General features: G+C 43.1%; 1 protein-coding gene across 2 annotated transcripts; it reads right to left on the reverse strand.

Moving 5' to 3' along the window:
* Positions 1-18,345: 18,345 nt before the first annotated feature.
* On the reverse strand, positions 18,346-33,829 carry LOC145998943 (uncharacterized). Of its 2 annotated transcripts, none has more exons than XR_014443352.1 (2): positions 33,735-33,829; positions 18,346-18,595 (listed from the first exon to the last, which is right to left on the reverse strand). XR_014443352.1 is itself a non-coding variant. In XM_083135747.1 (2 exons), exon 2 carries the CDS (start codon positions 31,592-31,594, stop codon positions 27,830-27,832), a length of 3,765 nt encoding a protein of 1,254 aa, XP_082991873.1. In that variant the 5' UTR covers positions 31,595-31,661; positions 33,735-33,823; the 3' UTR covers positions 27,766-27,829. The 2 variants fall into 2 exon arrangements, 1 of the variants encoding a protein (XP_082991873.1); XM_083135747.1 differs by lacking the exon at positions 18,346-18,595 and adding an exon at positions 27,766-31,661 and having other exon boundaries at positions 33,735-33,823.
* Positions 33,830-72,089: the final 38,260 nt, after the last annotated feature.

Consider the following 72,089-nt stretch of genomic DNA (forward strand, 5'->3'; position numbering starts at 1 on the left):
TTGGAGATCACTCATTTTTTTTTCACTCATATCGAAGAGAAATTTTAGTGTGTGTTAGAGAAATTTAATTTTTTTCACAATGTGTGTTATTTATATATTGATGAAGGAATTGGGAGCATAAAAGTCGAAACATTAATTTGCCTCAAACATCGCTCAGAAGCTCGCAAGTTGAACGCTCATTCACCCCACATTCCACCGGATGCAGAGCCGAGCAACAAGAATTTTCCACTCGGCTCTGCACAGTCAGCAAGGCAACGGCCCTCGCCAGCGGTGAGTGCACCTCCACTGTAAATTTCCATCTGCATCCAGGGATACCCCAGGTGCACAGTGGAGGTGCAAAGTCCACCAACCTATGACTCAAATCCAATGTATAAAACCGCTGGAGACAGTAAATCGACCTCTCACTTCGCTCCAATATCACCACCAAACTGATCGACGAGAAGAGGACGACGGCCTGCTGAGAGATCGCGACAGTACGAGGCGGCAACAAGCGAGAAGTCCACAAGCAGTCCGGATTAAGCCAACCGAAGAATCTGCAAGAATAAAACAAGTCGCCGAATTGCCTGCCGTCTCTTATCGTCATCTTCGATCTCTCCAGCGGACACCTGTCACCGTCGCCGACGCCAGAAGCCGAGGGCCAGACCAACAGCAAGGGGTGAGTAGCGTTCAACAACACAGGCTCCCAACAATCCTTCATCAGCCTCCTTAAGGGTAGAGGTGGTTAGACAAGTCAAACTTAAGCCCTATTGTATTTATCTGAGCTACGTCCCGGCGTGACTCGATCCCGTACCTTACCCGACATCACGCTACATGGCGGAGATAGCCGGCTCCACTCCGTGGATTTCCATAAAATTTTAATTTTTTTTTACGTCACTCAAAACCCCATAATCTAAAATCTCCGCCGCACACAGCAGCAACCCTAGAAGTTCTTCTTTTTCGATAATACACTTCGTATTATATAATACACTTCGTATTATAAACTCCCCACTCGTAAATTTTCTCTTCCGCTCATTATCTTTCATTCCTTGTGAATAAGTGCATAAAAATTCCCCCTCCCTAAATTCGCATGAACGAATCTCAAATTATTCTTCACGAAGAGCTAGACCGTTCTCTTGACCAGATTCTCTCCTTAGCCTCCGCTATTAATTCGCCCGCTCCTTCCCCCCGAATAACCAGATCCAAGGCTCAACATCCCGATTATCCCCAGTTTCTAGGTGGTCTAGAAACACCCAAACGAAAAAAGAAACACCCAGAACCCCAAACCAGTACACCTAAAACTAACACCCCTACCATCAATCCATCCCCGTCAATAATGTCCGTAAATATACCCCATGGCTTATACCCCGCCCCCTTCACAGGAAAAAACCCTCAAGAAGTTGAGCAGTTTTTTGAAAAGTTCGATAGCATTGCAGGCGCTTTGGCGTGGGAGGAAAATAAAAAACGCGAAATGTTGCCATTGTTCCTCGCAGACATAGCGCTCACATTTTTGAACGATCTCAAGAAGCAGCCAAACTTCAACACCCTCACCTTTCCGCAAATCAAGAAAGAATTAATTTCATTATTTAAAGGCAGTCACTTAGTCAGCATGCCCATCCAAATTTTATTAGAGACAAAGCAGGAAATTAACCAGCCCATTCATGATTATGTTATTCGTAAGAAAAATCTCGTCCTTCAATTCTTCCCGCAAGCCACGAACCCTCAAATCCTTTCCTATGTTGTGTCGGGACTTCGATCTAAACACATCGCTGCGATAGGAGACAAAGAGTTCACCGACACAAGTTCTCTTATTGCACATCTGCAGAATCAAGAAAGGCAAGACATGCTGATTCAAGCTAGACGCAATGAGGAACAAAGTGAAGCGATGAAACTGATAGATGCCGCTAAGTACATGCATTCCATTTACGCAACAAACTCCCCTCAGTTTCCCAGCTGTACGCAACCTCAGGTCAGCAACACCCATCCTTTCCCCACACCTCAGCCTGCTTCGTCATTTGTGACGTATTCCCCCCCTACCCCCCTCCCGCAGATCTCTCAAGCTCCATACAACTTCCTTCCGCAGCAATCTTATCAACCACCACCAGCTCTCCCGACCAACTCATGGCAGGTACAAACCACGCCCACAGCCCCTCCTTCCCTCCCCTCAAGTCAAACTCCAAACACGCAGTCTGCTAGTTCTCCCAGCGCGGCCGTTTCCCAGTCTTGCAACGCAATTTTGCCATCTGGCGGTTCAACAGCGAACCAACTAGATTCAGTCACGAACCAATTGCAAACCTTAACATTAGAAAATAAAGTTGAAGCGTTGTGTCACACTGTCCAGAACCTGGCAGATCAAATACAATCAAATAACAGTAATCAATTTCAGACCCGGCTTCCTTTTTACGGCCAGGGGAATGGCAATCGCAGAGGTTCTACTCGCGGCATGAGACGTAATTTCAGATCTCGAGGTGGAAATAATAATTCAGCCGGGGGGCGACAAAATTCACAGTTTTCGCAATGCCAGATTTGTTTCCGTTCAAATCACTCTACCAGGGACTGTTTTTATAATCCAAACAATGAAAACAAGGGCGATTTAAACTGAAAAACCGTGTGAATCGATGGGACGGATCCACACGCAAGACAAAATTTGACACAGTTCCTATCCTTGAAAAAAACAACCTATTCTTCATTCAAGCTCATGTAAATAATACCCCCCTAGAAATTATGATTGACAACGCAAGCCAGATTAGTATTTGTCCTCAGCATTTAATTCCACCCAATGCAAAGAAAATTCAAATGCACAGCATTATTAAATGCTTCACTGGTAACAGAGTTCCTATCTCAGAAATTGTAATACTCCCCCTTCACATAGGAAGATATAGGTACTCCCACCCTTTTAGAGTTGTGCAATCCAAAGAATTACCTCCTCTCCTTGGCAATGACTTCTTGAAGACACAAAATTGTAACATTTCACTTAGTACTAACCTGTTAACTCTTAGACGCTTAGGCCATATTCCGAACTATAACCTTCCCAAAAAATCACACACCTACACCATCCCTGATGTAATTTTTTCTAAACTACACCCTACTAGCAACCAACACAGTTTAGTAACAATCCCAGAAAATGTAGCCCTAAAACCTAGAACCCGAACATATGTTCCAGTTTCCATCACTCCCCCCCTCCCCCACAATATCCTACTCACACCCTCTCAGGAAACACTCCTTACATACAATATCCTCATACCCCATGCCCTCCTTAACACTTCTTCCCCTCTGTTACTAATTCATAACCCCTCAGAGAAACCAGTCACACTCAAATCCAACACCCCACTTGGCCAAGCAACCCCATGTGACATTCTAGTAGACATGACAGACACATCCAACACTGATATGACTACCACTACATACGCATGCACAGAAGACAATACAGACAACACAAGACTGAAGGAAAGTCAGCAAAAATTTGACCCCTCTTGCATCAGTATTAACCCTGACTTATCAGAGGCAGACAAACAAAAAATCATAAAGTTAGTATTTGATTATGCTGATGTTTTAGCTTGGAAAGGCGATAAACTCACCACAACCCCAATTTATGAGTACGACATTGACATTGGCGACAATCAACCTCCCTATATGAGACAATACCCCCATTCCTTTGAATCTTAGAGAGCAAATGAAAATTGAGCTTAACAAGCTCTTACAAGATGGCATCATTCGCAGGTCAGAAGGTAGTCCATTCCGACACCCAGTTCTCTTAGTGCGCAAGCGAGACAATTCGTTCCGCGTGGTGTCTGACCTTCGGGCACTGAATAAAATTATTCAGCCCTCTTCTCTCCCCACACCTAACATTGATAACATTTTAGCAGACATGGCAGGCAAGAAATATTACACAACCCTTGACCTTAAATCGGCATTTTTTCAGGTAAAATTAACAGAAAGGTCGAAGAAAATGACCTCTTTTGCAATTAGTAATTGTGGAAATTACGAGTATGAAGTACTGCCAATGGGATTGAAGACAAGTAGTCAGGTCGTGAACAATGTAATGTCTATGGCTCTATCTGGCATAGATAGTTCCGAGATATCTGCATATACGGATGACATAATTTGCTACACAAACTCAGTTGACGCAATGCTACAAGTTTTACATAAAGTCTTTGCTAAATTACGTGCAGCCAATTTGAAACTAGGGCCAAATAAATGTAAATTTTGCTTTGAAGAAATTCCAGTCTTAGGCCATCTTGTGTCGCAAAAGGGATTTAAAATTTCTGATCACATCCTGCGTGCAATCAAAGAATTCCCTCCACCTAAATCTAAGAAGAATTTGAAATCCTTCCTAGGCATATGCAATTTCATCAGACGCTATGTACAAGGGTTTGCGGAACCCGCAGAATGTTTGTTCAAATTACTCAAAAAGAAAGTAAACTTTCATTGGCATGAAGAGCATCAGAAAAGCTTTGAGGCATTAAAAGACAAAATTATTTCCGCACCCATTCTTAGACCTTATGACCCAAAGCAAACTTCATGCGTATACATCGACGCGTCCTACCAGGGTATGGGTGGTTGTCTTATGCAAAAGGATACTGATGGAGTACTACATCCGATAGCCTTCTGCAGCAGACACCTTACAGACACTGAGAAAAAAGCAGATGTCTTTTCTCTTGAAATTGCAGCTGCCTTTTATGTCCTAAAATCATTCAAATTCTTCTTAATCAACACACCTTTTATAGTTTTCACAGATAACCATGCATTGTCTTACCTTAGAACAACAAAACAGTTGTCCGGGGTCCTTGCTCGAAGATCACTCTTCTTCCAAGAGTTTGACTTCCAAATCCACCATATCCCATCATCACAGAATGGTATTGCTGATGCATTATCGAGGAATCCTGTAGACCCAGCCCCTTCCTTGCCCAACAACACAGCACAAGACACTTCCCTTGACACAGACGAGGAGGACATACTAAATCAAGTCTTCATGTTACAATCCGATGACTTTGACATAGGTACGGCACAAAGAGAGGACCCATACTTACAAGCATTAATCAAAATTCATGAAAACCACCCAGATGCCGATCACAAATTAGAGAAAACAGCCTACTCATTTGTTCTTGACAACGGAATCCTTTATAGGAACACTAAATTCTCACCAGGCTATAGAAGACAGTTATGTATTCCCCAAAAACTAAGAAAAGAAGTGTTTCAATTAATTCACTGTAACAAAATGATGGCCGCACATCAAGGTGCTGCTAAAACATACTCCCATCTCTCTTTACGCTACTATTGGCCTAATCTAAAGAAATATGTGTACGCTGCAGTACGCAAATGCACTGAATGTCAAGTAGCAAAAAGAGCTCACGGAGCCGTACAACATACACTGCAAACGAGCCCACCCGCTAGTCATCCCTTTAGCCAAATACATATTGACGTGTGTGGACCACTGACTTCAACCTCTGACACAGGACACAAATATTTTCTATCCGTTGTTGACAATTGTACCAGATTTGCCATAACTACAACCCTCCCCAACCATGATGCCAACTCAATAGCTAACGCCCTTGTCTCGCATGTTTTTCTCATTTTTGGTCTTCCAGAGACGATTATGCTTGACAGGAGCTCCCCCAACTGTAGCAAATTAATACAGGAATTATCCAAAATTACTGGTGTCACATTAAAATTTATTGATACTGCTGCACACTTCAGAAATGGTGTAGTCGAATCATCTTTTCACTACTTGAAATCCATCATGAAAACTTATGTGGTACAAAAACAAGGTAAATGGCATGAACTTTTGGCTAGCGCGACCCATGCCCACAATGTAAGTACACATCTTGGCATGAACAACTCCCCCTATTTTTTGCTATTTGGACAACACCCTAGGTTAATTGCAGATGCTGTTCTCCCTACTAATCCTAACACCACTATCCACTCTAATGAACAGAGAATGGAACAACTCCAAGCCGCTCGAGAACTAGCACACAAACATTTAGCAAAGCGATTTGAGCAGCAAAAACAATGTGCCGACAAAAAGACACAACAAACAACCTACTCCCCGGGACAATTAGTGTATATTTTGGACACTACCCCTCATCCCCACGTACCCAAGGCATTTTCCTCCTCCTACAAATTTCAAGGGAAAATAATTTCCCAAAACGACGCCAATTCCTATTTGGTGGAATACACCGATGGTCGTGGCAAACTGAAAACCGATGCTATCACGATTCACCGTTTGAAACGAAGGCACCTTGACTCGGACGAGTCTGTCACTTAAATATTCAATTTTTCCATTTTTCACCGTTGCACAGTCCATTCACACTTTATAAATAATCTTTTCGCACCCACATGTCAATATAATACTTGTATTTTTCGCAATTTTTGTTTTCGCAACGTGATTTTTTCACGAAGCCGCACACAAGAACGAGCACATGTAAAAACGGAAGTTCCGCCATTTTGATTCACATAGTACCCTCTTCCTCCTGTTCTCTCCTCCTCAATACTGTACACAGAAAAGAGTCGGGAATTAACTTTAAAAGCAAGTTCGAAGACTAAAATAAACTTTTAATATTCCACAAAGTAATAATAATAAAGAAGTAGAAAGTAAAAACGGCCAATCAGGAACGTAGTCTCTCAACTGACTACTGGTTGAGTACGTGAATTTTCCACTCGCTAGCAACAACGCGATTTTTTCTGTCTGCAGCAAGCAGATTGTAAAAAAAAAAACTCGCACAAGTATATGCGCATGCGCGACCTACCCGTAGACGAATCTCGCACAGCTGACGATGTAGCAATCGCTTCGGCTCGAGCAAATACATCGCGGAGCGCAAAACGTAAACAAATGGTAATAAAATACAAACAAATAAAAATGCAGAAGTTTATATTATAAACTATTCAGTCTCGAGAATCGCTTGCATTACAGCTTGTTATTCCTTCTCTTTTCTAATTTATCATTAAGGCTCTTTAACCTTTTATTTGAGTAGCTAACTCGCAAAGCATTTTTTTTTTCATCACAAATCTCATGCTTAATACATGCTATTTTTTTTCAATGCAAACTCAGTTTTAAAATTGTATCCTTGTCCCTTTCAGGGTTCACTAACGACAATGGCAGTAATGTTACTACTTTCCCTTTTTTCCCTCATTTTTTCGATGTGAAAATCATCTCGGGAATTTATCTGAAAGAACTACCAGGAACCATCCCTTATCATTATACCATCCCCATCTACTATAATGTGAAATTACAAATGCCTAAACCCCAACACTTCCCATCAACACTACATAATGCCATGTGCAATAAAGGTGAAGAAGATTCCAACCAATGTAAACTTGCGGTCCAACTCCAAAATTTTCATTCACACCTTTTTTCACACCTTTCCCTCTTCACACGACCCACCCCCAACACTTCCGTAGTTAGACAAAAGCGTGCACTCCTTGGCTTTATCAGTAGCATTGCTAACTATTGCTGTGATTTTGCCACTACTAAGCAACTAGAACCCCTATTCCAAAATGCTCATGAAGTAAAACAAACGATATCTAACATTAAATTACAACTGCAAGCTAATCATATTTTCTATCAAAATTTAACTGGTGAAATTCACTCTTTTCAACATCAGATTGAGGATGTTTTTACTGAATATGCTAATCACTCTGATAGTTTGGCTAGAAATCAGGAAGCATTAATTAATAAACTCAAAAATTTAACAATCAAAGATGCGCATCAAGCACAGGCATATCTCATCGAATTTATGACCCTAACCTTGCAGCTTAGCCAATTTTTCACCCTTTTTGAATATGAGAATACCATTAGCAATTGTAAACATCATTTTCTCTCTGAACATGTAGTATCTAAAACAACACTGCACCGAGACTTGAAAAAGATTCAAAAAAATATTCTTCCTACTGGATTTGATATAGCGATTCCTCTCACCCTTATTGACATGTATTATCAGATACCACTGTCCCAATGCAGAATTTCTGCTGCTGCTGTCAATATTGAGTTGAAGGTGCCTATCACTTCCACTCAGAAGAAATATAAACTTTATTTAGCAATCCCTGTCCCCTTTTCATATCAAAATTTAACATGCGTAGTGTCGCATAATCCATCGTATATCGCCATTGATGATTCTCATAATGTTGTCACTATTAGTGGTACAGACCTTGAAAATTGTCAGGTCCATACACAGAAATTGTGCCTTCTGCCTTCTCACACAGGAAGACTCGATGGGCTCAATTTCTGTTTTTCCAAATTGATTCAAGCAACAACCGTGGCTGATACGATGAAAGGGTGTACCTACACATGTCACGAATCCCACCTCACTGATGTGGTCAAATTAGATTTAAATATTTATGCAATAATTAATCCTCCTCCTACCATCACCTTTTTTTACGCTAATGGCTCCACTTTACATTACAATCTTACCACTATTCACGAACCCGGTGCAGTATTGTTACACGTGGCTTGCCGTACAGATGTACTTATCACCCCCGATATCAAAATTCATGCTATCTTTCCTTGTGGTTTCGATCATTCAACAATCCACCGAACAATTCATATCCTTCCTGCTGCCTGGACGAACAATCCCAATTTTCTACTAGACACCCATTATAAAATTTCCCCCCTTGAGAATGCAACGGCTCTTTATCATAAACAATGGACATTTCATATCCCTCACCTTAACCTCTCCCAATATAAAGTTCTTGACATCCCTCCCATAACTCCACTTTACAGACATGCGGATTTTCCCATCATTATAATTTTTGTCTGGCTCACATGTCTCACTCTAGGTGTCATATACCAATTTAAACTTCTCCACATTCCCCTTTTCTTATGTTTTACTTCTAAGGCTCGTGCACTTACCCCTCATGACCTTGTAAAATCTCCTGCACATACAACCTCCTATCTCTTCTTAATTTTCATAGCTCTCCTGCTTCTTTGTATTTGCATTACTTACATGTACTTACGTCTAAAACGTCACACTTCTTGCTGTTCATGTTGTCACCGGCGAACTCCATCTCCTCCTAAGACATGTTCCGTCCCTATTATTAGTCCTCCTATTTCCGTAGCTGCTATATCTCAACGTCCCGCACATTCCCCACCACCCCCTCCCACTCTTCGTCAACTTACAACTCCCACTCGCTTAGCTCCTCCTCTTCCCACACGTATCACCTTTGATGATGGCTACTGTCTACCCACCCCTGTCATTTCACTTATGTCACCTTCGCCTCCAACCTTTACTCTTCCGCACTTAGGCGAACACCTTTTATTATAACTTCCCCTTCCCTACGCTTGTCGGCTCCCCCTTGCACAACGTCACCATCTGGCCATACTACACTCACGGCGTTCTCAAGCATCTCTTCGGCAGTTCCGCATACAGCCAGACACCCAGCAGTCGGTCAGCGAGGAATCATCATGGCGCAGCAGTCATCCTGGAGCAGCTGTACAAGCAGCCAGCAGCCATCAATTCCAGACATCATGCCGCCAGCCAGCCAGGAGACCTCCTATTGCAGCACACACCATGCAGCCAGCCAACCAGCTTACATCTTATTGCAGACATCATGCAGTCTTCATGCGGCTCATCTATTGCAGACATCATGCAGCCAGCAGATATCTTATTTCAGCTCATCATGCAGCCCGCCAGTCGGCCAGTGGACATCATGCACACACCATGCAGCCAGCCAACCAGCTTACATCTTATTGCAGACATCATGCAGTCTTCATGCGGCTCATCTATTGCAGACACCATGCAGCCAGCAGATATCTTATTTCAGCTCATCATGCAGCCCGCCAGTCGGCCAGTGGACATCATGCAGACACCATGCAGCCGGCCAACCGGCTGACATCTTATTGCAGACATCATGCAGTCTTCATGCGGCTCATCATGCAGCCAGCCAGCCAGCAGGCATCCTATTGCAGCCAGCCAGACACCATGCAGACATCATGCAGCCAGCCAGCCAGGAGCCTTCCCATTGCAGCAGACATCATACAGCCTGCCAGCCAGCTCATATTCTATTGCAGACGTCAGACAGCCAGCCAGCCAGCACATATTCTATTGCAGACATCCTGATGCAGACATCATGTAGCCAGCCAGCCAGGAGCCTTCCTATTGCAGCAGACATCATGCAACCGGCCAGCCAGCAGATAGCTTATTGCAGCACACCATGCAGACATCATGCAGCCAGCCAGACACCATGCCGCCACCCTGCAGCAAGCACATAAACATGTAGCCAGCAGACCACAGGCAGCCTGCAGCTCCGCATACCACCAGCGGTCAGCATTCCAGCTGGACATGCAGCCAGACCCGTGCAGTACCAGCTATACCGACAGCTCCAACTTTTTTTATTTTTATTTTTACACATTATTATATACAGGGTTTTTATTTTTCTTTACTCAATGTACCTTCAATTATTATTTCAAATATACTCTCCATAACCATCTCTACTCTGCTTCGTAACCACTCACAGTGGATACATCTTGGCCAGGGGAATGATGAAGGAATTGGGAGCATAAAAGTCGAAACATTAATTTGCCTCAAACATCGCTCAGAAGCTCGCAAGTTGAACGCTCATTCACCCCACATTCCACCGGATGCAGAGCCGAGCAACAAGAATTTTCCACTCGGCTCTGCACAGTCAGCAAGGCAACGGCCCTCGCCAGCGGTGAGTGCACCTCCACTGTAAATTTCCATCTGCATCCAGGGATACCCCAGGTGCACAGTGGAGGTGCAAAGTCCACCAACCTATGACTCAAATCCAATGTATAAAACCGCTGGAGACAGTAAATCGACCTCTCACTTCGCTCCAATATCACCACCAAACTGATCGACGAGAAGAGGACGACGGCCTGCTGAGAGATCGCGACAGTACGAGGCGGCAACAAGCGAGAAGTCCACAAGCAGTCCGGATTAAGCCAACCGAAGAATCTGCAAGAATAAAACAAGTCGCCGAATTGCCTGCCGTCTCTTATCGTCATCTTCGATCTCTCCAGCGGACACCTGTCACCGTCGCCGACGCCAGAAGCCGAGGGCCAGACCAACAGCAAGGGGTGAGTAGCGTTCAACAACACAGGCTCCCAAGAATCCTTCATCAGCCTCCTTAAGGGTAGAGGTGGTTAGACAAGTCAAACTTAAGCCCTATTGTATTTATCTGAGCTACGTCCCGGCGTGACTCGATCCCGTACCTTACCCGACATCACGCTACAATATACACCGAAGATTATTTTTTTTTCACGATGTGTGTTATTTATATATACTTTTTTTTTCACGAGATTTTTGTATCGAAGATTTTTTTTGTCTGTGTTAGAGGAAGAAAGTCCGTGCTTCGGAAAACGCGATGATGTGCGTGATGATATCTTCCGTCTCTTGTTTCGACTTATGCCAATCATCCGTGTATCGTCTTCTCCCCTGCCTCGCCTCGTGCAGTTCGTCCATTCTCTTGTTTAATTTTTCCCCTGCAGCCGAAAGAAGAGAGTCGAGATCACCGCACCTCATGCCACTGATCTCCCGAAGACGGTCCTTGACAGCCATTTCACAAGGGATGCGAAAATCCGGCGTTGATCTCGCTATGATTAAAAGTTTCCCTATATCCTCACAATCTCCGTTTACTGCCTGTTTAAATATAATACACAACAGTTCGTGCGGCAAATCGGTTATACGAGACATGATGTTTTTTTTTTTACTGTATGTTATTTATTTACACACCCCACCCAAATTTTTGTTTCGTGTTCATGGCGATGGTGGTGCCCAGTGCTGCAACTCGTTCTCCCAACGATGCATCTCTGCTGACGAATCTTTCGAAAGCGGCATGCTCTAACTTTCTGTCTGCTTCGTGACGTGCGTCCAGATCCGTCTGCGTGGTGTTGTAGGCGATGTCGTGATCTTTGCATGCTGCGTCCAACGGATTCACACCCTTGTCTCCTCTCTCCAATCTTTTCTCGAGTTTGGTACCCGGTCCGCAGTACTGGTAGCCAGGTAAATGCATCTCGAAAGGTAACTTGTTGATGATGTCGTTCACGAGTCCCTTTCCTTCGGCCACTTTCCAGAATCTCGGAGGCAGCGTGTTGATAATTCTAATGAGGTAACCTATACCCTTGTCGTCGTTCACGATGAAGTTGGAAAGTTTCGTGCTGATCATGTCCACGATGCCAACCTTCTCGTTGTAGAAATTACGATTGCCTGCATTCTCTTCGCCGGCTATCACCAACAATCGGTCCACGAGCTTCCTCACGTCGTCCACCCAAACAAATTCTTTGGGTAACGTGTTGTAGCGTTTGACGCCGCTGCCTGTTTTGACCTGGTTCCAAATCGGTTTGATGAGATTCCTGTACTTCTCACCGCTGCTCGATTTCACCCTATTCTGCGAGGCGTCGTTGTTCTGGTACAAGGCATCCGTCATGATCAAAATTTCCTTGTAACTCTGGTAATCTTCGTCGGTGTAATCTTTCGGCTGCTTTTTGGCAACGAGTTCCCACAGTCCCACCAGTAGTGGTAGTGGGCCGGTTGACGGTCATCAAGTGAGGATCAAAAAAACCTCAAAAACTCACTTTTTCTCCACGTTCTGCGACTCATTTATTGCGCTGACGATGTTTTGCAGCGAAGAAAACAGCAGCAAAACATCAAAAACTCACTTTACTCATTTGAGGATCACCAAAACCTCAAAAACTCACTTTTATTAATTGAGGTTCACCAAAACCTCAAAAACTCATTTTCTCTCCACGTTCCGCGCCTTCATTTGTTGCGTTGACACAGCGTGATGAGTAAATAATGTACTCTCTCATCCTTGAAGGATGAATGCATTTTATCGTAATTTTCCAAGTCCCGGTCAAATGTTTATATATCGTGACCTTTGTAAACCTACCTCTCTCTCGGGAACGATGTGTCGCACACACACATATGCGCGCCTGCCTGTATTGTGACGCACCGACATTGGACTCCGCGTTTGTTTTAATATTTCAGTCGAGAACATGAAGACGATACCTGTGGAAATAGTTCTAGTGTTTGCTACTAGATGTCGCCACCGGCGATGTGGACGCAGTGTTGCCACACTATGAGGGCCTTCCCAAGGGAGCAAAATTTCCCTTTTTGGACCATTTGGTGTAGGTAGGCAGGTTGTACAAAAGCATCTCGCATTCGAGGATTATGTTGAATGCCTGAAAACTCGCTCACCTGTTCTACGAAAAGAGTATCGAATCCAGAGCGTCAACCATAAATTGACAACCAACATTGTCAGGAAGATTGCTTTGGATGCGCACGATGATAAGAGGTGCATCCTGAAGTGTGGAATTCACACACTGCCGTGGGGGCACTATCGCTTAGCAGAAAGCAAAACCTGCAACATATGCCCATCTTCAACAGAAGATTCATAAAAACAAAACAAAACAAAAAAATCATTTTGTTAGTTATTACAAAAAAAACAAAACAAAAAAACAACAACAAAAAAACACTTTGACTGTCGTTACAAAAAAAAAACTTTGACCATATTCTTAAATAACCAGCATGCCTATGAATTTGTTCGGTTTCAAAAAACAGACCATCATGGAAACTGCACCACCAAATTCCAATAACCTCTTACCTTCCGTGTTATCTAAACTCAACGGTCTGTTGATCATTCACCTCAACAGTATTTGGACGAAATTGGATGATGAAATCGGCAAGATGTTTTACGTCTTCAACAACAATTTACATTTTTACGAAATTCCGATCGACGGGAAACTTCAAATCACCGTGAATCCGGAAAACGTAGGCGAAATCAAAATATCTACCGGCAAGAACATTTTTCGAATCAAGCACGACAAGATGCTTTCTAACATTACGTACGATGTTTCCGCAGGAGATTACCTGTAAGTGGAACTTCTAGGAGATTACGACAAACTCGTTCCTCCCTTCGTAGAATTACGAATCATCTATCCTATTATAAATAACCGTTAACCAAAAATGCCTAACGACATTTTCGGCAACACCAAGCGTGTAGACCACGCAGAAGAGATTCTCATGTTGGATGTCCGAATTAAAAAGTTGAGGAGCGATTTGATCGCTTTGCAGGAGACCTTAAACAAAAGTTTAGAGTCGGAAATCGCTACGCTCCAAACGCAATGTCTCGATCCCATTCTGAAAATCGATTCCGAACTGAAAACGCTCATAAAAAATTATGTCGACGTACCTTCTTACGACAACGTTCAAAATATACAGTTGAGCGTGGATAAGCTTCAAAATGATTTGGCCAAATTACAGCAATTTCAATCGAAAAATGAAGATTTGGAAAAATTGAAACTCGAAATCGAAGAACGAACTTCCGCAATAGAAAAGAATTTCTCTGAACTTCAAACCGTCGTGAACGATATTGATGGAGAACGCTTGCATGTCGTCGTTTCCAAATTACAAGAAGAATTCACCGGCACGTTGGAAGAAATTAAATCCAAGTTGCAGACTTTGGAAGATACAATGACGAACCTACCATCGTCGGACGAACTGCAGGTCATCGGCAAGAGCGTCGCGAACATAAAAATTCAATTGGAGGCTTATCAAGATTTCGAACACATTCAAACCACCATCGCTACGCTTCAGGCGTCTCTGGAATTGATCAACGAAGAAATTAAAAATATTCACGCTGAAGCGAGTGCGTTGACGAGCATTCAAGACACGTTAAGCACGGTCCAGCAGAAGATCGAATATTTGGAAAATTTGAACGTCGAATCCAATCTTGCTCATTTTCATCACGTCCTCGACAACATACAGGGTGACTTGGAATCGTTACGGACGAGCGTACCTTCGAGCGAAGATTTGGAAAAATTGAAAACGGCGGTGACGGCACTATCCGATTCGAGCGACGTCAAAAGTTCGTTGAGCGATCTCGAGAGTAGGGTGGCCAATCTACCCACCTCCAAAGAATTACACGCTTTGAAAAGGAACATATCTCGAATGCTGAAACGACTGGAAACGGAAACGGTGAACGTGGAACAGATTCGAGACGAAATCAGTTCGCTGGTGTCGACGTTGCCCACTTCGCAGAGCGTCGCCGACCTTCACACGCAGTTTACAGAGATGCGAAGCATCGTGAACGATCTGACCGAGAAAAGCTCGAAATTGAATCAAGTCGAGAACCTTCAGAGTATTGTCGTCAACATCAGAGATCAAGTTGGAGTGCTGGAATCCACGCAGGAATCGACGCTGGCCTCTTTCGGTGCCAAGTTGCAAGAACTCAACGAAAACTACAAGCAGTTGAACGTGGAAGTGGAAATCAAACCGTCGTTTTCTACAGTAACGGATACCATAGTCGAATATTTGTTGCCCGTACAAAATACACTGGGACAGCTTCACAGCAACCTTGTTAGCGTCGATACTAAATTCGCCAAACTGCATTCTCTGCAAGCCATCGAAATCAACAGCGTACCCAATCAACAGAGAATCTCCACGTTCGTCGAAGGTAACAAACTGTACATGTTGCATCCTTATCATCCGTACTACAAGTTTCTCCTCGATGGCACGATTCAGATAAATGAATTTTCGTACTGGTCTCACGGCAGAAAAGCTAGCGTTCCCACCATGACCTTGATATCGAATCGTGGTGTCCAGAAAGCAGGAAACATTCCTCTGGCACGTTGGAACGAAACGCGCAACATATATGAAATACACGAAGACGAAGATCTTACCGTTTTCGACGTGAGTGCCGGCGATAAGCTGATCATTCAAAACACGAGCGAGGTGCCACCTTCTTTGAATCCCATCACGCTCGTGCTTCTCTTCAAACGTAATCTCTAAAAAATGTCTAGGCAAGCCATCGTCGAAGAATTGCATAAACCTGCACGCCGCAACTACGAACGTTTGGCGGTGGTAACCAAGGGCATCGATGACCTCTGGCAAAGTGACCTCGTGGAGATGAGTAGCGGCAATTTGAAAAACGTACATAAATTGAACAAGGGCAACAAGTACCTCCTTACCGTCATAGACACATTTTCGAAATTCGCATGGGCTCTGCCGTTGAAAGCCAAAACGGGAACATGCGTCACGGAAGCATTCAAATTAATTTTTCGCGAAAGCAACAGACGACCTCGGTTTTTGCAAACGGACAACGGTAAAGAATTTTACAACGCCGTATTCCAAAAGTTTATTAAAAAACATGACATTCGACATTATTCGACCTTCAGTCACATCAAAGCCAGCATCGTGGAAAGATTTAATCGAACCTTGAAAACACACATGTGGAAACGATTCACGCTTCGGGGAAATTACAAATGGGTCGACATCCTGCCGGAACTCGTCGACACCTATAATGATACGGTACACAGAACGATAGGCATGAAGCCAGCTGACGTTTCGAAATCTGACGAGCAGCGTTTAATTTCTACAGTTTACTGTCCAAAGTACACTCCCACGACTACCAAGAAATCAAAATTCAAAATTGGAGACCAGGTGAAAATCAGCAAATTCAAACGCACCTTCGAGAAGGGATTCACAAAAAATTGGAGCACGGAACTTTTTACGGTGATTCGAGTTTTACCCGGAAACCGACACACGTATATAATAAAAGATAGTAGCGGCGAGATTTTGAAAGGAAGATTTTACGAAGAGGAACTCTCTAAAACGAAACATCCTGACACGTACCTCATCGAGAAAGTATTGCGTAGGAAAGGTGACAAACTGTTTGTCAAATGGCTGGGACTTGCGGAAAAGAGTTGGATCGACGCGAACGAAGTGATCTTGTGAGTACGTGGAACGTGGTGAAGCGTCTACCGGATTCGGAAAGTCAAACGAAAAAAAAGAACGGCGGGTTGCTTCCCGACAGCATCCGCTGTCTAATCGTAGGTCCTTCGGGGTGTGGGAAAACGACACTGCTCGTGGACAATTTTCTCCTCGCACCGAATTGGTTAGATTGGAAGAACAGGCACCTGTACGTGTTCTCGAAAAGTTTGGAGCAATCCAAATACCAGCAACTGATGAAACTGTACGATGGTCTGGACATTGCAACGTTCGCTTCGGAAATAAAACCACTCGACGATTGCCGTGAAAATTCAGTCGTTGTGTTCGACGACGTCATCCTGGAAAATCAAAATGAAATTCGCAACTTTTTCACGCAAGGTCGTCACAAAGGAATGGATTGCTTTTACCTAGCTCAAACGTTTTCCAAAATTCCAAAACAGTTAGTACGCGACATCGCTAATTTCATATGTTTGTTTCGTCAAAATCACACCAACCTCAAGCACGCGTACGATGACTACGTAGGCGGAGACATAAAAGTAGTACAGCAAAGAGAATTCCACGCCCGAAAATGAGGTATAGTGAGGTACACAGTGTTGCCAACCTCTTACTCGAAAAAATAACCAAGGTTTTTCTTTTTCGGTCTAACCTAACCTCAAACAAGGAGCTGGCAACCTTGCTTGAGGCTTTTCTCGCAGTGTTGCCAGCTGGGGCTCGGTGGGGCTCAGTGCCAACCTCTTACTCGAAAAGTTACCAAGGTTTTTATTTCTTGGGCTAATCTAACCTAACGCGAGGAGCTGGCAATCTTGCTTGAGGCTTTTCTCGCAGTGTTGCCAGCTGGGGCTCGGTGGGGCTCGCAGTGTTGCCAACCTCTTACTCGAAAAAATGACCAAGGTTTTTATCTTGGTCTAACCTAACCTCAAGCAAGGAGCTGGCAATATTGCTTGAGGCTTGTCTTGCAGTGTTGCCAATATTTTACTCGAAAAGTTACCAAGGTTTTTATTTTGGTCTAACCTAACCTAAGGCAAGGAGCTGGCAATCTTGCTTGAGGCTTGAGGCTTGCTTTAATTAATTGCATAAATCAAGGTTGCCAACCTACTGGTATTTCTACCATGGTTTTTTTACAAAAAAAAGAGAGAGGGGGAAGAGTTAAACAACCGACAATGCTGCCAACACCTACCTATAGTTTTTCTTACTTGATAAGGGTTTAGCCAATTTATACACTGGCGTAACATACACACACTGTGCAATAGAGCCGGCAACAAATATATACTGCCGTAAAAGAGAGATGGCAACACAGTGCGTGTGTGCGTGTATAATATGTAGCATTATTAACTAGAGTGTGTTGGCAACCTACCTGCAATTAAAAAAAACTAGAGACGTCAATGTTGCCGTAAGATAAAGAGGGAGACTAAGCTGGCAACAGTGGTGAGCGAATATGCCTTATTTCCAAGTTCTGGGCGTCAATGTATATCGGGATTTTTGTAAAAATCTTATCGCGGGAACGATGTGCTGCACATGCATATGCGCGCACCTGTATTGTGACGCAAACAAACAAATAAATAATTGTTGTTTTTTAGGATTCCTGGCCCCTAACCCCGCCAGGGTGCGTGGTGCCCAACCCAAAAAGGTTCTAACGGCTGCGACTCTAGATAGTCGCACCTCTGTAGGGTTTCACGTGTTTTTTTTTTCCCCCCAAACTTCCATGAAACCCTACAGAGGACCTCCGTAATGCATGCAACGTGTACTAACGACTCTAGTGTTATTTTGATGTTGTAATATTTTTGGATATAGAGTTTTATTGTGAGATATAGATAAAAATAATTATGTTTATTATAATATTTTTTTGATGAAGATGGATAATGTATGTGTGTGTGTTACAAATAAAGTTGCATGCTTTTTTTCTAGTGTGTGTGTATGTGTTTTTGATGTTTCGACAGCATCTGAAACGATAAAAAAGAATTTTATTGTTAATTTTCTCGTGTAAAAAAAAAACAACAACAAATTTTTTTTGTGCAAATTTTCTGATTGTCTCTCGTGCTATAGTGCAAAAAAGATATTGTAACTGATAACTAATGAAATAGACATTTGTAACTGATCTGAACTAGTGAAATTTTCGTATTGTGCCATTGAAACTGATTGTGCTAGTACAAAAATTTCTTATTGTGCAAGAAAAAAATGTAAAAAACTTGTTAAAACTGCTCTGTGACCCTCTCGTTCTTCACGTCGTGGACGAAGGACTTCTCTGCAATCAGGATAACGCTGCATACGGTGTCCTCGGGCAGCGCGTCGTGGAACTCGCAGACGACCTTGATGTTGGTTCGATCGTTGACCACCACCTGCTTCCTCTTCGTGGTATTGATGACGAACATGGGTCTGCGGGTTTTGAATTCGCTGGGCGTGTAGTACATGTCCATGCTTCCCTCGGTCACGCGTTTGAAAGAGGTGTAAGCTTCGTAAAGTTTGAGGTAATCGTCTTTGGTCATGTCGAGGTTGTAATTCTCGCGCGGGAACACTTCGTTTCTGCCATTCTTCAGATAAACATTCTTGATCTTGCAGTCGTCGAACATGCTGGAATTTTTTTCCTGGTTGTTATCGCGCCCGGTCTGAAAGAGCACGACGACGAAATCTGGCATGTCGAACTGTATGTTGTTGAACTGCGTCGTCACGTCGAATTCCATGTGACTTCCCGACGCCATCTTCTGCACGCACTGGTAACCGTGAAAGTGAATCGGTACCTGCGGACTCTTCAAGATCTCCGCTTTGTACTTGAGGGCGTAGTTTGTTTCGTATTCTACGATCGGCATTCTCAATTCCATGCTCCGGATGACGCACTTGGCCGCTTCAGGTAATGTGTTGGCTATCGGCGTGCCGTCGGCGTTCAAGTTGGTGTATCGCATCAGTGCGTCGTTGTCGTTGGCCGCTCTTCGAAACGTGACGCGCAATCCTCCCTTCCACATGATCTCCTTGTAGTCCGAGAAGAATCCCGGCAGCAGACGCATGGGAAAAAGCACCGTGTGACTTTTAGTCGATATTTTGGTCCCCGCTTCGAATCCTCCCGCCTGGTAGTATGCTGCGTCTGTTTTGGATAATTTCAATGTTCCCACTGCCGTCGACGTGATGCCTGGATAATCTATTCTGTCTATGACGGTGTTGTGTTTCCTCACCTCCACCTGCGAGAACAGGTGAGGCACGAAGTTGTCCACGAGTATCAAATTTGCATTGGGCGGAAACGCATCTCCGTTTTCCTTCTTCACCACGTCGAATTGAAGGTAGAGGTCCGCTCTGTGAGGATGAACGAACCCATCGCCTACGTCCACGTCGTATTCGATCTCCCTGTTTGCTTCGTTGAGATTGGCGAACGTGCGACGGTTGGGAGGGAAAGATTGCAATTCGTAACTTTCGATTTGCTCCATTTTCACTATGTGTGTTATTTATTATACGTTGATCTCCACGATGGCCGTCGTAGTGGCACCTGCGAAATCCACCACGTCTCCTTTCTCGTTTGTCACCACCAACTCTATGTCGTCTATGCGGTTGCGGCATACTGGAAAATAGATCGGCGAAGAGGGTGTGTAGATGATCGGTTCCATGAATTCGGAACTGGGTTTGAACGTAGCTATGATTCCTGTCTGCTTGTGACTTCCCAGCAGCTCCCCGTCCGAGGATTTCGTGATCATGCCTTCCGCCACGTTGCAGTGAACGTTCAGAGTTTCGATGGCTAGAAATTTAGGAATATTGACTGCCGTGTGCTTGATGCCAGCTTCGAGTTTGGTGTTGTTCTCGAAACCTAGAAGTTCTCCTATGGTGCCCAGGTCCACGGTCTCCGTTGCCGATACGATTTCCACTCTGTGCGTGACCGAATTTTGAGAAAGGTACGTGCCTTTGGGTAACTGAGCTTGCAAAGTGGAAAGATTGTATTGACCTGGCGTGACGACAATGTGTTTGCTTCCGACGCTAATTTTGTTGTTGTGCTGCGTGACGTTAGGTATGAGGTACATGCTGTAGAATGCACGCAGAGCCACGGATTTAGGATAGACGATGTCGTCGTGCAGCGTGAGTTTCAAGATTGAAGATTCGCTCGTGAGATGGAACACGCCCATCGTATTTAAGATTCCACAATGCTTTCTGAAAATGTTCCACCGACGGGTTATTTATTTTAGACATGTATGCGAGAACAGAAAGGCATAGGTGGCCGCAGTTAACATCGGTGAAACCCTGGATGCGTTTGTCATTGTAGTAGAGGTTGGCAACACTGAGATACTTCACCAACCTGGCAGGTGGTGTGCCACCGAACGAATCGAAAACAAATGCATTGTTATCGTCAATTTTGAGGTAGCATATCCAATGTGTACCAGGATTTTTGTAACTGTCCAGGTTGACCACGCCATACTCCTTTTTCTTCACAGCAGAGGGTAGAGAATCGGACATGAAAACACCCCTGAAATTTTTTATTCCCAACAGTTCGATCAGAGATTCAATATCGAAGTTGGACAGGGCTTCTTCTTTTTTTTATATTTCTTCAAAGCATCGAGGTTGCTTTTTTGTTTTTTGGTTATACCTTTCCCCTTCTTCTCCATAGCCAGGTTGTGACGTTTCTGTTCTTCCAACTCGGCTTTGTTCTTCTTCGAGTCGATGACGGTTTTCGCGATGGCGGCACTTCCGCCGGCCAAACTTCCAACAGCCCCCAATGCTGCCAGGATGGCTGGGATGCTGAATATGAAACCTCCGATTTTTTGCTGTTTCCGCGAACGCTGCAAGCGTCTCAATTGAGGTGTGCTGAGAAGTAATTTCATTCCGTGTCCTTTCATCAAGCAAGAACGTTTCTTCTCGCGTTGTTTTTTGGTGAGTAAACCATCGAGGGTACCTAGATTTTTCAGATTGGAGTATGGTATCTGGTACACGACACCTTTGGGCTTCATGTTGATGCTCTATATGTTATCTTCACGGTATGTTATTTATATATATGTTTTGAGATTTTTTTTGTTTTGTGTAATTTTTTTCGGTATGTTATTTATATATAAATGTTCTGAGATTTTTTTGTTCCGTGTAATTTTTTTTTTCAAGGATATACTTCGCGCAGAGCTGTTACACAAATTCTATTACGTGCTTTGTTTTCTTACCAAGAAGTTCTTTTGTACCCTTGTACACGATTTGAGTTTTGTTCTCGATTAAAATAGCTAGCTTCTCGTCGGATAACATGTTAGCGTATCGATCTGGTAAAAATAGACTGTATTGTGCGTTGAGCAACAAACGCGCCTTGGGACCATACTGGGTAGAAACAATTGAACCGGAAGTTATCGTGTAAGGTTTGTCCACTTCTAATTCCTGAATTTTTACATACTCTACTGACAAATTTAGCATTTGTTTTAATGCTTGAAAGTCACTCATTTTTTCAGTCGTCATATTGAAGAGAAATTTTCAGTGTGTGTGTTATTTATATATCAAGTTTTCGACAGAGGAAAAAAGTTCGTGCTTCGGAAAACACGATGATGTGCGTGATAATATCTTCCGTCTCTTGTTTAGATCTACGCCAATCATCCGTGTATTGTCTTCTTCCCTGCCTCGCCTCGTGCAGTTCGTCCATCCTCTCGTTTAATTTTTCCCCTGCAGCCGAAAGAAGAGTGTCGAGATCACCGCACCTCATGCCACTGATCTCCCGAAGATAATCCTTAACAGCCATTTCACAAGGGATGCGAAATTCCGGCGTTGATCTCGCTATGATTAAAAGTTTATTAACATCTCCGTTTACTGCGTGTTTAAAAATTTTACACAACAGTTCGTGTGGCAAGACGGTTATACCAGACATGATGTGTTTTTTTTTTTTTTTTACTGTATGTTATTTATATACCCCACCCAAGTTTTTGTTTTGTGTTCATGGCGATGGTGGTGCCCAGTGCTGCAACTCTTTCTCCCAGCGAAGCGTCTCTGCTGACGAATCTTTCGAAAGCTGCGTGCTCTAACTTTCTGTCTGCTTCGTGACGTGCATCCAGTTCGGTGCGAGTGGTGTTGTAAGCGATGTCGTGATCTTTGCATGCGGCGTCCAACGGATTCACACCCCTGTCTCCTCTCTTCAATCTTTTCTCGAGTTTGGTACCTGGTCCGCAGTACTGGTAGCCGGGTAAATGCATCTCGAAAGGTAACTTGTTGATGATGTCGTTCACGAGTCCCTTTCCTTCGGCCATGTTCCAGAATCTCGGAGGCAGCGTGTTGATAATTTTAATGAGGTAACCTATGCCCTTGTCGTCGTTCACGATGAAGTTGGAAAGTTTTGTGCTGATCATGTCCACAATTCCTACCTTCTCGTTGTAGAAATTACGATTGCCTGCAGTCTCCTCTCCTGCAATAACCAACAACCTGTCTATGAGCTTGCGCACGTCGTCCACCCAAACGAATTCTTTGGGCAGGGTGTTGTAGAGTTTGACGCCGCTGCCTGTTTTCACCTGGTTCCATATCGGCTTGATGAGATTTCTGTACTTCTCGCCGCTGCTGGATTTGACCCTATTCTGCGAGGCGTCGTTGTTTTGGTATAAGGCATCCGTCATGATCAAAATTTCCTTGTAACTCTGGTAATCTTCGTCGGTGTAATCTTTCGGCTGCTTTTTGGCAACGAGTTCCCACAGTCCCACCGTACCCGGATACCTGTTCCAACTATCCTTCTCGCCTAAATTAACTTTAATGTCGTTGCCTTCGAAGGTAACTTTCGATTTTCCAATCTTCCAAACCACACCGCCGCCTTCGTTGCTCTCCATGCTCGGATACAATCCGAAAACTTCATCCTTGTCGAATTTCGCCGTGCTCAGGTAGTCTCGTGCCAAAGGTCCCAACTCGATCTTATCCAAAGACGACGACGTGCTACCTATGGCTCGACGTCGTGGCGGTACGTCTCTTAGTTCGAACGGCGTCGAAGGAATGCTCGAAATGGGCGTGGGTACGGTGTAATTTTTAGCTGCAAGTGGTACGAGTTCGTTGATCAAATTTTTATTTTGTTCCGTGACACCTTTAATTTCTTTACCTAGATCGCCGATGGCGTCGATCACAGGTTGATCTTGACGTTTCTTCTCTTCGTAGAATCCGCGATTCTCGGATTTCCAACCTTTGAAGCGTTTCGCGAGGTAATCGCGAAGCTTGAGATTTTCGTCTTCGATTTTTCGTTTCGTCATAGCGTTATTTATACTCATCGTTTCTCACAACGTTGCAACGTTTAGAAAGTCGTTGATTTTGTTTCTGTATTTTCCCTCGTTAGGTTTTCTCGTCATGTCGATCGTCGCGAATCCGAAATCGTCACTGTTCCAACAGTGGGAGCAGCAGCGTTCCGAAAATTGATTGTAGTTCATGTCTCCGCCTACGTAGTCATCGTACGCGTGCTTGAGGTTGGTGTGATCTTGACGAAACAAACATATGAAATTAGCGTTGTCGCGTACTAACTGTTTTGGAATTTTGGAAAACGTTTGAGCTAGGAAGAAGCAATCTATTCCTTTGTGACGACCTTGCGTGAAAAAATTGCGAATTTCATTTTGATTTTCCAGGATGACATCGTCGAACACAACGACTGAATTTTCACGACAATCGTGGAGTGGTTTTATTTCCGAAGAGAACGTTGCAATGTCCAGACCATCGTACAGTTTTATCAGTTGCTGGTATTTCGCTTGTTCGAGACTTTTCGAAAATACGTAGAGGTGCCTGTTCTTCCAATCTAACCAATTCGGTGCGAGGAGAAAATTGTCCACGAGCAGTGTTGTTTTCCCACACTCTGAAGGACCTACGATCAGACAGCGGATGCTGTCGGGAAGCAACTCACCGTTCTTTTTTTTCGTTTGACTTTCCGAATCCGGTAGACGCTTCACCACGTTCCACGTACTCACAAGATCACTTCGTTCGCGTCGATCCAACTTTTTTCCGGAAGTCCCAGCCATTTGACAAACAGTTTGTCGCCTTTCCTACGCAATACTTTCTCGATGAGGTACGTGTCGGGATGTTTTGTTTTAGAGAGTTCCTCTTCGTAAAATCTTCCTTTCAAAATCTCGCCGCTACTATCTTTTATTATATACGTGTGTCGGTTTCCGGGTAAAACTCGAACCACCGTAAAAAGTTCCGTGCTCCAATTTTTTGTGAATCCCTTCTCGAAGGTGCGTTTGAATTTGCTGATCCTCACCTGGTCTCCAATTTTGAATTTTGATTTTTTGGTAGTCGTGGGAGTGTACTTTGGACAGTAAACTGTAGAAATTAAACGCTGCTCGTCAGATTTCGTAACGTCAGCTGGCTTCATGCCTATCGTTCTGTGTACCGTATTATTATAGGTGTCGACGAGTTCCGGCAGTATGTCGACCCATTTGTAATTTCCTCGAAGCGTGAATCGTTTCCACATGTGTGTTTTCAAGGTTCGATTAAATCTTTCCACGATGCTGGCTTTGATGTGACTGAAGGTCGAATAATGTCGAATGTCATGTTTTTGAATAAACTTTTGGAATACGGCATTGTAAAATTCCTTCCCCCTGTCCGTTTGCAAAAACCGAGGCCGTCTGTCGCTTTCGCGAAAAATTGTCTTGAATGCTTCCGTGACGCATGTCCCCGTTTTGGCTTTCAAAGGTAGAGCCCATGCGAATTTTGAAAACGTGTCTATGACGGTGAGGAGGTACTTGTTGCCCTTGTTCAATTTATGCACATTTTTCAAATTGCCGCTACTCATCTCCACGAGGTCACTTTGCCAGAGGTCATCGATTCCCTTGGTTACCACCGCCAAACGTTCGTAGTTGCGACGTGCAGGTTTATGCAATTCTTCGACGATGGCTTGCCTAGACATTTTTAGAGATTACGTTTGAAGAGAAGCACCAGCGTGATGGGATTCAAAGAGGGTGGCACTTCGCTCGTGTTTTGAACGATCAGCTTATCGCCGGCACTCACGTCAAAAACGGTAAGATCTTCGTCTTCGTGTATTTCATATATGTTGCGCGTTTCGTTCCAACGTGCCAGAGGAATGTTTCCTGCTTTCTGGACACCACGATTCGATATCAAGGTCATGGTGGGAACGCTAGCTTTTCTGCCGTGAGACCAGTACGAAAATTCATTTATCTGAATCGTGCCATCGAGGAGAAACTTGTAGTACGGATGATAAGGATGTAACATGTACAGTTTGTTACCTTCGACGAACGTGGAGATTCTCTGTTGATTGGGTACGCTGTTGATTTCGATGGCTTGCAGAGAATGCAGTTTAGCGAATTTAGTATCGACGCTAACAAGGTTGCTGTGAAGCTGTCCCAGTGTATTTTGTACGGGCAACAAATGTTCGACGATGGTATCCGTTACTGTAGAAAATGACGGCTTGATTTTCACTTCCACGTTCAACTGCTTGAAGTTTTCGTTGAGTTCTTGTAATTTGGCACCGAAAGAGGCCAGCGTCGATTCCTGCGTGGATTCCAACACTCCAACTTGATCTCTGATGTTGACGACGATACTCTGAAGGTTCTCGACTTGATTCAATTTCGAACTTTTCTCGGTGAGATCGTTCACGATGCTTCGCATCTCGGTAAACTGCGTGTGAAGGTCGGCGACGCTCTGCGAAGTGGGCAGCGTCGACACCAGCGAAGCAAGTTCGTCTCGAATCTGTTCCACGTTCGCCGTTTCCGTTTCTAGTCGTTTCAGCATACGTGATATGCTCCTTTTCAAAGCGTGTAATTCTTTTGAGGTGGGGAGATTGGCCACCCTACTCTCGAGATCGCTCAATGAACTTTTGATGTCGCTCGAATCGGATAGTGCCGTCACCGCCGTTTTCAATTTTTCCAAATCTTCGCTCGAAGGTACGCTCGTCCGTAACGATTCCAAGTCATTCTGTATGTTGTCCAGTACGTGATGAAAATGAGCAAGGTTTGATTCGACGTTCAAATTTTCTAAATATTCGATCTTCTGCTGAACCGTGCTCAACGTGTCTTGTATGCTCGTCAACGCGTTTGCTTCAGCGTGAATATTTTTAATTTCTTCGTTGATCAACTCCAGAGATGCCTGAAGCGTAGCGATGGTGGTTTGAATGTGTTCGAAATCTTGATAAGCCTCCAATTGAATTTTTATGTTCGCGACGCTTTTGCCGATGACTTGCAGTTCGTCTGACGATGGTAGGTTCGTCATGGTATCTTCCAAAGTCTGTAACTTGGATTTAATTTCTTCCAACGTGCTGGCGAATTCTTCTTGTAATTTGGAAACAACAACATGCAAGCGTTCTACATCAATATCCTTCACGACGGTTTGAAGTTCAGAGAAATTCTTTTCGATTGCCGAAGTTCGTTCTTCGATTTCGAGTTTCAATTTTTCCAAATCTTCATTTTTCGATTGAAATTGCTGCAATTTGGCCAAATCATTTTGAAGCTTATCCACGCTCAACTGTATATTTTGAACGTTGTCGTAAGAAGGTACGTCGACATAATTTTTTATGAGCGTTTTCAGTTCGGAATCGATTTTCAGAATGGGGTCGAGACATTGCGTTTGGAGCGTAGCGATCTCGGACTCTAAACTTTTGTTTAAGGTCTCCTGCAAAGCAATCAAATCGCTCCTCAACTTTTTAATTCGGACGTCCAACATGAGAATCTCTTCTGCGTGGTCTACACGCTTGGTGTTGCCGAAAATATCGTTAGGCATTTTGGTTAACGGTTATTTATAATAGGATAGACGATTCGTAATTCTACGAAGAGAGGAATAAGTTTGTCGTAATCTCCTAGGAGTTCCACGTATAAACAATCTCCTGCAGAAACATCGTACGTAATGTTAGAAAGCATCTTGTCGTGCTTGATTCGAAAAATGTTCTTGCCGGTAGATATTTTGATTTCGCCTACGTTTTCCGGATTCACGGTAATTTGAAGTTTTCCATCGATCGGAATTTTGTAAAAATGTAAATTGTTGTTAAAGACATAAAACATCTTGCCTACATCGTCATCCAATTTCGTCCAAATGCTATTAAGGTGAACAATCAGTAGACCGTTGAGTTTAGTTAACATGGAAGGTAGAAATTCATGATCTGTCGTCGCGCGGTGTACAGTCTCCATGTTGGTTTGTTTTCGGAAACCAAAGAGATTCATAGGTATGCTGGTTATTTAAAATACGGTCAAAGTTTTTTTTGTAATGACAGTCAGTGTTTTTTTTTGTAATAACTAACAAAATGATTTTTTTTGTTTTTTTTTGTTTTTGTTTTATGAATCTTCTGTTGAAGATGGGCATATGTTGCAGGTTTTGCTTTCTGCTAAGCGATAGTGCCCCCACGGCAGTGTGTGGATTCCACATTGGAGAACACACCTCTTGTCGTCGTTGGGATCCAGGGCAATCTTCCTCACTTTGTTGGTGGTCAACACATGGTCGACGCTCTGGATGCGCTGTTCTGCTCTTAGAACCGACGACCTGGTCTTGAGGCAATCCACGAAGTCCTCGAATGTGAGATGCTCCCGAACCACCTGTCTGCCGACACCCTTGGCCTTCTTGGTAACGCTACCCTCGGCTTTGATGGTATAGGCCTTGGCGCGAAGACCTGCAAACTCGAGAATCACATCTCCGTCCTTCTCATCTTTGAGTTTGCCAGGCACCTTCTTGTTGCGGGCCAGGATACCGCTCTGGTTCGGTTGGGGATAGCCTGACGTGTCAAAGAGGTTAACCAAAGATGGAACTGTGGCTATATCCCCGTATGCGTCGGCTGTGTGAACGTGGTACACCAAGCTGTCCGTGTCCGTGTAGAGAAGCGAGATGTTGTGGCCGTAGTGTGGACGTAATATGTCGTAGTATGTCTCGAACATGTGGAGCTTGCTCAGATCCAGAACCGTGGCTCCAACGTAGATGGGCTTGGTGAGTTTCACCACACCTTGCCTCATGTGAATCAGAGCCAGCTGCTCGTTATAGATTGTTCGAGACTTGAACAATGGACTCGCGACAAGCTGACGACATCGCTCTTTCCTCGTCACCAATTTTATGTCCACGCGATTCCGTACATTCTCCATGGTCTTGCCAAACACCGCATTATTCATGAGCTTGAAGAAATCCTTATCAAGCTCGGACGTGGCTGCGGTGCGGTGTTCAGTGTTAACTTCAATATATGGACGCAACCACGGAGAATGCTCGAACTTGAGGATACGGTGAACTGCGTGGACTGTGACCCCTTGCTGCATCAACCACCGGAGATTCTGGTAGTGAAGGACGTAATTCTTTTTGGGTTCGAAATCCATGACGAGCTTCTTCTGGTTGCAATCGGGTGGACACTTGAACTCGGGTGCAGGGGGAAGATCGCAGAACGAATCCTGCACGTTCTTGGAGAACTCAAGGTCCACCTCGGCGAAGAACCCATGTTCCGAATCGTCAAAACCTTCAACGTCGAAGTTGGAAGGATCAGCCCACTCGAACCCTCTAAAGGGGAGTGGCTGCATCATGGAGTGCCCGTACAAGTTATTCACATCCGTGTGCATGATGTAGCTCGACGGTTGGGTGGAGTCGTAGCTAGTAGCCATGTGATGGTTGTTGGCGTGCGCGTGCCGTTGCGACACCTGGACCATTCCACCCCGGATAGCGCGTTCCACAAACAGCACCATGTCCACGTCCAAAAGAAGCTCAAGCTTGATTTTCGTTACCAGAAACATGGCTGACCACGCCAGTCCGGGGAGACTATAGAAGTAGGCGGGATCCAGCTGGTAAATCTTCATTGCGGTTGCACGGAACGTCTGGAACACGTCGGCGAGGAGCGTCACATCAAGTTTGAGGTAGGCGTCGTGGTAGTCTCCGAGAGTTCGACAACCCAGCTCGCACCACATGGACTGGGCGTGGTGATATTCTTCGTCGGTGATGCCCGAGCCTCGTAGCTGACTGTAGAAGTTCGCCTGGGGAGGTAGCAACGTCTCCGCAAACTTGGTAGAGTCGGTGACGTATTCGTAGGGGTAGACCCCCTTACGCCTGAAGAGACCGACGTCCAAGTTCGGAAAATTTGCAGAGGTGATGAGTATTTGCTCGTCGCTAAGCTTCCCTGCGAGAGCATCGAGGCTTGCCGGGAGGAACCTCAGGGAGTCGAGGAAGCGAAGCTCGACGGTAGAGTCGGATGCTGGGATCGGCACTTGTTTGCTCACACTGATGTAACGCTCCTCGTTTTGTGCCAGGACATTGATTCTTGCGTTGTCGTACCCAAGATGCTTGATCAGGTGGTGGAAGTCGTATCCCGAGCCATTGTGAAAAAACACAGGGATAAAGTGCGGGTCCTGGGCCTTAAGGTTACATCTGTTGCACCAAGGACCAACGTACCTACCGTTAAAGTGATCGTGGTGATGGACTTTACGGTTGTTGGCGGTGTACTCCTCGACGCAGACAGGGCAAGCGATGGCCTCGTCATGTCTTCGTTGATCGTTGGGGGACAGTGGGAGCATAGGCTTGGGGGTCAACAGTACCCTCCTTATCTCGATGGCCTCGACAACCATCCTCTCGAGGAAGTGTTTGGCTGCGTCGGGACCACGGTACACGTAGGGCTCGGGGGCGATGTGTTGATCTCGTCGCACCACAACATATGCGAAACTGGATGCCTCGTGGAGTTGGTAAGGGGTGGTGGAAGAAACTTCAGGATCGGGATCGCAAGTGGACAGGGGTTTGAGGAAGGCCTCGAAATCCGCGATGATGATAGCGGGGTGCTCCACCATGGCACCGTGCATGTGGAAACGCTCCACGGTGCCAGGTTTGGGTAAGACTGCCACCCCCGGCTCGTTGGCATTGCAGTAGAGCTTGTGGTTAGCAAGCTTCTCGGCAGCGATGTTTTCTTCTTGTAAGCTCTGGTGTTTTTGTTGTTGGTTGTCAAAAGTGATCAGACACTTTCGACAAACTTCTATGCTACCATGATGCTTGCTTTTTTGACTCGACACAAGTCTAGAGAGGGAGCGAATAAGAGTGTAGTGGTGATGGGTCTCGTTCTTGATGAGTAGGAGATGGATTTCTCGAGCATCATTGTTGTCTATGTCGCTCACCCGGATGGGGTACACCACATTTTTGTCGGTGAGGCCATAAACGTTGATGGCCAACCGAGGGTTGTGTGTACGGGCCTCGAACTTGCGAATGTCCGAGACCTCCACCGGGTAGTCAATCCCAGCAATGGCATCTTCCAGCTCTGGCTCATAGGGTAGGTAGTGGTTAACTCGGTGTGGATGGTTTTTCCAGTGAACAGGGTGCAACGCCGCAAGCACACACCATACGAAGCACTTGTTATCTTTATTTTGGATGTTCAGGACGGCCGTCTTTGCCGCAATTGCTTTTGGTAAGCGGACGTAGCTGGAGGCGGAGAGAGGCACAAACTTGGAAAGTTTGACGCGCAGCTCGTGAGGCTCACCACACAGCGAACCCCCCGAGCCCTTAGCTTCATGTTCTTCTTGCTTTGCCAGCAGCTCCTCGACAAACTTGTTGTAGATGTCCTCGAGGTTGTCGACATCCGCCAAATGCAGCGTCTTCGCCTTGGTGTTGTGGCAGAAGCTGTAAATTTCATCAGACGGCTTCTTGTACCAGCAACAAAGCGATGCGTAGAATTTGGTAGAGTGCGTTGCAAGCGCATCGCCGAGAATGGAAATAATTTGGGCTTGCACGTTCTCCAAAAAGCTACGCACGTCGCATGAGTCCTCCGAAGTAAAAGGAAAGTCTTCTAACAAATGCTGGAAAGCAGACTGGTTCGCTTTCGCCACATGCTTGACACGTTTGGCGGGTGGTGCATTGATGGTGGCTGCTTCTGCCTCTCTCTTGGTGGAGGTCGAAGGCTGTGCCCCAGATGTATTTTTGCTTAGACAAGTAAGCTTATGTTTCTTGGCATACGCAATCGTAATATGTTTATTGCATCCGGAACACAGTTCAGTGGCAGCCAAATGCTTGTCTGGCACGCAGGTGCGACAATGTCTTGCAAAATTTTTGCTTAATATAGTTTTTTTGCACACAGGGCAACTTTTCATAGAGGGCATTTTTTCGGGGTATGTTTATTTATATATGGGAAGCGTTGTCTTCCTCAAATATGTGTTTTAATCAACTCTATAAAAAAATATAAAAAAATATATAAGAAAAATATGATTGTAGATGGAAAAAAACACAATAAATATTGTATGTATGTGTAATTTTATTTAGCTTACTTTCGCTAGACACGAATTTTCTTCAGATTTTATTGCCCACTAGTATATTTTTCTACCAATCTAGTAGAGGTGTGAAACTATGAAAATATACTTGTTTATATATATTTTTTTTGTTTTGGCTGATATAATAGCAAATATATATATAGTTATTTTGAAATTCTAAAACTTTCAGGTATACTTATTTTTATATGCAAACATACATCATAAAAAAATTACACAATCGTATTTTTTTCCATACACATATTTTTTATTTTCAGAAAACAAAATTATTTTCGATCTTTATTTTTTTAAAAAATTTATTTGTGTTTATAGTATTTGTCGGGCAATAGCAGATAGAGCAAGAATCGTTTTCCTACAACCCATAGTTTATAAATTACAAAACATCTTAGAAATTACATCTTGAAATTTTAATCCAAAATAACTCAAAAACAGCAGGCACTAGTCATCATCCCTCCATTAGGTTGTAGAGTACTTCTAATTTTGTATCGAATACTATTAAAATTTTCGAAATAGGGTAAAAACTAAGCCAGCAAATCAAGTTTCTCAAAAAATAAAAAAATTGTCTGTATTTCCGAAACTTGAGGGGGTGGAATTGATTTTATTTGCCAGTCGAATAGTTCTCGTCGAATCCTATCCAACAAACCTAAAATCATCATCCTAGCTCAATTAGGAGCCGAGAAAATCAATGTCTTGGAAAACATCTTAAGATTTTTGTCTTAAGAAAATTTTCTTGACAGACCGGAAGTAACATCTTGACAGACCGGAAGTCGACTTTCTTAAAGATTAAGATATTTGTCTTAAGACATTTTCCAAGACATTGATTTTCTCGGCTCCTATGGGGCCTAGAACCATGTAACTTTGGTCTATGCATATACCAGTACTTGTCCGACCCTGTGGCCGAGTGGTTAGGACATCGTGCTGCGATGCCAAGGGTCCCGGGTTCGAATCCCGTTTGGGTTTGGTTGTTTGTAAATATCCATTCATCAATTTCATCATTCACCCCCATCTTCGCAAATTAGCCAAGAGGCACAAAACGCAAAATAAAATAAACTAAATCAATCAATCAATCAATTAATATACCAGTATTTTTCCTACATGTTCACTCACCTTACAACCCACCCGATCAAAAAAAAATACTCCCTGCACGCATACACACATGTATAAATTTAAAATATAGGTTCGATATTGAAACAAAAATATTATTTTTTTTTCCTCTTCTCCTCTCTCTGGCCAAGATTGCAAATAATTGCAGAAATAATAATACCATGATATTTTTTTAGACTGTAAGTCTAAATAAATAAGATTCGAATAACTATGTACTTCTACTAGCCTTTGCGATGGCGCAGCGGTAGCATTATAATCAAAAAATCTCGGCTTCGATACCCGCACAAGTAGTTCTTGAAACTGTAGGTCCAGTCCCGATTAGCCTTACTGTGCATAAAATAGACTTAAAACATCAAATCAATCAGTACTTCCAACAGCCTCTGCGATAGCACTGCAATAGCCTTGTAATCTCGGCTTCGATACCCGCACAAGTAGTTCTTGAAACTGTAGGTCCAGTCCCGATTAGCCTTACTGTGCATAAAATAGATTTAAAAAACAACAAAATCCAATCCAGAGTATCAACAAATTCAAAAAATAGAGTTTCCCCTGTACACTTGTATAATTTTAAACTCAAAGTTCGATATCCTGCAGAGGTGGTTCGGATCTCGCTGTAGGCTCAGTTTCGATTAGCCTTACTATGCATAAAATAGACTTAAAACAACAAAATCCAATCGAGAGTATCAACAAATTCAAAAAAAATAAAATTTCCCCTGTACACTTGTATAATTGTAAACTCCAAGTTCGATACCCAGTGGAAGTGGTTCGGATCCCACTGTAGACCCAGTTTCGATTAGCCTTACTGCGTAAATTTTAGTTTTATAGCTAGTCAAGCAACTTGTGTGCGTATAACTTATGCTGATATGGTACTCACCTGACAGACCAAACTAATTCGGCTTCTATTACACTTGATATTTACACTTGGTATAGCGTACACTTTTATGCGACTACCCAGTAGCAATACTCGACTGCAACTGATGTGCGAAGAATAGCAAAAAAGCAGGCAAAAGCCTTGGCATGTATCACCCCCCCCCCCGATTCACCAGACGTTGATTGATTAATACCCGAGTGCTTCTGGCGTGCCCAGCGAGCGAAACCAACACAATATCACCGGAAGGTCTACTCCACCCAGTTGCGACCAGTTTTTTTGTGCGGGTGACCTCGGTGATATTGTGTTGGTTTCGCTGCTGGGCACGCCAGTGACGCAGAAAGCTCCAAAGGCAGCGATCCAAATCATGATGAGCGTGGGAACGTGAGGCGATAATATCTGATTGTCTCCGCCGCCATTATTCCCACCGAGGTCACCCGCACAAAAAAAACTGGCCGTAACTGGGTGGAGTAGACCTTCCGGTGGGGATAATGGCGAAGGAGATAATTAGATATTATCGCCTCACGTTCCCACGCTAACTCCTCTAGTTACTAGCAGTATTTTGCCAAATAACCAAAATATTACGACAACAATTAACCCACCCACTATTGCCGACACCACCACTACCATACAAAAAAAAACACGTGAAACCCTACAGAGGTGCGACTATCTAGAGTCGCAGCCGTTAGAACCTTTTTGGGTTGGGCACCACGCACCCTGGCGGGGTTAGGGGCCAGGAATCCTAAAAAACAACAATTATTTATTTGTTTGTTTGCGTCACAAAACAGGTGCGCGCATATGCATGTGCAGCACATCGTTCCCGCGATAAGATTTTTACAAAAATCCCGATATACATTGACGCCCAGAACTTGGAAATAAGGCATATTCGCTCACCACTGTTGCCAGCTTAGTCTCCCTCTTTATCTTACGGCAACATTGACGTCTCTAGTTTTTTTTTAATTGCAGGTAGGTTGCCAACACACTCTAGTTAATAATGCTACATATTATACACGCACACACGCACTGTGTTGCCATCTCTCTTTTACGGCAGTATATATTTGTTGCCGGCTCTATTGCACAGTGTGTGTATGTTACGCCAGTGTATAAATTGGCTAAACCCTTATCAAGTAAGAAAAACTATAGGTAGGTGTTGGCAGCATTGTCGGTTGTTTAACTCTTCCCCCTCTCTCTTTTTTTTGTAAAAAAACCATGGTAGAAATACCAGTAGGTTGGCAACCTTGATTTATGCAATTAATTAAAGCAAGCCTCAAGCCTCAAGCAAGATTGCCAGCTCCTTGCCTTAGGTTAGGTTAGACCAAAATAAAAACCTTGGTAACTTTTCGAGTAAAATATTGGCAACACTGCAAGACAAGCCTCAAGCAGTATTGCCAGCTCCTTGCTTGAGGTTAGGTTAGACCAAGATAAAAACCTTGGTCATTTTTTCGAGTAAGAGGTTGGCAACACTGCGAGCCCCACCGAGCCCCAGCTGGCAACACTGCGAGAAAAGCCTCAAGCAAGATTGCCAGCTCCTCGCGTTAGGTTAGATTAGCCCAAGAAATAAAAACCTTGGTAACTTTTCGAGTAAGAGGTTGGCACTGAGCCCCACCGAGCCCCAGCTGGCAACACTGCGAGAAAAGCCTCAAGCAAGGTTGCCAGCTCCTTGTTTGAGGTTAGGTTAGACCGAAAAAGAAAAACCTTGGTTATTTTTTCGAGTAAGAGGTTGGCAACACTGTGTACCTCACTATACCTCATTTTCGGGCGTGGAATTCTCTTTGCTGTACTACTCATAAACTACAATCAATTTTCGGAACGCTGCTCCCACTGTTGGAACAGTGACGATTTCGGATTCGCGACGATCGACATGACGAGGAAACCCAACGACGGAAAATACAGAAACAAAATCAACGACTTTCTAAACGTTGCAACGTTGTGAGAAACGACGTGTATAAATAACGTTATGACGAAACGAAAAATCGAAGACGAAAATCCTAAGCTTCGCGATTACCTCGCGAAACGCTTCAAAGGTTGGAAATCCGAGAATCGCGGATTCTACGAAGAGAAGAAACGTCAAGATCAGCCTGTGATCGATGCCATCAGCGATCTAGGTAAAGAAATTAAAGGTGTCACGGAACAAAATAAAAATTTGATCAACGAACTCGTACCACTTGCAGCTAAAAGTTACACCGTACCCACGCCCATTTCGAGCATTCCTTCGACGCCGTTCGAACTGAAGGACGTACCACGACGTCGAGCCATAAGCAGCACGTCTTCGGATAAAATCGAGTTGGGACCTTTGGCACGAGACTACCTGAGCACGGGGAAATTCGACAAGGATGAAGTGTTCGGATTGTATCCGAGCATGGAAACCAACGAGGGTGTGGTGTGGAAGATTGGGAAATCGAAGGTGACCTTCGAAGGCAACGACATTAAAGTCAATTTAGGCGATAAGGATAGCTGGAACAGGTATCCGGGTACGGTGGGACTGTGGGAACTTGTTGCCAAAAAGCAGCCGAAGGATTACACCGACGAAGATTACCAGAGTTACAAGGAAATTTTGATCATGACGGATGCCTTGTACCAAAACAACGACGCCTCGCAGAATAGGGTGAAATCGAGCAGCGGCGAGAAGTACAGGAATCTCATCAAACCGATATGGAACCAGGTCAAAACAGGCAGCGGCGTCAAACTCTACAACACGTTACCCAAAGAATTCGTTTGGGTGGACGACGTGAGAAAACTCATAGACAGGTTGTTGGTTATTGCAGGAGAGGAGAATGCAGGCAATCGTAATTTCTACAACGAGAAGGTTGGCATCGTGGACATGATCAGCACGAAACTTTCCAACTTCATCGTGCACGACGACAAGGGCATAGGTTACCTCATCAAAATCATCAACACGCTGCCTCCGAGATTCTGGAAAGTGGCCGAAGGAAAGGGACTCGTGAACGACATCATCAACAAGTTACCTTTCGAGATGCATTTACCTGGCTACCAGTACTGCGGACCGGGTACCAAACTCGAGAAAAGATTGGAGAGAGGAGACAAGGGTGTGAATCCGTTGGACGCCGCATGCAAAGATCACGACATCGCCTACAACACCACGCAGACGGATCTGGATGCACGTCACGAAGCAGACAAGAAATTGGAGCACGCAGCTTTCGAAAGATTCGTCAGCAGAGACGCTTCGCTGGGAGAAAGAGTTGCAGCACTGGGCACCACCATCGCCATGAACACGAAACAAAAATTTGGGTGGGGTGTGTAAATAAATAACATACAGTAAAAAAAAAACATCATGACTCGTATAACTAATTTGCCGCACGAACTGCTATGTAAAATTTTTAAACAGGCAGTAAACAGAGATGTTAATAAATTTTTAATCATAGCGAGATCAACGCCGGAATTTCGCATCCCTTGTGAAATGACTGTCAAGGACCGTCTTCGTGAGATCAGTGGCATGAGGTGCGGTGATCTCGACACTCTTCTTTCGGCCGCAGGGGAAAAATTAAACGATAGGTTAGATGAACTGCACGAGGCGAGGCAGGGAAGAAGACGATACACGGATGATTGGCATAAGTCGAAGCAGGAGACGGAAGAAATCATCACGCACATCATCGCGTTTTCCGAAGCACGAACTTTCTTCCTCTGTTAAAAAAATAATAATAATATATATACGTGTCAAAACTTGATATATAAATAACACACATCGTGAAAAAAAAATAATCTTCGGTATATATAAATAACACACATTGTGAAAAAAATTAAATTTCTCTAACACACACTGAAATTTCTCTTCGATATGACGACTGAAAAAATGAGTGATCTCCAAGCATTAAAACAAATGCTAAATTTGTCAGTCGAATATGTAAAAATTCAGGAATTGGAAGTCGACAAACCTTACACAATAACTTCCGGTTCAATCGTTTCTACCCAGTATGGTCCCAAGGTGCGTCTGTTGCTCAACGCACAATACAGTCTATTTTTACCAGATCGATATGCTAACATGTTATCCGACCAGAAGCTATCTATCTTAATCGAGAACAAAACTCGAATCGTGTACAAGGGGACAAAGGAACTTCTTGGTAAGAAAACGAAGCACGTAATAGAATTTGTGTAACGGCTGTGCGGAGTATATATAAAATAACACCCCTTGAAAAAAAAATTACACGAAACAAAAAAATCTCGGAACATACATATATATAAATAACATACCTTAAAAAAAAATTACACAAAACAAAAAAATCTCGGAACATTTATATATATAAATAACATACCTTAAAAAAAATTACACGAGAGGGAAACAAAAAAAATCTCAGAACATTTATATATATAAATAACATACCGTGAAAAAAAAATATATAGAGAGCATCAACATGAAGCCCAAGGGTGTCGTGTACCAGATACCATACTCCAATCTAAAAAATCTAGGTGCCCTCGATGGGTTACTCACCAAGAAACAACGCGAGAAGAAACGTTCTTGCTTGACGAAAGGACACGGAATGAAATTGCTTCTCAGCACTCCACAATTGAGACGTTTGCAGCGTTCGCGGAAACAGCAAAAGATCGGAGGTTTCATATTCAGCATCCCGGCCATCCTGGCAGCATTGGGGGCCGTTGGAAGTTTGGCTGGCGGAAGCGCCGCCATCGCGAAAACCGTCATCGACTCGAAGAAGAACAAGGCGGAATTGGAAGAACAGAAACGTCATAATCTGGCCATGGAGAAGAAAGGGAAGGGCGTGATGAAAAAGTTTAAAAAAAGAAACAGCAGCACTCACCAACCGAGACATTGAATCTCTGATCGAACCGTTACGAATCAAAAACTTCAGAGGAGTTTTCATGTCCGACTCGTTACCTTCAACCGTTAAAAGAAGAGAATGCGGCGTAGTCAACTTGGACAGTCAAGAAAATCCAGGCACGCATTGGATATGTTACCACAACGCAAATAATAAAGCATTCGTTTTCGATTCTTTCGGAGGTGTTCCACCTACAAATTTAGACCATTATCTGAAAGCGAACAAAACTTCTATATACTACAACGACGAACGCATTCAAAATTTCGGAGACGAGAACTGCGGTCATCTCTGTCTCTCCATGCTCGCGTTTCTCTCTAAAATAAATAAGCCTACGATCGAAGATTTCCAGAAAGCATTGTGGAACCTGAAACACGATGGGCGTGTTCCATCTCACGAGCGAATCTTCGATCTTGAAACTCACGCTGCACGACGACATCGTCTATCCTAAATCCGTGGCTCTGCGTGCATTCTACAGCATGTACCTCATACCTAACGTCACGCAGCACAACAACAAAATTAGCGTCGGAAGCGAACACATCGTCGTCACGCCAGGCCAATACAATCTTTCCACTTTGCAAGCTCAATTACCCAAAAACACGTACCTTTCTCAAAATTCGGTCACGCACAGAGTGGAAATCGTGTCGGCGACGGAGACCGTGGACCTGGGCACCATAGGAGAACTTTTAGGTTTCGAGAACGACACCAAACTCGAAGCTGGCATCAAACACACGGCAAGCAACATTCCTAAATTTCTAGCCATAGAGACTCTAAACGTTCACTGCAACGTGGCGGAAGGCATTATCACGAAATCCTCGGACGGATTACTAGGAAGTCACAAGCAGACGGGAATCATAGCCACTTTCAAACCCAGTTCCGAGTTCATGGAACCGATCATCTACACACCCTCTTCGCCGATCTATTTTCCAGTATGTCGCAACCGCATAGACGACATAGAGTTGGTGGTGACGAACGAGAAAGGAGAGGTGGTGGATTTCGCAGGTGCAACGACCACTGCCATCGTGGAGATCAACGTATAATAAATAACACACATAGTGAAAATGGAGCAAATCGAAAGTTACGAATTGCAATCTTTCCCTCCCAACCGTCGCACGTTCGCCAATCTCAACGAAGCGAACAGGGAGATCGAATACGACGTGGACGTAGGCGATGGGTTCGTTCATCCTCACAGAGCGGACCTCTACCTTCAATTCGACGTGGTGAAGAAAGAAAGCGGAGAAGCGTTTCCGCCCAATGCCAATTTGATACTCGTGGACAACTTCGTGCCTCACCTGTTCTCGCAGGTGGAGGTGAAGAAACACAACACCGTCATCGACAGAATAGATTATCCAGGCATCACGTCGACGGCGGTGGGGACATTGAAATTATCCAAAACGGACGCGGCATACTATCAGGCGGGAGGTTTCGAAGCGGGGACCAAAATATCGACGAGAAATCACACGGTGCTCTTTCCCATGCGTCTGCTGCCGGGATTCTTCTCGGACTACAAGGAGATCATGTGGAAGGGAGGAGTGAGGGTCACGTTTCGAAGAGCGGCCAACGACAACGACGCACTGATGCGATACACCAACTTGAACGCAGACGGTACGCCGATAGCCAACACTTTACCCGAAGCAGCCAAGTGCATCATCCGGAGCATGGAGTTGAGAGTGCCGATCGTGGAATACGAAACGAACTACGCCCTCAAGTACAAAGCGGAGATCTTGAAGAGTCCACAGGTGCCGATTCACTTTCACGGTTACCAGTGCGTGCAGAAGTTGGCGTCGGGAAGTCACATGGAATTCGACGTGACGACTCAGTTCAACAACATACAGTTCGACATGCCAGATTTCGTCATTGTACTCTTTCAGACCGGGCGCGATAACAATCAGGAAAAAGATTGCAGTAAATTCGACGACTGCAAGATCAAGAACGTTTATCTGAAGAATGGCAGGAACGAAGTGTTCCCGCGCGAGAATTACAACCTGGACATAACCAAAGACGATTACCTCAAACTTTACGAAGTTTACACGGCTTACAAGAGAGTAACAGAGGGAAACGTCGACATGTACTACACTCCCAGCGAATTCAAAATCCGCAGGCCGATGTTCGTCATCAACACCACAAAAAGGAAGCAGGTGGTAGTCAACGATCGCACCAACATCAAGGTCGTCTGCGAGTTCCACGACGCGCTACCTGCCGATACTCTGTGCAGCGTCATCCTGATTGCAGAGAAGTCTTTTGTGTATGATGTCAAGAATGAAAGAGTGACCGAACAGTTTTAAGTACAAGAAAAAAAATCACATAATTCTCAAAAAATTATACTGACCGTAGGTTCAAATATTAGATTAACTTGCAACGCAATGTTTAGGATGTACTGCGAGGAACACCTTCTTACATTTGTGAGAATAATCTGGAACAAAAAAAATAATAAAAAAATTAATTTTGATGCATTTTAGAAATAAATCACACTTGAACGCACAAAGGAACTTCCCCTTTGGCCCTGCGTGTGCCCCATATTCACCCCGTAGGGCGCGGCAGGGAGTTAGTCCCGCTAAAAATCCCAAACCTCCACCTGTTTTGTTTTTTTTCATTTGATGATAAACACTATTGTTCTAGTATCTTGGCTATATTAAATTAGAACTTCTGTTACATAAATTGTTTGTTGTTTTTTTTTCATACATACATACTATTTACTACATTTGAGGCATATCTTACTAGTTTCTAGACGATGGTGGCCCCACGGGAGCGTGTGAATCCCACATTTCAGAACGCACCTCTTGTCGTCGCGTGCGTCCAGGGCAACCTTTCTCACCTGGTTGGTGGTCAGCACATGGTCGACACTCTGGATGCGCTGCTCCACTTTTGGAATTGACGTCCTAGTTTGAAGGGTTTTGACGTAATCCTCGAACTTGAGGTACTCTTGGACGACCTGCCTGCCCACACCCTTAGCCTTTTTCGTGATGGATCCTTCTGCCCGAATAGCATAGGCTTTGGCGCGAAGACCGGCAAACTCGAGAATTACATCACCGTCCTTCTCGTCTTTGAGTTTGCCAGGCACCTTCTTGTTGGGAGTCAGGATTTTGTATCGGTTCGACTGGGAATAGCCTGACGTATCAAAGAGGTTCACAAAAGCTGGTACCGTGGCTATATCCCTATATGCATCGTCCGTGCGAACGTGGTACATCAAACTATCTGTGTCCGTGTAGAGTAGGCTGATATTGTCGTTATAGTGCTGGCGTAGTATCCCATAATATATTTGAAACATGTGCAGCTTGCTCAGGTCTAATACTGAGGCACCAACATAAATTGGCTTGTTGAGCATCACCTCGTTCTTCCTCATATGCACCAGAGCAAGCTGCTCATTATAAATGGTCCTCGATTTGAATAACGGGTTTGCTACGAGCCTGCGACATTGTGCTTTGTTTGATATTAGCCTCACATCTACACGATTTCGCACATTCTCCATAGTTTTCCCGAACACCGCATTGTTCATTAACTTGAAGAAATCGCGATCGAAATCAGAAGTGGCGACTGTGCGATGTTTGGTGTTGAGCTCGATGTATGGCCTCAACCATTGAGAATGCTCGAACATCAAAACTCGATGTACTGTGCGGACGGTAACCCCTTGCTTCATCAACCACCGGAGGTTTTGGTAGTGCAGGACATAACGCTCTTTGGGCTCGAAGTCCATGACGAGCTTTGCTTGGTTCGAGCCAGGCGGGCATTTGAATTCCGGGACTGGCGGAAGATCGCAGAACAAATCCTGCAGCTTCTCGGAGAACTCAAGGTCCACCTCGGCAAAAAATCCGCATTCCACATCGGCGAAACCTTCAACGTCAAATTTGGAGGGATCAGCCCACTCGAAGCCTCTAAAGGGGAGTGGCTGCATCATGGAGTGTCCGTAGAGGTTATTGACGTCCGTGTACATGATGTAGCTGGACGGTTGTGAGGGGTCGTAACCGGTGGCCATGTGGTGATTGTTGGCGTGCGAGTGTCGCTGCGACACCTGGACCATTCCACCCCGCACGGCACGTTCCACAAACAGCATCATGTCCACGTCCGAAAGAAGCTCAAGCCTGACTTTCGTAACAAGAAGCATGGCCGACCATGCCAGTCCGGGAAGACTGTAGAAGTATGCAGGGTCCAGCTTGTAGATGGTCTTCGCAGTTGCACGAAACACCTGGATCACATCAGCGAGGAGCGTCACATCAAGTTTGAGGTACGCATCGTGGTAGTCCCCGAGAGTTCGACAACCCAGCTCGCGCCACATGGACTGAGCATGGTGATATTCTTCGTCGGTGATGTTCGAGCCTCGTAGCTGACTGTAGAACTTCGCCTGGGGAGGTAGCGACGTCTCCGCGAACTTGGCAGGGTCTGTGACGTATTCGTAGGGGTAGACCCCCTTACGCCTGAAGAGACCGGCGTCCACGTTCGGAAAGTTTGCAGAGGTGATGAGTATTTGCTCGCCGCTAAGCTTCCCCGCGAGAGCATCGAGGCTTGCCGGGAGGAACCTCAGGGAGTCGAGGAAGCGAAGCTCGACGGTAGAGCGTGATCCCGGGATCGACACTCGTTTGCTCACACTGTTGTAACGCTCCTCGTTCTGGGCGAGAACGTTGATTCCCTCGTTATCGTACCCAAGATGCTTGATCAGGTGGTGAAAGTCGTACCCCGAGCCGTTGTGGAAGAAGATCGGGATAAATTGCGGGTCCCGGGCCATAAGGTTGCATCCGTTGCACCAAGGACCTACGTAATCTCCAGAGAAGTGGTCATGATTGCGAACTTTACCGTTGTTGGCGGTGTACTCCTCGACGCAGACAGGGCAAGCGATGGCCTCGTCGTGTCTACGTTGATCGTCGGGAGACAGTGGGAGCATAGACTTGGGGGCCAACAGTACCTTCCCTATCTCGATGGCCTCGACAACCATCCTCTCGAGGAAGTGTTTGGCTGCGTCGGGACCACGGTACACGTAGGGCTCGGGGGCGATGTGCTGGTCTCGTCGCACCACAACGTAGGCGTAACTCGAGGCCTCGTGGAGTTGGTAAGGGGTGGTGGAAGAAACTTCAGGATCGTGATAGCAAGTAGACAGGGGTTTGAGGAAGGCCTCGAAATCTGCGATGATGATAGCGGGGTGCTCCACCATGGCACCGTGCATGTGGAAACGCTCCACGGTACCAGGTTTGGGCAAGACTGCCACACCCGGCTCGTTGGCATTGCAATAAAGTTTGTGGTTAGCGAGCTTCTCGGCAGCGATGTTGGGACCTCTGATGCGCTGATAATCCTGCTGTTCTCGATTATCAAAAATAGACAAGCACCTGCGACAAACTTCTTTGTGGTGTTCGTGTTTGCTTGTTTGGCTCGAAACAAGCCGAGAGAGGGAGCGAATGAGGGTGTAGTGGTGATGGGTCTCGTCCTTGATGAGCAGAAGGTGAATTTCCTGCGCACCATCGTCGTCTACGTCGCTCACCCGGATAGGGTACACCACATTTTTGTCAGTGAGACCGTAAATGTTGATGGCCAACCGAGGGTTGCGTGTACGGGCCTCGAACTTGCGAATGTCCGGGACCTCCACCGGGTAGTCGATCCCAGCCATCGCATCTTCCAGCTCTGGCTCGTAGGGTAGGTAGTGGTTAACTCGGCGTGGATTATTTTTCCATTGGACAGGGTGTAACGCCGCAAGCACCGACCAGAGAAAGCACTTGGCGTCACTGTTCTGAATGTTCAGGACGGCCTTCTTTGCCGCAATGGTAGGTGGTAAGGGGACGTAGCTGGAGGTGGAGAGAGGCACAAACTTGCAAAGTTTGACGCACAGTTCGTGAGGCTCGCCGCAGAGCGAACCCCCCGAGCCCTTCGCTTGATGTTCCTCCTGCTTTGCCACCAGCTCCTCGGCAAACTTGTTGTAGATGACCTCGAGGTTGTCGACATCCGCCAGATGCAGCGTCTTCGCCTTGGTGTTGTGGCAGAAGCTGTAAATTTCGTCAGACGGCTTCTTGTACTGGCAACGTAGCGATGCGTAGAATTTGGTGGAGTGCGTTGCAAGCGCATCGCTGAGGATGGAAATAATTTTGGCTTGCATGTTCTCCAAAAAGCTACGCACGTCGCATGAGCCCTCTGAAGTGAGGACAAAGTCCTCTAACAAACGCTCGAAAGCAGACTGGTTCGCTTTCGCCATAGGCTTAACACGTTTAGCGGATGGTGGCGAGTCGGCTTCGGCTTTCCTCTTGGTCGAGCTGGTCGACGGTTGTGGAACAGGTGCTCCGACGACGACTTTGCATGATGTTATATGCCTTTTCAAATTATTAATGGTAATATGTTTGTCGCACCTGGGACATGGTTCTGTAGCGGTCACACGCTTACCAGGTACGCAGGTACGACAGTGCCTTTGGAAATTTTTCCTTGAAACACCAGTTTCACAAGTGGGGCAAATTTGTACCGATTGCATCTTGTTGAAAAAAAATAATATTTGTGGGGTATGTTATGTTATATATATAGTAGAGTGCCACAAAATAAATGCTGTGCAATAAAAAAAAAACCTTGGAAGGCTAATTCGCGATGGTGCTGGGTTTGGTGTGTGCTATTTATGTATATGCTACTTCTTGCTTCTTAATGAATCCTGTAAATAATTGGAAAAAAAAATAATTAAGCTTGTGTATAGAAAACACAAAAATATTATGTGTACATAATTCTACCAAACAAACTTTTTTTTTTCTAAGCCTCAGCCCTCTTGGCGTATGAAGTATAAATCATAATTTCAGAAAACAGAGTTATTTTAAGGTCGCCATTTTTTCAAAATTAAACCATAAGCTTTGTTTATGTTTATAGTATTCGTCGAGCAATAGCAGATAGAGCAAGAATCGTTTTCCTACAACCCATAGTTTATGAATTACAAAACATCTTAGAAATTACATCTTGAAATTTTAATCCAAAATAACTCGAAAACAGCAGGCACTAGTCATCATCCCTCCAATAGGTTGTAGAGTACTTCTAATTTTGTATCGAATGCTATTAAAATTTTCGAATTAGAGTAAAAACTAAGCCGGCAAATCAAGTTTCTCAAAAAAAATAAAAAAATATCTGTATTTCCGAAACTTGAGGGGGTGGAATCGATTTTATTTGCTAGTCGAATAGTTCTCGTCGAATCCTATCCAACAAACCTAAAATCATCATCCTAGCTCAATTAGGAGCCGAGAAAATCAATGTCTTGGAAAACGTCTTAAGATTTTTGTCTTAAGAAAATTTTCTTGACAGACCGGAAGTAACATCTTGAGATACTGGAAGTCGACTTTCTTAAAGATTAAGATATTTGTCTAAAGACGTTTTCCAAGACATTGATTTTCTTGGCTCCTATGGGACCTAGAACCATGTAACTTTGGTCTATGTATATACCAGTACTTGCCCGACCCTGTGGCCGAGTGGTTAGCACATCGCGCTGCAACGCCAAGGGTCCCGGGTTCGAATCCCGGTCGGGCTTGGTTGTTTGTGAATGTCCATTTTCATCCATTTCATCACTCATCCCCATCTTCGCAAATTAGCCAAGAGGCACAAAACGCTAAGTTAAAATAAACTAAATCAATCAATCAATCATTAAGTTTTGTGTTGCAATCATGAAATTAAATTTTAATTAACTTTTTTTTTCCTATCCATCTCTCTCTCAAATCTATATAACCAGTTCATATTTGGCATGTCGGCTATTTTGTTTACGTAGCAAAAAAAAATCTCAAGCTATTTTTTGCGAATGCTCGTTGTAGCCATAAGTATATTTGGATATAATTGCCGGATTTTATTTAATTTTAGGTTTAAAATCAATAAGCGTGCATAAAAAAAAACTAAATATTTTAAATAAATAAGATTCGAATAACTATGTACTTCCACTAGCTTTTGCTATGGCGCAGCGGTAGCGTTGTAATCAAGAGATCTCGGGTTCGATACCCGCACAAGTGGTTCTTGAAACTGTAGGTCCAGTCCCGATTAGCCTTACTGTGCATAAAGTGGACTTGAAACATCAAATCAATCAGTACTTCCACTAGCCTCTGCGATGGCGCAGCGATAACATCGTTGTCTTGTAATCAAGGGTTCGATACCCGGTGGAGGCATAAGTGGTTCTTGAAACTGTAGGTCCAGTCCCGATTAGCCTTACTGTGCATAAAGTGGACTTAAAAAACACTAACTCAATCAATCAATCAGTACTTCCACTAGATATCAAAAAAAAAACACTCAACTCTCCTCTATTTTTTTTCTTGCCTTCCTCTAACAATTTAACACATTTATTTTTTTGAAATATGCCCCGCACACATATTTCCTACCTACCAACAACGGCACACAGAAGAAAAAAATATTCCAGCTACCAAGATGCATGCTTCAAATATATAAAAGCAGAGAGAGACATGAAACATCTTCTATATTCTCTCTCTTTTTGCATGTTTTGTGAGTATATTTTCTTCCACAATACATAAGAGCTGTTTGGTTTTTCAGGAAGTTACCTTCCTTCCACAATCTCTTATATCTGTTTGGCTAGTTTCAAGAATCAACTCAACAAAAGCAATGCCATACTTATAAATCAAAGCCAACTCATGCAAGCTAAGAAACAAAGTTACTTACTTTTGGAAAATCCTGCGGAAATGCTCTTCACTGACGTTCAAAATGAAATAGAACTTTCTACACCAGCGCTTTAAGTTTTATACGGTTTTCTAATGAGGTCAAAAGTGAAATGTTAGCCAACGCAACGTGGACCAATAGAAATCCGAGACAATCTTCTCTAGAACATTCTTCCCCTACATTTCAGCCACATCATTTTGCGAGTTCGAAAATTCACAAGTTAATGCATCGCATCGCATCACTGCTACCTATGCTGTTAACTGACTTCACTATTTCTCAACAGTTGCCAGAGCTGATGTTAACAACCTGCTGTAACCTAAGCATCATGTGTATTGAAATATAAACAAAACAAATTGTATACGTCAGTAGGGAATTCCATCGTTCGGCTATTGAAAAAAAAAACAACCAGGAAGTATAACTTCCGTCGTCCCAAGGCCTACGTATTGTTGAATTTGTGTCATTGTGTCAACATTGATAGCACACGCAGAGAGGAGAGGGAACAAAATTGTAGTTTTTCTAGATGTGCTTGCGTCACAATACAGGCAGGCGCGCATATGTGTGTGTGCGACACATCGTTCCCGAGAGAGAGGTAGGTTTACAAAGGTCACGATATATAAACATTTGACCGGGACTTGGAAAATTAAGATAAAATGCATTCATCCTTCAAGGATGAGAGAGTACATTATTTACTCATCACGCTGTGTCAACGCAACAAATGAAGGCGCGGAACGTGGAGAGAAAATGAGTTTTTGAGGTTTTGGTGAACCTCAATTAATAAAAGTGAGTTTTTGAGGTTTTGGTGATCCTCAAATGAGTAAAGTGAGTTTTTGATGTTTTGCTGCTGTTTTCTTCGCTGCAAAACATCGTCAGCGCAATAAATGAGTCGCAGAACGTGGAGAAAAAGTGAGTTTTTGAGGTTTTTTTGATCCTCACTTGATGACCGTCAACCGGCCCACTACCACTACTCCCACCGTACCCGGATACCTGGTCCAACTATCCTTCTCGCCTAAATTGACTTTAATGTCGTTGCCTTCGAAGCTCACCTTCGATTTCCCAATCTTCCAAACCACACCGCCGCCTTCGTTGGTTTCCATGCTCGGATACAAACCGAACACCTCATCCTTGTCGAATTTCCCCGTGCTCAGGTAGTCTCGTGCCAGAGGTCCCAACTCGATCTTATCCACAGACGACGACGACGTGCTACCTATGGCTCGACGTCGTGTCGGTACGTCCTTCAGTTCGAACGGTGTCGAACGAATGCTCGAAATGGGCGTGGGTACGGTGTAACTTTTAGCTGCGAGCGGTACGAGTTCGTTGATCAAATTTTTATTTTGCTCCGTGACACTTTTAATTTCTTTACCTAGACCGCTGATGGCGTCGATCACAGGTTTATCTTGACGTTTCTTCTCTTCGTAGGATCCGCGATTCTCGGATTTCCAACCTTTGAAGCGTTTCACGAGGTATTCCCGCAACTTGAGATTTTCGTCTTCTTGAAATTGACGTTTTGACATTTTTCTATATACGTTGAAACGTTTTTGAAACGTCGAATTCTCAGCCTATACGTTCGGTTCTCGTAGTTTTCTGCTGTCACCCGCTTGAGACTATCCACTTTTTCTAACACTCACTTTTTGTTGTAATGGTTATTTATATATGCTTGTCAGACGTTTGAAAAAAAAGAACGTTTTTCAAATTTTATTTTTTTAGATTCTCACGACCTTTTGATTTTTTCTTGGGATTTTCTTCTTGTTGCAAATCTGAAATTTTCCTCTTGTTAGCCTTTGAGACGTCTAGATAAACGTTTATTTTATTCCTATATTTTCCATGGTTTGCTTTTCGAGTCATGTCGATGGTCACGAATCCGAAATCGTCGCTGTTCCAACAGTGGGAGCAGAATTTAGAAAATAGATTGTAATTCATGTCAGCCCCTACGTAATCATCGTGTGCGTGTTTTAAATTGGTGTGGTCTTGTCGAAACAAACATATGAAATTAGCGTTGTCGCGTAGCAGTTGTTTCGGAACCTTGGAAAAAGTTTGTGCCAGGTAGAAACAATCCAATCCTTTGTGACGACCTCGAGTGAAAAAATTACGAATCTCGTTTTGATTTTCCAAGATCATGTCGTCGAACACCACAACGGAATTCTCGAGACAATCGTCCAGTGGAATGATTTCAGATGCGAAAGTTGCAATGCCCAGTCCCTCGTACAGTTTCATAAGTTGCTGGTATTTCGGTTGTTCGAGACTTTTCGAAAATACGTAGAGGTGTCTGTTTTCCCAGTCTAACCAATTGGGTGAGAGGATAAAATTATCAATGAGCAGTGTCGTCTTTCCGCACCCCGAAGGTCCTACGATCAGACATCGTATGCTGTCGGGGAGCAATTCGCCGTTCCTTTTCTTCGTTTGATTTTCCGAATCAGGTAGACGTTTCACGACATTCCACGCACTCATAGAATCACTTCGTTCGAATCGATCCAACTCGTGTCCGGAAGTCCCAGCCATTTCACCAAAAGTTTGCCGCCTCTCTTACGCAAAACTTTTTCGATAAGGTACGTGTCGGGGTATTTAGTTTTAGAGAGTTCCTCCTCGTAGAAGCGTCCCAATAAAATTTCACCGCCACTGTCGTTTATTATATACGTGTGACGGTTCCCGGGTAGAACTCGAACCACGGTAAAAAGTTCCGTGCTCCAGTTTCGTGTGAAACCCCTGTCGAACGTTCGCTTCAATTTACTGACCCTCACCTGGTCTCCAATTTTGTATTTAGGTTTTTTTGTCGTGGGCGTGTACTTTGGACAGTAAACGCTGGAAATTAATCGCTGCTCGTCGGACTTGGTAACGTCAGCTGGCTTCATGCCTATCGTTCCGTGCACCGTGTGATTATAGTCGTTGACGAGTTCCGGAAGAATGGTGACCCACTTGTAGCTTCCCTGAAGCGTGAAGCGTGACCACATGCGCGATTTCAGAGTGCGATTGAATCTTTCCACGATGCTGGCCTTGACGTCACTGAAGGTCGAGTAATGTCGAACGTCGTGTTTCCGAATAAACTTTTGGAATACGCCGTTGTAAAATTCCTTCCCCTTGTCCGTCTGCAGAAACCGAGGTCGTCTGCCGCCGCTTTCGCGAAAAATTGTCTTGAATGCTTCCGTGACGCACGTTCCTGTTTTCGCCTTCAAAGGTAGAGCCCACGCGAATTTCGAAAACGTGTCTATGACGGTGAGAAGGTACTTGTTGCCCTTGTTCAATTTATGTACATTTTTTAACTTACCGCTACTCATCTCGACGAGGTCGCTTTCCCAGAGGTCATCGATGCCCTTGGTTACCACCGCCAAACGTTCGTAGTTGCGGCGTGCAGGTTTATGCAATTCTTGGACGATGGCTTGCCTAGACATTTTTTTTTTAGAGATTACGTTTGAAGAGAAGCACCAGCGTGATGGGATTCAAAGAGGGTGGCACCTCGCTCGTGTTTTGAATGATCAGCTTATCGCCGGCACTCACGTCGAAAACGGTAAGATCTTCGTCTTCGTGTATTTCATATATGTTGCGCGTTTCGTTCCAACGTGCCAGAGGAATGTTTCCTGCTTTCTGGACACCACGATTCGATATCAAGGTCATGGTGGGAACGCTAGCTTTTCTGCCGTGAGACCAGTACGAAAATTCGTTTATCTGAATCGTGCCATCGAGGAGAAACTTGTAGTACGGATGATAAGGATGCAACATGTACAGTTTGTTACCTTCGACGAACGTGGAGATTCTCTGTTGATTGGGTACGCTGTTGATTTCGATGGCTTGCAGAGAATGCAGTTTGGCGAATTTAGTATCGACGCTAACGAGGTTGCTGTGAAGCTGTCCCAGTGTATTTTGTACGGGCAACAAATATTCGACGATATTATCCGTTACTGTAGAAAATGACGGTTTGATTTTCACTTCCACGTTCAACTGCTTGTAGTTTTCGTTGAGTTCTTGCAACTTGGCACCGAAAGAGGCCAGCGTCGATTCCTGCGTGGATTCCAGCACTCCAACTTGATCTCTGATGTTGACGACAATACTCTGAAGGTTCTCGACTTGATTCAATTTCGAGCTCTTCTCGGTGAGATCGTTCACGATGCTTCGCATCTCGGTAAACTGCGTGTGAAGGTCCGCGACGCTCTGCGAAGTGGGCAGCGTCGACACCAGCGAAGCAAGTTCGTCTCGAATTTGTTCCACGTTCGCCGTTTCCGTTTCCAGTCGTTTCAGCATACGTGATATGTTCCTTTTCAAAGCGTGTAATTCTTTGGAGGTGGGGAGATTGGCCACCCTACTCTCGAGATCGCTCAACGAACTTTTGACGTCGCTCGATTCGGATAATGCCGTCACCGCCGTTTTCAATTTTTCCAAATCTTCGCTCGAAGGCACGCTCGTCCGTAACGATTCCAAGTCACCCTGTATGTTGTCGAGTACGTGATGAAAATGAGCAAGATTCGTTTCGACGTTCAAATTTTCTAAATATTCCATCTTCTGCTGAACCGTGCTTAACGTGTCTTGAATGCTCGTCAACGCACTTGCTTCAGCGTGAATATTTTTAATTTCTTCGTTGATCAACTCCAGAGACGCCTGAAGCGTAGCGATGGTGGTTTGAATGTGTTCGAAATCTCTATAAGCCTCCAATTGAATTTTTATGTTCGGAACGCTTTTACCGATGACCTGCAGTTCGTCCGACGATGGTAGGTTCGTCATTGTATCTTCCAAAGTCTGCAACTTGGATTTAATTTCTTCCAACGTGCCGGTGAATTCTTCTTGTAATTTGGAAACGACGACGTGCAAGCGTTCCGCATCGATATCGTTCACGACGGTTTGAAGTTCAGAGAAATTCTTTTCTATTGCGGAAGTTCGTTCTTCGATTTCGAGTTTCAATTTTTCCAAATCTTCATTTTTCGATTGAAATTGCTGTAATTTGGCCAAATCATTTTGAAGCTTATCCACGCTCAACTGTATATTTTGAACGTTGTCGTAAGAAGGTACGTCGACATAATTTTTTATGAGCGTTTTCAGTTCGGAATCGATTTTCAGAATGGGATCGAGACATTGCGTTTGGAGCGTAGCGATTTCCGACTCTAAACTTTTGTTTAAGGTCTCCTGCAAAGCGATCAAATCGCTCCTCAACTTTTTAATTCGGACGTCCAACATGAGAATCTCTTCTGCGTGATCTACACGCTTGGTGTTGCCGAAAATGTCGTTAGGCATTTTTTTGGTTAACGGTTATTTATAATAGGATAGACGATTCGTAATTCTACGAAGAGAGGAACGAGTTTGTCGTAATCTCCGAGGAGTTCCACGTAAAGACAATCTCCTGCTGAAACATCGTACGACATGTTAGAAAGTACCTTGTCGTGTTTCATTCGAAAAATGTTCTTGCCGGTAGAAATTTTGATTTTTCGCCCTTCGTTCTCCGGATTCACGGTGATCCGAAGTTTCCCGTCGATCGGAATTTCGTAGAAATGTAAATTGTTGTTGAAGACGTAAAAGGTTTTACCCACATCGTCATCCAATTTCGTCCAAATGCTGTTGAGGTGAATAATCAGTAGACCGTTGAGTTTAGTTAACACGGAAGGTAGATCTGTCGTCGTGCGGTGTACGGTCTCCATTGTTTGCTTTCGGAAACCAAAAAGATTCATTGTCCTTGCTAGTTACTTATTGTGTATGTGAGACAGTTTAAGTTTATTTTTTTTTCATTTGCATTGCCTACAATTTTAACTCATTTCTAAACGACAGTGCCCCCAAGGCAACGTGTGGATTCCACAAGACAAAATACATCTTTTATCGTCATGCGGATCTAATGCTACTTTCCTAACTTTGTTTGTTGTAATCACGTGGTCTACACTTTGGATTCTTTGTTCTATACTTAGTATCGTCGATTGTGAGTAAAGGCAATCGATGTAATCGTGGAAGGTGAGTTTGTTCTCCACCGTATTCTTGCCCACACCTTTTGCTTTCTTCGTGACGCTACTCTCTGTTCTCATGGCATACATCTTCGAACGCAAACCCGCGAACTCGACAATAATATCACCGTTACATTCATCTTTCAGTTTACCTAGGACTTTTTTGTTGAGGGAAGGAATCCCAAATCTGTTGGGTTGAGGATATGCAGAAGTATCGAAATACTCGAGCATGGAAGGATTTTTTATGTCTTCGTATAGGTTAGGTGTTTGTATGCTGTAAATGAAGCTGTCGGTGTCCGTGTACAAAAGTGACATCTTATCATTGAAGAAGGGTTTCATCACGTCGTAATGAAATTCGAACATGTAAAGTTTCGACAAGTCGAGAACCGTTGCGCCAACGTAAATTGGTTTTCTGAATTTCATCAATTTTATATCAAGATTGAAAAGTTGCAAATTCTCGTTGTAAATTTTTCTCGACTTGAATCTAGGATCGGCCACCCACTTCATGCATTTATTTTTATCCGAAACCAATTTCACGTCTACGTGATTCCGCACGTTTTCCATCGTCTTGCCGTACACCGCGTTATTCATCAATTTAAAAAAATCTTTGTCTAAATCGGAAGTGGCAACCGTCCTATGTTGCGTGTTTGTTTCAATGTATGGTTTGAGCCACTCGGAATGTTTAAACCTGAGGACTCTTCTAATATTCGCTACCTTTGCACCCTTCCCGATCAAGAATCGGAGATTCGAGTAATGAACAACGTATCTCTTTTTCCCCTCTAGAGTCAATAAAAGCTTCCATTGATTAGAATGAGGCGATGATTTGAACTCGGATGCCGGTGGTAAATCGCTGAACAGATCGTGTAAGTGGTCGGGGAATTCGATATCCACCTCTGCGAAGAAGCCATACTCGCTATCATCGAAATTTTCTACGTCTGTTGATGCCCATTCGAATCCCCCGTAAGGAAGTTTCTGGACCATGGCATGTCCGTAGAGATTGTTAACGTCGGCGTAGAAGATGTAATTCGATGCTCGATTCGAATCATAATCTTCTTTCATGTGCGCGTTGTTGGCTTTTGCATGTCTCTGCACGCATTGTACCATCCCGCCCCGAATCCCCCTCTCGATGAAAAGTAACATGTCCACGTCCGATATCAGTTCCAGCTTGACCTTTGTCTGGAATAACATTGCCGACCACGCTAATCCCGGTAGGCTGTAGAAATACGCTGGATCTAATTTGTAAATATTCGTTGCCGTTTTCCTGAACGCTTGAAAAACATCCGCGAGTATCGTCACGTCTAATTTTAAGTAGGCATCGTGGTAGTCTCCGAGTGTCCTACATTCTAATTTCTCCCACATGAGTTGCGCGTGTTGGTATTCTTCGTCCGTGATTCCTTTCTCTCTGAGTCTGCTGTAAAATTCTCTTGGAAGTGGGAGAGCGTCGTCGTTAAATTTAGAACCATCACTAACGTATTCGTAAGGATAAATCCCTTTACGTCTAACGAGTTCTATGTCTACGTTGGGAAAACTAGCTTTTGTAATTTTGAATTGTTCGGCCGAAAGTTTGCCGGCAAGAGCGTCCAGGCTGGCAGAGAGAAATCTGTATGAATCCAGAAACCTCATCTCGATGGTATTTTTAGTCTCAGGAATCATAACTTTCTTACTTATAGAGATGTATCGTTCTTCGTTTTGAGCAAGAATATCTATTTTTTGAGTGTCGTATCCAAGTTTCCTAATTAAGGGATGAAAGTCGTAATTAGAACCATTGTGAAAAAATATGGGGACGAATTTTGGTTTTTGGATTTTGAGGTTGCATGCATTACAGATTCCGCTTACGAAGCTACCGTCCGTATGCGAATGGTGAAACACTTTACGATTGTCGTCTGTGAAGTGGTTATCGCACACAGGACACTTGACAGTGTCGTAGTAATTTTGAAGTTCGATAGCAGATAACGGAAGCATCGGTTTCGATGTTTGCAGCATGCATCCAATTTTCCCCACCTCCTCGACCATCTTTTCGAAGAAGCGTTCGATTGCATCGGGTCCTCGGTATACGTACGGTTCATCTATTTTATCCTGTCGCACGACAACGTAACCGAAACTGTTTGGTTCGTGTAGCTGGTAAGGTGTGGTGGAAGAAACTTGGGGATCCGGATCGCAGTACGAGAGTGGTTTGAGGAACGCCTCGAAATCAGCAACGATGATGGCCGGATGTTCCAACAACGCCTTGTGCATTTTGAATTCTTCCACTTCGTTCTTTTCGGGCATCAACATTCGAACCGGTCTGTTGTTGCGGCAATACATTTTATGTTCGGCAAGTTTCTCGATAGCAATCTGACGTCCGGTGTATTTTCGATAATCGACTTGTTTTATATCGTTGAATGTGGTTAGGCATCTCGGGCAAACTTCGATGCAATGTTCATACTTGGTAGTTTGACTTCTGACCAAACGTGATAGTGAACGAATGAGACAGTAATGGTGAACACTGTCGTTTGAAATTAGAAGAAGATTAATCACACGAGCATCGTCATCGTCGACATCGCTTATCCTGACGGGATGCACGACATGTTTATCCAACGTATAGGAATACACGTTGATGATTAAGCGTTCTCCTTCTGCATCTCGTGCTCGTGTTTCGAATTTTGATATATCGGAAATGGTCATCGGGTATTCGATGCCAAACATTGCATTTTCCAGTTCAGGTTCATGCTGCTTGTAATGATAAACCCGTTCTGGATTATTTGACCAATGAATCGGGTGAAGTTCCGCCAACACACACCAAAGAAAACACTTGTTATCGCTGTTCTGTATATTTAACACAGCCCTCTTGTGTTGAATGTTCGGTGGAAGAGGAACGTAGCTGGAAGCTCGAAGAGGCGAGAATCGGTTCACGTAAACTGTTAACGTGTGAGGACTTCCACACAGAGACCATCCCGACCCTTTAGCCTCGAAATCGTCGTGTTTCTTAACCAGTTCATTTGAAAGATCAGAATAAAATTCGTCCAAATTATCGACGTCCGCCAAATGAAGAGCCTGGTTTTTTGTTCGATGATAAAAAATACTTGTTGTACCATCGACTTTTTCGTATTCGGAAAATAGATCAACGTATACTTTTATGGAATTATTTTCCAATTTATTTTTTAGAATATTTATCACGGATGTTTTCGTTTCACGCAAGAAACTAAGAATGTCCCGGCCTGGTTCCGAAGTAAAAGAGAAATCCTGAATATGACGGTTGAATGCAGATCTAATTGGTTTTCGTTCATTACATAATTTAACTTGTTTGGAAGTGGAAGCTTCGGTTCCTGGATCATCGATTTTTCTTTTCACTGTTCCTTGTTCGGTCGATGGTTTGCAAATTTTGAGGTGTCTACTTAAATTTGGAATGCTGATCATCTTTCCGCATCGAGCACAAGGCTTAAAAGGTAACGAACGATTAATTCTCGAACCTGTTTCGCTACATCTTGCTCTGTGCTTGCTAATATTAGTTTTAGATATTATTTTTTCGCAAGTAACACATTCGATCAAACTGGTGGATTCCATTATGCTTTCTCAGATCACACAAACCAAAAAAAATAATTTCCAGGTATGTTATTTTATATGGAATTTCTCGGGGTGATTACAAAACTCAAAAATTCAATCTATACTGTGAATACAATTTTCAGGTATGTTATTTTATATAGAATTTCTTGGGGTGATTACAAAACTCAAAAAAAAAAATTCAATCTATACTGCGAATAGAATTTTAGGTATGTTATTTTATATAGAATTTCTCGGGGGAACAGATCGTCACGAGCATCGTGTGGCCCACGGCGAAGGCTTACTTGGAGTTCGTGGAAAGCCACGCGACCCAATTCGATCTGGGTAGGAAGCTCGATTTGTCAGCCCCCACAGCTGGCAAGTTTCAAGAGCGACTGCATCAACGCTCTTGCTTGGCGTCATACGTTTTCGAGAAGGTTTTCGGAAAGGATCCGGCCAGGTACTTGCGAACGATTTTTCCCAATACCGTCTGCGACGGCCACGTTCTCAACGAATTCACGTGGACGACCCAGCATCGTTTCCACACGCATTATTATCTCGGCTGGGGTCTGATCTATCGATTCTGCTGCATCATCCCGACGTTCTTCATCATACACTGCAACATCAATTACTTGGTGTTGCATTATACGGTTCTGGAAAACAAGTTGAACGTCCTGAAAGATTTGTACCAGGACGTGACCGAAACTGACGCGTTCAAAACTCAATTTCTACGCCTCCTGAGGACGGAGAAGAGAATATCGACCCAGTACAAAACTTTCGAACGGACGATCTTGCCCGATAATTTTCGTTTCCACCAGATCGTAGAGGGCAGCGGCAGCGAGCAGCAGCAGCAGCACCACCACCACCACGTGTGGTCTTGGGCCACGTACATCGATTCTCTCAACCTGGACGCAAGCAAAAGAACGCTATTTCCCCAAAAAGGATTCTGCGTTCGTTCGGGAGCGTATCGAACGCGTGAACTGGGTAAAGATCCCCTCACCGTGGGTCGACGTCGTGCGAACGCTTTTTTCTTATTTTCACATGAAAGATCGTAATTTCGGAAGCAGGCAATTATTCGGAATCGAGGCAAATACCGTGAAAGCGGTCGTTTCTCCGAAGTTGGGATTTAACTTGATCCTCGCCCAGATCGACCAGCAGGAGAACGAAGCGTGCTGCTTGCTCCATTTCATCCCGGGCGCATTCGCATCGAATTCTCCTGCTGCGACGTACCTGGGGCTCGTGCTGCGAATTTTGCCACACGATGTGTTTCCTGCAGACGCTGACCAACACAACCCTCCCGACGCTCATTTCTTCGGATTTGAAAGTTATACTCGTAGGCACCGAACCTTCCTCGTTGCAACCCATCCCGAACAATTACAGAGTATGCCAAAAATGCCGCGCCTGGTTTAGATCGTCGTCCGACGTCGATGCTACAAATTTACAATTAATTCATCACCCTAGTGGATTAGTTTTGGATTTGCGTCAGCCTGACAGAATCGTTTTGAATCCGTTCTTGATCGAAGCATTAGTGTCCCGACCAACGACGAATTAAGATGACGAGCATCGCCAGCACGACGGACGCATCTTCGACCACGAGTCCCTCGCACTCTTCGAGTACGAACGGTGGTGGTACTAAAAATAAATTTCCACACTGGTCCGAGCACACACTTCCGCGCATACGAAAGCATTTCGGCAAGCGCGTGTACGATTTGGATTTTACCTCGACGGTGTTGCAGAACGACGACGATCCAATCGATAAGGCAAAACTCATGAAACTCTATACAAAAAGGCGGGCATGGCTTTGATAGCCATGACCATTTTAGAACTGGTTTGTTGGGCACCACGCACCCCCCCATCTCTCTCTGGCGGGATATTTTTTTTTCTATTTTTTGATGTGGCCTTAACAAAAATAATTTTGATTATCACACACACACACACACACACACACACACACACACACACACACACACACACCGCAGAAGATCACACATGAGGGTTTTTTTTTTTAAGAAAAAACACATCGTAGCAGATTACGCTGAGAGCACACAAGGTCGTCGTGGTAGATTACACTGAGGGACCTTACAGTAAGAGGAGACAGACTTATAGGAAAATGTCGTAAGTCATTTCAAAAAGTGTGTAGGTCAAAGGACGAGGTAGCATAATAGAGCAGGAGGTAAAAAAAATAGCTTAAAAAAGTGATGCCAGAGCTGCTTTTATTTTCTGTCACACTTTTTCTTTGGGGGGGTTGGTAACACTGAACCTCACTTAAGGGGCGCAGAACTCTCTCTAAAGTCCACTACACATCGTTCCCGAGAGAGAGAGGTTTTTACAAAGGTCGCGATATATAAACACGCTGTGAAATACATCGTCAGCGCAATAAATGAGAGAAAGTGAGTTTTTTTTTGAGGTTTTTGGTGATCCCCAAATGGTCAAAGTGAGTTTTTGATGTTTTGGTGCTCTTTTCTTCGCTGCGAAACATCGTCAGCGCAATAAATGAGGCACGGAACGTGGAGAGAAAGTGAGTTTTTGAGGTATTTTTGATCCCCACTTGGGGTTGCAGAAACGGTCCATAACCACTACTTTGGTGAACTCCAATTGATGTTTGTCAACCCTGGCACCTGCACTACTAGAGGCTCTCGTGTAGTTTAGCACGTAATAAAAAAGAATAGGTTAAGTTATATCACGTAAGATCGTGATATACCTACAAGTGCGAGGTGGGAAAAAAGGGAAATTTTACTAAAACATCGCTAAACGCTAAAACACAGACAAAAAATTGTCAAAATATGTCAAAAACTGATATTCGATTGATAAAAAAAGAGGCTACAAATGCACTCGTACCAAGGATGAGAGGGAAAAAAGGGAAATTTTACTAAAACATCGCTAAACGCTAAAACACAGACAAAAAATTGTCAAAATATGTCAAAAACTGATATTCGATTGATAAAAAAAGAGGCTACAAATGCACTCGTACCAAGGATGACTTTGAAACGCTAAGTATACACTACTTAACAACATTAATAATTAACTATACAATAAAAAAAATGTGTATTGTGGACTTGTCGGAGATAAAGCATGAGAGCTTTTCTGCACAGCGCTGGACACGCAAAGGCAAGTATCTTTATTTTCATTCTATTTCTAACAATGATTCGCTATTTTTTCTTGTCACTATAAAAAACTAATTCAATTTTTCTTTTATCACATCTGTCGCCATTTTGCTTGTTTTTGTTTAATTCCTCTTTATGCATTGAGGTTAATCGAAACATAACTTTAGACTTTTACATGGAATTGAAACATAGAATCTTGCCTCCTTTGATTGAATCGAACCTGTGACTCCTCTTTGATCACAAAACAATAGTGACGGCCATCTTGCTTATTTTACCTACTCTTTATGCATTTAAGCTAATCGGTACTGGGGCCCAACACGGCAAAACAACAGATTCTAATTTATCTTTATACATTAGCGGTAAAGTATTTGCGTTGTAATCAAAAGGCATTTTGTTTTGATTTTTAATATCTGTTCCTGCCTAAATACTAATGGGGACTCAACACACTTCTTCTTTTTTTTTCTTTTTTTTAAAACAACATCATTATCAGCCAATTTGACATTGTGAATCGAACCCGGGACCTTTTCATTACAGCATAAACATCCTATTTCCAATTAGTTCATTTTCTCTTTGTGCACAAAAAGCTAATCGGAACTTTTAAACAAATATAATTGAATATCCAATTTTCACCAACATTGGGAATCGAACCCTCAACCACTTGGTTGAAACATCTCGCGGAATAAAAAACACCCCCCGCGCGAGCCGCGCCGCCCCGCTCCGCCCCGCGCCGCGCCGCGCCCCGGTCGCCGCCGCCGCCGCCGCTAAACACAAAACGCGGCCGCCATATTGATTTTATTCAAATACTATTTATGCACAGATGGACTAATCGGGACCTATAATGGCAGGACAAAACAATTGGCCTCATTTAACTACCTAGAGAATCGAACCCGCGACCTCTTCATTACCAGGCGACAACATTAACCACTACCCCAAGGCCGCCATATTGATTTTATTCAATCACTATTTATGCACAGATGGACTAATCGGAACCTATAATGGCGGGATTAAACAATTGGCCTAATTTAACTACCTAGAGAATCGAACCCGCGACCTCTTCATTGCCAGGTGACAACATTAACCACTAACCCAACTCGATTTTCGAACTCAACCATTTTGTTGGCTTTATTTACACACAGGCTAATCGAGACCATTCAATATTGACATCGTCGACTTGTAATCAAGGGGTCCCAGGTTCGATACTCGGTGGAGGCACATAGTGGTCCGAATCACCACTTTTCAACTGTAGGTCCACTCCTGATTAGTTTTGCCGTGCATAAAGTGGACTTAAAAAAAACTAACTCAATCTATCAATCAATCAATATTGACTCTACCAGGAATCGAACCCTCGACGCCTCTTGTTTTACAGAGCAATAACCTTAGCCGCTAAGCTTTCGGGGTACAACACCTTCGGCGCCATCTTTAAATCATTTCTTCATGTGTTTGCATCATACGCAATGGTTGCGCGCGCATTTCCTCCAAAGACACACACACACACACACACACACACACAAACATACGCACGTGTTAGGTTAGCATACATCAAGAAACAACGTGACAAATCCATTGACCCCCCTCCCCCACCGCTTCCGATGTCTTCAACGTGATCAGACACGTTCTGCTGACTCAACAATAAAATCGCTCGTACACCGCTACGACCGGATGTAACATAACACCAGTGGCATCGAATTTTTGCTGACGCGTAGGAATGAAGTGCTGCCTCTCTACTACATGATTATAAAACAAGGGGAAAATCAAAACTTGAGCTTCCAAAGCACACACTAGTGCTTTTCGAATCATCATTTACATATTCAGCTGCAAGAGCGTGGAATGAACTTCCTCCTTCCATGACGTCCCTCACTAATTGCAACAACTTCAAAGACGAACTCAAAAAATCTATTGTTAAATGAACAATGTCTGTGTTCAAGCACTCACGAGAAATAGTTATCATTTTGACCCAACTTCCTAAAAACAAGTATTTTTAATTTTCATTTTTCTTCTTTACTTTTCCTCTTACATGTTGCCAACCCTTGACGATAGTTTGTCCTTTCTTGTATATTAAGAACATTTATATGTTTTTACATAATATTAATTTGTATTAGATTTAACTATATCATACCACGCACAACTGTCAATTAATTTGTGTATCCTTTATGTATTTGTTTTCAATCTTTTTTCCATTTTTTTTCCATTTTTTTTAAATGTATAGATGAATCTTTGTTCTCAATTTTGTATTTGTTCTTTTTGTGTTTTAGGTTTGTTTCTTTCTCCTCTTTTTGTTTTTTTCTGTTTGTTATTTGTACAAACATTTAGTATGTAGAATGTGTTTAGTATGTATTATATGTTTATGTTTATGTATATGTATCCATTGGGGTTAGGTGGTAGAACAGCCGCAGGCTGAACCTCGCCCTTTAATAATGGAAAATTGAAATTGAAAAAAATGAAATTGACGTTATGCTATTTGACCGAGGAGGAAAGGGTATAGCACTCACCACACTCTTTCTGCGCATGCGACTGGTGTTCACAGAAGAAGATGAACAGTCTTATGGAGATTTTAGATCGAAACGACAAGCGACACGAGACAAATGTCGTTCCGGAACGAGCCAATCAAACAGCAACGTTTCACACTGTAGTGGCATGACAGTTGATGAAATCCTCAAGCGCGCGTGTCGCATGTCGCTTAGGTGTGATGTCTCCCTTAGAGGTCGTTTCAGTCACTTGAGTTTTTTTGTTTGAGTTTTGTTCTATGACCACTTTTATGCACAGATAGGTTAATTGGGAATGAACCTACAGTTTAAAGTGGGATCCAAACCACTAAGTGCCTCCACCGGGTATCGAAACGAGGACCCTTTGATTACAAGGCGACGACGATGTTTGGCAAATACGTTTTTTTTTAGGAATACTAGGCCAAATGGGGGGTTACGACCCCTACCACCACCGCCTCTTTTGGCACGCCACTGATCACACCAAGATCTAGAATTTGACTCCTTCGGTCCTCTTTATTTACAGAAAAGACATGTATTGTGTTTACATGTAAATACAAAGTCACTACATTGGTGGTAAATGTGGGTTTGTGCAGCGCGTGGTTGCATATATTCCGGAAACGATATTAAGAACATTTATTATCCTTAATGACCTCTATATGTTGTGGAACATATACACTCTATATGTTGTTCATACAAAACATTTCGAGAGTCCGTTCTAAAGACCTGTTTCGTCTCGTCTTCATATCATCCCTGTGAGAACAACCCCAGAATCATAAACATGTGAACATAATAGAACCATGATTACCTCCATAAAATTAGCTAAGAAGGGTTGTATCCTGATATGAATTGAAGTACACTGCGACATCATGTTTGCGAATCATTCGAATTCGCCAGTTCGAATATTGGATTTAACCAAGTCTAACCAAATTATTGAAATACTCGAACAACACCGTTTATTTATCTTGCTTTCCAGAAGTATTCGGTTTATCAATTGAATTGAAATGATTCCCAATTTAAACATAAATACGTTAAATTATTTTCACTTCTATCCATCTAGGTATATAAACTAAAATAAATTATAATTAACATTAGTATTACAACATAGTATAAATGAAATTCAAACATAGTTTGCGGTCTACTTTAGTAAAGAAATTATAACAAAATTTTGCGCCAAAACGCATTTTATGCATATCTGTTACTACAGACAAGTCAAGAACCTTCGAAATGACATACATATGAAGAAAGATAGAAAAATATGCCTTGTCACCACCAACAAACGCAGTATAGATATCAATCCGTAACAAAAACAACATTCAATTGGGGAGCATCAGTTGTCCAAAGTTCAGTAGAGAAGTGTTCAAACGAAAGAAGAGGGATGACAAACAAGAAACATTCACTTCAGCCTCAAAACATGAGCACGAAAAGTGCAATAAAAATGAATGAAATCAATTTATGACAAATAAGAAGAAAGAGCGAGAATGAGAGAGAATTGAAAGGAAAAATGGACAAGGGACTGGAGGAATCAATGGAATAGAAACAAACTAGAGCAAATATAGTAGAAAGAACAAAGAGAAAATGTGAACCTGGGAAAGTAAAGCGAAGGCATGAAAAAGGTACAGGGAGAAAAAGAAAAGAAGACAACAGAAGAGAAGGACATTGGAGAAACATGAGGAAGAAATTTGTGTGAGCTTCACCTAATAGTGCCGCAAATGATTTGTTTGTACAGCATTATTGTCGAAGCTGCAGCTCCACCGATACTGGAGAAGACTGCAGTGTAAAGGAACGAAATTAGACAGTACTGAGATGAGTGCAAAAGTGAAATACGACACTGTGACAAAAATAGGGTTGTATCTAGCCTACGATTTATTTTTATTTACTTTGATTTGGGATTACCGCTTTTAGCAGTTTTTCCCATATCTATGTATTTACGATATTATTCCAGGAAGACTGTTTTCTTTTTCTTTTTCTGAGATGCTTGTTAGGAATGCTGAATATCGAAATAAAAATTAAATGCATTATTATGCATGTACAATATGATTAAGTCTGTCTGTATGCTTCTTCTTCACGAGATGAATTCAGGGTGGCCAACTCATAAATCACTTTTTATGTGTTGCCAGAAAGTGTATATATATATATACACACACACACCTATATATAATTACATAGAAGAAGAGAAAAATATTTTCATATTGCAAAGCTTTTCACGGGCAATCGAAAATAAGCAACAGTGAGAGCAGTGTTCTTCAAAACACGAACTAGAGAAGGGGTCATCTGGGTTTCAAAACGATCATGCTCGTCCAGAAGATTGGCTACGTCCGCTTGGAAACTGAATGCCGGCTGAATGGCAAATCTTTTACATCATTGTTTAATATATTATTAAATTTACAAAATGGAGATTTTGCGTGTACAACTACCGATTCAGACTTAAATTTCAGAAAATATACACGTCTTAATTATAAAAATGCATAAAATATCTTTCTTGTGGTTGATGTACAGATATTTTATGTATGGTCTTCATTATACGATAGAACATTTGGGTGAATGAATGGGGAGGGACCCTTTCCCTCAACCCTCCGTAAGTTTAAGAAATTAGATTTATTTTCCAGACCAGTAATAAACGCTCACACAACTTATGTTGTTTCTTTCCGAAACTAAGCTACCAATGTTAAGAACCGAGTGATTCGCTTCTATTTTTCGGGTGACATATTCTTGTCTTTACCAGTGTGTTCTGTCATTTTTCGACACCAACGTTATCCCTAACACTTTTATTAATTTTGCTCCATTTTTACTCCTTGCAAGACCTTGATGTCTCTTAAATCAAAAGTCAAAGTTTTTTTTATGACCACTTTATGCACAGATGTAAAGCTGACAGTAATAATAGAGCGAATGTCGTCATATCCGCTATGAAGTGACGCCATCATCTGGGGATTTGAGAAGGAAGTTAGGTTTGTCCTTGGAGGAGGGAGAGAGAGCAAATGTGTAATAATATAGTATACGTTAGAAATTAACTTTCTTGCGAGAAATGGGTTCAAGGTAACTTTTTATTAATGAAAGCCTCGTCTAGGTGGGAATGGGTCATAAGGTTACAAGAAAGTTTCCTCCTTCCTTTGAACAACAGGGTGATTGCTGAGTTCCCAGACATATATTATATTTAAACACACACACAGACACGCACACACAAATATATATATAGGATAAAAGGAAGGAGGGCCACAAGGGCTAAATAAAAAATGAAAGAGGAGAGAGGAAACACTCACCGGACAAAGAAAAAATTCAAATTTTCGTGATGGTATGTCATATCTTCAGGAGTAGAGAGTGTTGTATAACTAAGTGACTAGAGGGAAGAGTAAGAATGACCTGCAGCGTTCCCAGGTCCCGAAGGAAAAAAAAAGTGTTGACAGTACCACACAAAAAAAAATTGGTTCTTTCGCCAGGCTTGTCGAAAACTGTGAGTGGTGGGGGTTGGTTGGGAAAAGGTGGTGGTGAGGGTGAGGATAGGGGATGAGGGGCGTTACTGGGTGGCCTTGTTCAGGCCTGGAGGTGTGGTTGCATTCATGGTCGATATGTAGGCCCTCTCCCATCTTCTACGTATTGAGGTGTTGGTGGATTGGGGCAAGGAGTGGACGATCGCTACCTGGAAGCAGTCATTAAAAGGAATATTGTGGTGATTGGTGTGAATGGCAACAGCAAAGTCCAGGTTTTGGGTAGAGGAGCGGTGGTTGTTGATGCGGAGGTTCAGGGCTGTGGATGTTTCCCCCAGGTAGAAGCTCCCACAGATGTTGCACGTGAGGATATAAATTAGGTTAGAGCTGTTGCAAGTTCCTTTGGGGTAGAGGGTGAATTTGCCGGTGGCAGTGTGGATCTGGAGGGTGCGGAAAGTGACAAATATGGGGCAGGTTTTGCACCTTGGGCGGTTGCATTTGTGGGCAGGTGCGAGTTGATTGTGAGTAGGTGGATTGTGGTGGACCAGGATGTTTTGGGGATTGGGAGGGCGTTTGAAGACAACTCTGGGCTTGTCGGGAAAGATATTTCTGGTGTCAGGATCACTGTGCAGGTTGAGAAGGAGGGAACGTAGAGTGTGTCTGATTTTGTTGAGGTGGGGGTGATATTGGGTGACAAGTGCAGGGGGATTGGTGGCAGGTTTCTTGGTGGGAGTGTATGAAGCAGCTCGGGATATTTGTTTGGTGACCAGGGTGGAAGGATATCCACGGTTGGTCAAGGCTTGGTGTAAGCGGAGGTTATAGTTCTGTCGGGAGGTGGCTGAGGTGTTGAGGCGTTGACCTCTGAGGGCCAGGGAGAATGGGATGGCAACCACACCTCCAGGCCTGAACAAGGCCACCCAATAACGCCCCTCATCCCCTATCCTCACCCTCACCACCACCTTTTCCCAACCAACCCCCCCCCCCCCCCACCACCACCACTCACAGTTTTCGACAAGCCTGGCGAAATAACCATTTTTTTTGTGTGTGGTACTGTCAACACTTTTTTTTCCTTCGGGACCTGGCAACACTGCAGGTCATTCTTACTCTTCCCTCTAGTCACTTAGTTATACAACACTCTCTACTCCTGAAGATATGACGTACCATCACGAAAATTTGAATTTTTTCTTTGTCCGGTGAGTGTTTCCTCTCTCCTCTTTCATTATATATATATATATATATATATATATATATATATATATATATATATATATATAATACATAAGAGCGCATATACTAGGATAGCTAGAAACACAGAAGAATAATCTAAGAGAAAATATACAAAAAATTGTCCCTTTTGATAAAGAAGGTAATTTTTCATGTTGCCTCCTTATTTATTCATTTCAATTTTATTCTATTGTTTGACGTTTTCATCTTTATGAGCTTGCATCGACTGAGAAAACAAGAATAATTATTATTTTGTGATTTCTGATTTCAATTTCAATTTCTTGAACTTAACATATATAATTATTTCGTATATTTTTTACGAATGTGAGAACTTTGACAATTATGTGTTCTATATTGGTACTTCTATGTGTAATGTATATATGTGAGATCCGCCAACAACACATAGATAAGCATATTTCAATCGCCCTGTAGTGCGGATTTTTTCAATAAATTGATTATATATTACTCTCTGTATAGCCAAAATTAAAAAAAAAATACTTAAAATATGGTCATATATAGCTATTTTCATCGTTAGCATTGATGACATTGATTGAATTGCTTTATTTTACTTCGCTTCTTGTGTCATTCTTGGCTAATTTGTGAAGATGGGGATGTGTGATGATATGATGAATGGACACTCACAAACATCCATGCCCAAACCAGGACCAGAGACCCCTGGTGTCATAGCGACATGTTCTAACCACTCCGCCACGGGGGCCGGCATTAATGACATTTGAAAACATGACATGATACTTGTATCTTGAACAAATGTACATGTAATCGATACGTGTGTATTTCAGTATTAAATATGACGATATTTTATTATTATGGGGAGGATAAAATCATGCTTGCTAGAGAGAGGTACTTGAGTTTATAGCGTGGACACATACAATATATATTATTGAAGATTAAATCGTAATTCGTCAAATTCAAATTTTGCATAACGACGTTCAATAATAGGCCTACATATAACGAAGTACTGGTATAAGTTATATACATAATTAAGTCAATACGATTATCTTATTATACGCTTTTTGGTGTTTTTATGTGCGGCTTTTGTTTTTCATCAGTTTATTTTGAATGTCTTGTAAAATATATGATACAGGAAGATGTGAATTACACATACTTTCAGGTTAATACATTAATCGATACACATATTATGGACATGATTATTTTTCTGCCGTGTAGTACTACACCGTTACAGAGACACATTTGTGATCTTTGCGAAACCCTTTCTTCATAAATACAAAGCGTTGATAATGTCAATCATGTTTTATCAACTCCCCTTTTTCTTTGTTAACCTTGGTAATCTCTCTCATTTAGGATATCCAAGGACGAATATGCGAAATACTACGTTTGTCTGTGACATTCATGGTGCATATATGAACCAAAGAGCGTGTATAACGAGAGTCCTCAATTATCGAAAGAAAAACCCATATAACAAAGCGTATCACGTGCGCAGTCCTGCCACCTTCGGTAAAGTGTCAAACTACTTCCAATGCTCTTTGATATGCACATTCGACTTAAAAGAGTGAATTAAAGAAAACAAATTCTCTACTCTTACAAGATGACAGTAGACATTCAATATTTCTCGAGACAATTCTTTCTTTAGTCTCAGCATTGAGAAACAGCGCAGCGTTATAATGAAGAAGATCTTTGGCAAGTTTACAAAGCTCGTGCAAGAAAACAAAATGCTGAAGTTGACACTAAGGCCATATGCACTTTGGTCCTGGACTTCTTGCATATCTTTTATGTAAGCAGAAGCAGGAGGATTTGTTAACAGATGCTTCTTGTTCAGTAGAAGTTTTGGACGCCTTTCTATTCCAGTTGAAATGTTTGTTCCTGTTGCAACATTACTTACTTGGGACTATCTTGCTGTGCAAGGGCAAAAAGAAGAAAAGTGATAGCATGAGGATCATGGAAGAAATTGTACCTGCAGTGATGTCATAACACTCTAAGCAATTAAGTAGTTTAGATCATAGGTACGGTCGTACGGAAGTGACAATTTTCTTGTAAATTGCAAGAGCTTGCTTTTTAATCTCACCCGTAACATCGCCACATATAATAACAGTTCGCAAGTAGAGGCCCCAAGAAACTTTGACATTTACTACCGCAGGGTGATTTAGAAGTTATGGTACAAACTGCAAGGGTTAAAAGCACGCACCGAGATAGGCGAGAAACAAATGCGAAGTCAGTGGGTCCGCAAATGAATCGTTTGAGAGAAAATGACTGCTAACGTGTTTCCTGATACCCTTGTTCATCGTGCTCCTGGTATGCTTGTCCACTTATCACGAATATACAGCCCAGCCCGTTGAGGGCGAGACTTTTCGTTGGATGATGCACGGTCAGTACATTGTGTTCCATCGCCGCTGTTTCTGGCTTTCGAGCCCGAAGTCCACCTCTACTATTGTTTCCAAGCAGTAATCCTCACGATGCTCGGTCAACACCGAAATTTTGGAGCTCCCATCGGGAATCGAACTCGGTCCGCCTGAACCATGTACGAGGTAGTTCTAATGTTTTGTCATAGGTATTGTTTACACCACAAGTACTACATACTAATAATAATGTGCATATGAGTCTCTTTTAAGATATCCTCTTTACCTGAATCAGAAGGTGCCCCCTCTCTAACATGAAAGTAAAATAATTAATTCTCTGTCGTGGAGATTAGAGTTTCAGAAATATCTACTTACACGAAGCAACGAAATAACAGTTCTCTTCCATTGGTGCCAAAATGAAGGGGGGGGGGGGTCAAAAGTCGTGTCCTTGAGTTAGATGTATTGACATGTTTTATCTGGGGAGAGACGAAGGGGCTAAAGTCCCTCCCGAAATTTTAAGTAAATCAAAATTTTCAAATAAAAGCGATATTGAACTCGGGAAAAACCAAAGTGGAAAATGCAAACCTCCCTTAAAATTACCACGATTGTTTTTTTCCTCTGGAGGTTAAAAATGGCAATTACGAAATATTGTGTTCTGTATCCGGCCCCGCCTAAAATGCAAACCTCCTGCATACGTTACTGCATGTAATCATAAGAAAGCACTGTTGTAAAGGGAGATAGGAAGAATAGCGAGATGAATGAAGAATCGTTAGAGAATGAGAGAGCCAGGCAAAGAATCGAAAAGAACGAAACATAAGTGAGAGACAGAGGAAAAAAGATAAAGAAGCGACACACACACGCGCCACAGAGAGAAAGAGAGAGAAAGGAAGGAAGGAAGAAAATAAGCGAAATACAGAAGCGAGTCAAACACACAGAAAGATGGAAGAGAAAGAAAGAATTAGGAAAACGGGAGACAGAGGGAGGGATAAAGAAAGAAAGAGAACTGAACGAGAGAGAAATAGAGAAGCGAGAGAGCAGAAACAGAAGGGGGACAGAGAAGGAAGGAGTGGCAGAAGAGCGAAATAGAGCAAGAAGAAAGACAAAAATGAGAGGGGAGAAACATAGCGTAGAAATGATCGAGAAGAGAGATAGCAAACACGAACAAAGGGCTACTAAAAACTGAGAATATAAAATCGAAGCTAGATACAAGGAAAGTGTCAGAAAAGAGATTTACAAATAAAAGAGAGTGAGGAAGGTGGAGGCGATTTTTCCTTATTCCTTCCCCCATTCCCTGATCCTCCCTGAGGGCGCCCATGGTCTCTTCTCTTCGTGCTATTTCAATGTAATGTTCCACGATACTGCAATATTCTCAGTTGCTCAGCTCCGTCAGATTCAGAGTTATGCGCGCACGGGCTAACAGGACAATGTTCTTAATAATGGCAGATGACGCAATCTCCACAACAGTTACGTAAGGGAGCGCTCTGTCAAAGCTAAGCTGGAATTCCCATTTCGCTGGAGCCCGAAAGATGCGGTTGCCTATTCATATTTTGTTCGTTTGGGGTGTGAACCTTCGGAAAATTGAGCGTGTTGGAACAAACTGTTTTCGTTCGTAATTCTAACGTTCTTTGTTTGAAGAAAGATTTGTCCCATAGATGGGACATGGCCTCCCTAACCAGGCACGTATCTAGAAATATATTGGAGAGGGTCCAATCCAAGGGTCTCAGAAATAATAATAATAATAGAAATGTTTGAATTATAATATAATATAATATAATATAATTATATTATATTAAGATATGTAAATTAATTAATACTGTATTGTTATTATTACACGAACAGGTAAAAATACGGTATAAGAATAGCGATATAACAGTACGTATTCATTCATGTAGTTGTCAACTGCCCTGGTAAAAAAGATTAATGTCAAATAGATAAAGAATTAAATATTTTTTGAATAACCAAAAATGATGTTAAGTCCAGTTGAAAAAGTATGTTCGTGATTAATCGACATTATCATAAGTAGAAGTATGCATTAATTTTCTGGGGTACTAGAGGAAAAGGTCTAATTATGGGCCCTCCTTTTTATCTTGTCATTTTCGGAGGGGAAAAATAAATATATCAAGCACCTGCATTTCAAATGCATATCTATGAAGTATATACTTAAATGTAATAGCATGCTAATAGCAGGTCTCCATTAAAAAAAAAAAAATTCCAAGAAATGGTAAAATTATGTATTTCAAAATTGTGGTCTAAATATGGGCTAGAAAAAGCAATTATTTTTTTAAAAAAAAACAGGCATTTGTCGCTAAAACATTATAAAATTCATATTTATGAATAATCTGTTGTTTTGAAAATCACGCGGAATGAGAAAAATCGAAATTAAGAAAAACATCCAAATAGTTGTTGAAAATGTGATCTCAACATTAGACCTCATGTCATAGCCCATATTTAGACCATCATGCTATTTTTCTTCTTCAATTTATTTTCGCTCTCTGTGGTACATATTTCACAAACAAATCATGGCATTATAAAAGCCCAAATTTGTTTTATGTACCGATAATATCATAACCTATACAAAGCAGATGAGAATTCAGAAAACGCTGAGTTAAAACATACCTGCTAAAGGTTTTCGAAGGTCGCAATTCTATAACAGCGTCCAAGGCCAAAACTAACGACCACTTTATCTTGCGAATTATTGCCGCAACCTTTGTCCTTGACAGATAACCAGTTCCAATAGCTTCTGCCAGGCTGCAGCACCCGGGAGCGCTGATAACTCCAAAACCCATATTTAAACCTTCGCCCATATTTAGACCGTCTCCTCTATCCTTCAAAGCCGTGTGATCCAAATTTAATCCTTGATTTCCAATAAGTGCGGCGGAAATAATTAACCATCGATTATACTAGTGCTAAACAAGTATATTTTCATTCTTTAATTTTAATACCTGGTAAGTATTTGGGGGGGGGGGGTCCGGATCCCCTGGACGCTCCCTAAAGACGTCCTTG

This window comes from Lepisma saccharinum, chromosome 14, assembly GCF_977018435.1.
Source record: "Lepisma saccharinum chromosome 14, izLepSacc3.1, whole genome shotgun sequence".
Classification (NCBI taxonomy): Eukaryota; Metazoa; Arthropoda; class Insecta; order Zygentoma; family Lepismatidae; genus Lepisma; species Lepisma saccharinum.

What these genes read in the sequence shown, in the direction of transcription:
- LOC145998943 (XM_083135747.1), bottom strand. Translation starts at nt 31,594, where the DNA reads ATGCCCTCTATGAAAAGTTGCCCTGTGTGCAAAAAAACTATATTAAGC.